The sequence below is a fragment of the Pleurodeles waltl genome, chromosome 4_2, assembly GCF_031143425.1.
Source record: "Pleurodeles waltl isolate 20211129_DDA chromosome 4_2, aPleWal1.hap1.20221129, whole genome shotgun sequence".
NCBI lineage: Eukaryota > Metazoa > Chordata > Amphibia > Caudata > Salamandridae > Pleurodeles > Pleurodeles waltl.
In genome coordinates, this window is record NC_090443.1 from 594,185,572 (window position 1) to 594,257,660 (window position 72,089).

Consider the following 72,089-nt stretch of genomic DNA (forward strand, 5'->3'; position numbering starts at 1 on the left):
GGAAAGGGCAATGGTGATGCAGACTAAAGCGGCACAATAAGGAATGCAGGGATTTTTTCCATAGCATCAGGGAAATATGCAGGTACTTCAAAATCAGGGACAGGCAAGAGGTTGAGGTCGTGGTGGAAATGGAAATTGTGGTGTAGATCTGAATACTGTTATTATTTCAGGTGATATGCAGATAATGAAAATTCTGTTACCTTGTGACGCTTGCGGAAACGTAGGGCATTGGAAACAGGATTGTCCAATGATGGTACGGGAGGGCATTGTTACGCAGATGAATGAAAATTATCTTTTTCCAAATTTGAGAGGACTGACAATGAGGGGTCCTAATTTAAATGTTCAAATTAATGTTAACCAGATGCAGATTCCTCAGCAAATGTAAAGTCTCCAGCTGAAGCAACAGATACATGTGCCATGATTTCAAGTGCCACAGTCACAGCAAATGCAGTCCCAAATACATATGATACCAAAGCCACAAATGCAGATACCTCAAGCTCCAATGGTGCAGCAGCAGATGATGCTTCCTTCGCAGAATACAGGTCAAAAGTTAAATCAAAGTAATCTGCAAAAGTTCACTCTTCATCGTGAGGATGAATCAAATGATGAAGTGATGAATGATGAAGTGATAAATGAGAGTTTGGATAAAGAAGAATGTGTGTTAGCAGCTTCATTAGAAGCGGATCAAAAGGGTTGTTATGTAAATGGAAAGTAAAGGGTCATGATGTCTCATTCCTAGTAGATACAGGAGCTACATGGTCTACAGTGAGAACTGCAGAAGTTGCTAATGTGCCACTTTCTGGAAAAACAGAGCAGATTGTAGGCGTTGCAAATCAATGCCTGACAAACCTGATTACTGAACCAGTTCCTGCCAAAATTGGTAATTTTTAAGGTTTGCATAAATTTGTAATTTGTTACTCAAGTCCAGTTTCCCCATTGGGAAGAGATCTATTGTGCAAAGCAAAATGTTTGATTACCTATACAAATGATGGAATTGCTATCCAGACAAACAGTGATGATGATGATTTATCTATGTAAATTGAATGTAATTCAGTAAATGAAGAATTTCCACTGATTAGTTTCTATCCTGCATTTGCAGTACAAGATTTGCCAACTGTCTTACAGAGTACAGTTAACTTTAAAAGTATGGGGTCTTTCTGGGAAGGACATTGGTCTGATCAGAGGAGCTGAACCAGTTAAGGTCATAGTCAAGCCTAATATAGTTTTTCTGCAAATTCCGCAGTATCATATGGCGTTACCGTCCATATTTAATTTAATCAGGTGCTGAAAAATAATTTGGAAAGGCCTTTCAAATCAGCATTAGTTCAGTACATTGTTGAACTTTTGATTGCTTCAAAGATGAAGGAAGCATGCAGTCAAGATACTATTGCCTTATTGAATCATTTGGGAGAGAATGGACATAAAGGGGGTCATTTTGACCCCAGCGGTTGGCTGTAATGGAGGAGGAAAGTACTGCCAACAGGCTGGCGGTACTTTCCTCCATATTATGACATTGGCGGTTTGGCTAAAGCCAAACTGCCAATGTACCACACTGACTGCCACATCGGTATGGCCACCGGGCTGGAGACATCAATATCCAGGCTGGCGGCTGTCACTTTCCCACCTGCAGGATTATGACCCCGCCTACCGCCATGGTTTTCGTGGCATTCTTACCACCACAAAAACCATGGCGGTAGACACTATCAGTGACAGGGAATCCCTTCCCTGTAACTGATAGGGGTCTTGCCCACCCCACTCCCCCCCGCAGGTTTCTCCCCACCCCCACCTTCCTCTCCAGACCCCCCTTCATACACGCCCCTCCCTTCACACACGCACACAAGCATACACACACCCATTCCAACATTCATCCACGCATGCATTCATCCATTCACAGACACATCCACACACACTTACATACATACACGCAGAAACGCATTCACACAACTCAACATACATGCACTTACACCCCCAAACATCCACACACATACAACATGCAACACACACACACACACATACACACATGCACAGTCATACACACACACACCCATACACACACAAAACACTCCCCACCCCCTCTCCTGTGGAAGCACCCACTTACCTGGATCTAGTAGGAGACGGGATGAGGCACTGTTGCCAGCAGCAGCATCTGTTAGCAGAACACTGCCAGGCCATATTACTTCTCATAATTCGACCGGCTGAGGTATACTGGTGTGGCGCTGCTGGTGGCAGCAGTGCCACCTTACTACCATCCGCCCGCATGGCCACAGCCGGATTTCCGCCATTCTTCTGGCGGAAATCCGGCTGTGGTCATGATAAGGCGGATAACTGGTAGCAGTGGCAATGGTCTTTTGGCGGCCATCGCCATGGCGGTAGGCAGTGTACACCACCAAGGTCCCAATGATGGCCAAAGTGTCCCCAGTGAAATCACAGTACTGCAAGAAAAAAGTGAAATATTTGGGACCCTGAATAGAATAGGGTGCAAGGAAAGTTTCAAGAGTGATTTACAGCTATTGCGCAAATGAATCCTCTGGTTATACAAAAAGATGCCAGGATGTTTCTGGGAATGGTGAGTTATTGTCACTAATGGATTCCTAATTTTTCTGTTATTGCAAAGCCATTACAGAGACTGACCCACAAAGATATTTCTGATCCAGCCCCTTTTGATGAAGCTTGTATGGAAGCTTTAATTGAGCTTATAGAGACTTTCTGCAGAGCACCAGCTTTGGGAATGCCTGACTACATGAAGCCATTTATGTTGTTTTGTCATTGACATGATTTTTTGTGCTTTTTCTGCCCTTACACAGGTACATGGTGGTGTAAACCGCCAAGTAGCATATTTTTCTGATACTTTGGATCCAGTTGCAGCAGATTTACCTAGCTGTTTGCGAGCCGTGCCAGTGGCTGGTTTGTTGTTAGCTCAATCTGAGAATATTCTGATCGGACATTCTTTAGCAGTTTTGGTCCCTCACTCAGTTGAAGTTTTGCTCACCAGAGCAAAAACTCAATACCAAATGTTACTTAGAAAAAGTGTGCAGTGCTTAACCCAGCAACCTTGCTCCCAGTAGAAAATGTTGAAATTGAGAAACTGAAAGAAGTTGAACATGACTGTCTGGAGGTCACTGAATTGTGCACGAAACCCAGACCTGATATTCGAGTTACTCCGTTAAAGGAAAGTATCAATTGTTTTTGTTGATGGTTCCTGTCTAAGAGATAATGTGGCAACATTGAAATCTGGATATGCTGGGTGCACAATTTCTGGTATACTTGAAGCTTCATGGCTTGAAAGAGTATTTTGAGCACAAGTGGCTGAATTGGTGCCTCTTACTAGAGCATGCTGTATTTGTGCACAGCTTAAAATTAAAAATTTTACTGACAGCCAGTATGGATTTGGAGTAGTCCATGATTTTGGTCAGCATTGGTCACATAGAAGTTTCATGTCCTCTTCTGACTCACCAATTAGAAATTGTGATATAATTCATGATTTGTTGCAAGCCCTACAATTACTTGAGAGGTTTGCCGAGGTCAAATGCAGTGCAAACCGGAAATCAAATGATTTTGTTTCAGTGCGAAATGCTTATGCGGATCAAGTCGTGAAGTTTTGTGCTTTGAACTGCATCTCCTTTAATGGGAAATTGGAAGAACTAAAATATGATACAGTAAATGCAAATTACATGTTGACAGCAATTGATACATGGGAGGAATTGAAAATCTGCAGGAAAATGTTACTGAAAATGAGAAAATTAATTGGTTAAAATTAAAATCAGTTCAAAGAGACGCAGACGACCTATTGGTCACAAATGAAGTGCAGGTGGTATTGCCAAATTGTCTACTGATGCAAATGGCAAGATTATATCATGTCAATCACACATTGGCAGAGATGCAATGATTCAAACATTTAAGCAATACTGGTTCAATCCAAAGTTTAGACAGGTTGCAAAAGCAATTTCTCACAGATGTGTTACATGTCAACGAATAAATGTGGGAAAAAGAACAGTTGTCAATTTGAGTCACATTGGAAGAGCAGGAGGTTCATTTAAAAGAATGTAAATGGATTTCATTGCGATGTCCGTGTGTGGCGTTTTGAGATATGTATTGGTGATTGTCTTTATTTTTAGTCACTGGATTGAAGCTAACCTCACACATGGAAATAATAGTCTCACGATAGCAAAGCTTTTACTCAGGGAGTTGATACTTCGTTTTGGGTTCCTGGCCTCTTTAGAATGAGATAGAGAAAGACATTTCAATAACAAAGTGATAAAATCACTATTGCCAGCCTAAAACATTGAGCAGAAGATGCACTGTAGCTATCGACCTGAAGCATTTGGATTAGTCAAATCAAATCAAATCAAATCATTAACATTTATAAAGCGCGCTACTCACCCGTGCGGGTCTCAAGGCGCTAGGGGGGAAAGGGGGGGTTATCGCTGCTCGAACAGCCAAGTCTTTAGGAGTCTCCGGAAAGCGGAGTGGTCCTGGGTGGTCCTGAGGCTGGGGGGAGGGAGTTCCAGGTCTTGGCCGCCAGGAAGGAGAAAGATCTCCCACCCGCCGTGGAGCGGCGGGTGCGAGGGACGGCAGCAAGTGCGAGGCCAGCGGAGCGGAGGGGGCGGGTGGGGACGTAGAAGCTGAGGCGTCTGTTGAGGTATTCCGGTCCCTTGTTGTGGAGGGCTTTGTGTGCGTGGGTGAGAAGACGGAAGGTGATCCTTTTGCTGACTGGGAGCCAATGCAGGTGTCTCAGGTGTGCGGAGATGTGGCTGTTGCGGGGTACGTCGAGGATGAGGCGGGCCGAGGCGTTTTGGATGCGTTGCAGGCGGTTTTGGAGTTTGGCGGTGGTCCCGGCGTAGAGGGTGTTGCCGTAGTCCAGGCGACTCGTGACAAGGGCGTGGGTCACGGTTTTTCTGGTGTCGGCGGGGATCCAGCGGAAGATCTTGCGGAGCATGCGGAGAGTGAGGAAGCAGGCGGAGGACACGGCGTTGACTTGCTTGGTCATGGTGAGAAGAGGGTCCAAGATGAAGCCGAGGTTGCGGGCGTGGTCTGCGGGGGTCGGTGCGGTGCCGAGGGCCGTGGCCACCAGGAGTCGTCCCAGGCGGACGGGGTGTTGCCGAGGATGAGGACTTCCGTTTTTTCAGAGTTCAGCTTTAGGCGGCTGAGCCTCATCCAATCTGCGACGTCCTTCATACCCTCTTGTAGGTTGGTCTTGGCGCTGGCGGGGTCCTTGGTGAGGGAGAGTACAAGTTGGGTGTCGTCGGCGTAGGAGGTGATGATGATGTCGTGCTTGCGTACGATGTCGGCGAGGGGGCTCATGTAGACATTGAAGAGTGTCGGGCTGAGCGATGAGCCTTGAGGTACGCCGCAGATGATCTTGGTGGGTTCTGAGCGAAACGGAGGGAGGTAAACTCTTTGGGAGCGGTTAGCGAGGAAGGAGGCGATCCAGTCCAGGGCCTGGCCTTGGATCCCGGTGGAGCGTAGGCGGGTGATTAGGGTGCGGTGACAGACGGTGTCAAAGGCAGCCGAGAGGTCGAGGAGAATGAGGGCGACTGTTTCACCGTTGTCCATCAGGGTTCTGATGTCGTCTGTGACTGAGATGAGGGTGGTTTCCGTGCTGTGGTTGGTTCGGAATCCGGTTTGTGAAGGGTCGAGCAGGTTGTTGTCTTCCAGGAAGGTGGTCAGCTGTTTGTTGACGGTCTTTTCTATTACCTTGGCTGGGAAAGGTAGAAGAGAGATGGGGCGGAAGTTTTTCAGGTCGCTTGGGTCAGCCGTAGGTTTCTTTAGTAGGGCGTTGACTTCAGCGTGCTTCCAGCATTCGGGGAAGGTAGCAGAAGAAAAAGAAGAGTTGATGACGGTCTGGAGGTGCGGGGCGATGATGTCGTCGGCTTTGTTAAAGATGAAGTGCGGGCAGGGGTCCGATTAGTAGAGAAAATGAACGGTACTCTGAAGGCACGACTTGCAAAAACATGTGCATCTATGAATCTGATATGGCCAGATGCATTGTCTTTGGTTTTGATTAGCATGAGAAACTCACCTGATAGAAAGACTCAGCTATCTCCTCAAGAGATCCTCATGAGTAGAGCAATGAGATTGCCAGCTGTCCCTGAAAATGCTCTTGTGATATGGTGCTGGATTACTGCAAGAGTCTGGCTGATGCGGTTCACTCTTTCTCTCACCAGGTAGAAGCTACAAGTGTCCAACCATCCCAAGACTAGTGTCATAGTCTGCGACCCGCTGATTAGGTGGTGGTAAAAAAGCATGTCAGGAAAACTTGTCTAGAACCAAGGTGGATGGATCCGTTCAAGGTCATATTGTTACGATGATTGCTGTGAAGTGCGATGGAATTCCAAACTGGATTCACGCCAGCCACACTTGAAAAGTACCCTATCGACTAGATGGTGAAGAAGAGTTGTTGAGAGTGCCAACAACTATTGAACAGTCTCAAGGAGCAAGAAGAGAGACTGTGGAAACAGAAATAGAGACAGTGCCAACTGGTGAAGATCCAGGTACTCCTCTAAGAGATGAGATAAACACACCTCTGAGAGATGAAATACAGGTACTTGAAGTTGCTCAAGCATCAGCAAATGTGACAGGAGAGTTAAGTCAGAGGAGAACTCTCCCAGAAGCAGACGATTGGGAAGATCAGTTAAAACAGATCACATTTCCTGAAGCAGCTGAGGAGGGTGTTGAGTTGAATCAAAGTCAGATTTGACTCCTCCTGAATTAGCTAATGGTGCCAGTACATCAAATCGAAGTCAAAATCCTGCAGAATGGAGAAGTGTTGTATGTCCAGTTTTGCAAACAACAATGTCAAAGAAAGCTGTGAAAGAAGACTAGTGGGAAAAATTGCAAACAACTGAGAGGGTTCCAGATGTATTGTCAACCATGAATGAAGAGCCAGACATGACAATAAGAGCAGATACAGATGAAGATCTGAGTGAAGGAAAAATACGAGCAAATCGGAGATCAAAGAAAAAGTGTTGCAAATCGAAGATACTCTGATCCTGAATGGGCGTATTTGACAACAGATGAGTGACAACGTGAATTTTTGTCTTTTAGTTTTAATCGTGAATGTTCAGATCAATATTTTGGAACTTAAATTACTTTTGAACGGAAATTTGAAACCACAGTGACAGCTGAACAAGAGAGACATTGCATTCTACAAGTGATAATCGCTGTCCGATAGGCTATGTTCTACGTTCTACTGGAAGAGATTTTGCAAATTGATTTTTGACAAGCTGCTACACTGATTTTGACAAAAGTTCTTGAGAAAAGTCTAAAAGCTGTAAATAGCTGCAAAAGAAGATTATTTTTGTTTTTTGATTTTTAGCTACATAGTTAAATATGTTCTTTTTCTTCTACTTTCTGATAATTTATAGGTCATGGATAACAATCATAATCGAGTTGAAAAGAAGAGATGTTGCAAGTGTATATGTTTTGCTTTGGGAGTTGTATGTGTGCTAATATTTTTGTTTTTGATAGTGAATATTAGTATTCGTCATACACCTGTGAAAATAATTACATTAGTTCTTTAGAGACTAAAAACCTTCAAAGGTAGAAAAGTTTAACATGGATGATAAATATTTACACTTAGACAACTCACAAGGAGATCTTTCTTCTAATGTTTTCTATTGCTTATTGTATGAATATGTTGAGACAATGAATGTGAGAGAATACTATGTTTGTACGCAGATTCTTTCATTGGTGCAGGAAGGAGTTACTTACCATAGCTTGCCATTACATATGGAAATAGTTGTAGTCTTTTACTAACAAGGCTTTATAACCAAGGGTACACATAATATTTATATTCTCACCTAGATGTTGTCTTTTCTTTTGTTCTGATTAACCAGCATTTGAGTAACAGAGCTACAGAGAAAAAAAATAGATATTGTGGGAGGTTTCTTTGAGCCTACAGTAACATTTGGCACAGCTTACACTCATAGAAATAACCCTACATGTTTGCTTTCAACAGTAGAAAAATCTTTACTAGATGAAACTGATGACAGGAGAAAGGCATTGAAGGAGAAAATAGAGAGAGGGTTAGTGAGAAGGACATTTAAAAATGACTATGCATTTAGTGAAACTAAAATCTAAGGGAAGCTAGCTCTAGACTTTAAACATGTAGGAAAACTGTGTATTTATATACCTCATCTGTGGAAGAAATACTTATCATCGACTCCCAAGAGTATATTATGGGACTTGTTATTTGGGAGTTGTATTCCCAAAGATTTACCAGATTGACGATATAGATGACACACATAGCTCATATGAATTGCAGAAACCAAGATCAAAAAGAGAAACTTATTCTGAAATAACTAGGGATCTATTTGGAGCATGTATTCCTTTGTAGGAGTTGTTCTGAATGCTCTGAAAATTAGAAAGTTGTCTACTATTGTGGATAACATGTTAACTGATTTTTCTGGAGCTGTAATTTTAATGGCTACTGAAATGGCTGCGGTCAGATCAAAGGTTCAGAATAGACTTGCATAAGACATTCTTTTAGCAAAGTTGGCCGGTTGCTGAAATTGAAACATTGTTGTATTTATATCACAGACAATAGTAAAGGAACTCAAAATTTTATTAAGAACCTCACAGATTCAAATTCAGAATAAAAAGATGTGGAAGAGCTAGGGGTTTGGGAAAATGTTGGCAAAGGTGTTATAAAAGTGAAAAATTGGATGGGTAATATTGGTAAGAGTATTGTGAGAAAATTTTTGAAACCATTACTAATTGTAGTTGTATATGTGTCTGTATGATTGGATTTTACAAATTGTACATACTGATTAAAAGACAAAAGATAAAAAATGAACAGAGGAGGGAAGGAATTAAACTAGGGAAGCAGATATTTTCATGATTTGAGACAAACTGAAAACTGGAGAAAACCAAGAAACACTAGATATTGTAGACAGACTAAACTTTGAACTGACATAAGGAACAATATAAATATTAATAAGTATATTTTTGACAACAAATATAGTTATCAGAGGAGGGATTGCTGGAGCATAAACATCATTAATAAAAGTGTGCTACTAAAACAAAATGAAATAACTTGTTTAAAATGTGTAATGCTGAAAACTAGCGTTTTAGAAAAAGTGTGTGCTTAAGAAAATGTGGCAGCCATAAATCAAGTTCGACATAAAAATAAAATAACTCTGTAATGAATTATAATTTGTATGTGCATAATTAAATGTGCAGAAAAACAATTATTAATATGTACTAAAAGAATTAATGATTTGAAAATTATGAAATGTTTAACTCTGTATAATTTAGCATTCATTTTAAAAAGGCCTCATGTAAGAAATGAAATTATTTTTCTAAGCTCACTGTAGAAAAGTTATGCTCTTATTTTGCAACATTTGACTGGTTTCTTGAGATAACATGTACTCTTGAAACAAAGGCTTACTGAATTTCTGAACAGGCTTTATGAGTAATCTTAAAATTTGTATTTTACTGCGGAAACTGGTGACAGCATTGAGAAAGGATTAACCAATGGTTAATGCCCTATATGGAAAAAGGATTTAATTGAGAATGTGGAGTGAATTCAATTGGCTTTTGACCCAAACACCCCATAGACTGACCAATAGAGTTTTAGCTAGTTGCTTTCTAGGAGTTTAATATAACAGAATTAGATGATGTAAGGGGCAGACTTCTTCTGTTTCTGTGAGCCTAGGAGTTTTTCTCTATTCCTGGTTTCTTCAGATGTGTTTTTTTATTATTACTTGTGTAATGATATGCTATGTGTAAGCATTCGGCCACTGACAGTTCAGATGCATTATGGCCAAATATTAGTGAACTGTTTTTTATATTGTCACTGAACAACGAAGATGGTCAGTAGGTGCTCCACTGATGAAGACATCACTGCCTGATGATCCATTTAGGAGATATATTACCAAATTGTGCAATTGTCTTTCTTGGAGATTTTTTATGTTTTCTCTTTTGGAAACCCAAACGCTATTTTTGGTTAGTGCCATTGTCAGATGTTTTCCAAATTAACTTTTGTCTTCTTTTCTTATGCATGAAGCCAAAACATGCTAATCTGAATACAGTAATAATTAGGGATGCCACATTCTAAATGTGACTGTTTTATAAGTTGATTGAATCCATCTGCAATAACTAAATGAGTTATGTATCAATCATTTATTTGAACTGTTGTTATTCTGCATAGTCGTTGCTAAATGCCTAATGATAACTATTTTGTCTAGACTGAGATTCTTCCAAAGGTTTGGTCAGATTTTGTTACTTATGTACTTTTACCATTTGGTCTTGCATTTGGTTTATGTGATCTTAACATTGTTAATCTAAAGGGCAATAAATGTTTGAACTTTACTAGACCGGTGTGGTGATTCATGGCCACATTGGTCATGGTGCCTATAAGTTACTGACACCAATATGAAAAGTGATGGTTATTGTTTGATTTCATTGTTGTTAACCATCACAATTCTATCTGAGTCCAAATGTCTGTGTTGACCTCTAAGGGTAATTGATGGTTACCCTATATGTGTTACCTTATAAATAAAATTATCAAAAGAAAAATAAGGCTAGACACACCCACAATACGTTACTACACTGAGCAGCAAACAGGCAACTGGGTGACTCACAAGTCACCTAATATACATAAACTAGAGATAGGTTTTTACACAGGGATTACAGAATCCCATGTATTTTGTTTCTGCCAGTCAATTGTATCCTGTACTGACAAGACCTACAGGAGAAAGTAAAATGCCTGAAGTCTGCAAGTTGATTCTCTGTTGGACAGAGCATGTGATCTGTATCATATAGTTATGGTGATGTGAGTCCATTTACTAACCAAGTGCATTCTGTATTGTTAAATAGAAATGTCCTTACAACATGATCCAGTCAACAGTAACCCAAAGCAGTTCCTCAAAAATAAAATACTGGTTGATGAAGGGGAAATGGGTTGTCCCGTGGTCTTTTAACTTTCAGTGTCTTCTGCATGGTGCATGGGTCAGGGTTGAAGTTAATCATAAAGTAAATGTATAAATGTTCGACAATTTTGTGATTGATTATTCAGACTTGAACATCATGCTTTCCCTAAATGTTTCACAGACTTTTTCTCCTGTCCTTCCAATAAAACCACTGTTTGGTTGTCAGCACTGGAGAACCACATACACTTCAGGGGAAGTTGACATTGCATTTAGAGACTTAAACAATAATATATGTTGATGAGCTAACCTCCTTTTGAACATCTTCAACTTTAGGGGCATTCTCTTCATCTGTTGAGGTCTTCCCTAACACCTGATGTTCCTGAAATACTTTTATTGGAACATACTGCTTTTCTTGTCAACACAAAATAGGGGCATTGTACAGTTGAAGATCTACAATTTCACTTCTCTAACTAACTGGGAATTTAAAGTAGGTACTAAAACAATTGTATCAAATCTGAAACGTATCTACCAGTTCAAAAGAGATAGTCAAAGAAGGATTTCAAGGGGTGATTTTCTTTTCCAAATCCAGGCTTTATCTATGCATGTTTGCAAATGTATATCATTCTGGGTAAAAACCCTAAAGCAATGGAGCACTTTACAAGATGAGCGGTTTACAATATTGAATTAGGCTACATCAAAGGGAAAGTGAGGAAATGATAGAATGGGGGGCAGTGGATGCAAACCAAAGCTATTTTAGCAGCTACCATTTCTAGATCTTCACAAAAGATAACATTATTTATCTGTTGAATTCTCCATGGCAATTAGGTGTGTGTGTGAAGATGTGAAGTCACAATGTTTAAAAAAAATCTTTGTCAGTATCTGGTGAAGTTTGCAAAAAAGAGGGGACGCAGAAAACTGTTCCAACTGCTATAAGCAGGCGATGAACTGTGCCACTTGGCAGTCGGGTAAGACTTGCCAACAACAACCAACATTGCCAACAATGCCTTTTTCTCCAAGCATTTGTCTATGCAAAATCAGCCTGTCACTCTTTCACTGGCAATGTTTTAATGCGCAAGCTCTTCAGTGCATCATCCGCAGTCCTCCAGATCCACAAAACTATACCCTAGCACAGACCCTTGTCCAATTTGTGCCTCTCCCAAAGCACTACTTTTGAACTGAGGCGTTACACCAAACACGCAAAAGGTAATGAGAGGAATGCTTGCAAATAGTCTAAACACTGGCAATCACTTGTGGTAACATCCAACCACTTGTGTTTCCACCACTGAGCTACTCTATATAGGGGCCTGACTTATGTAAATCAGTACAGACCCTTCTCCTCACGTGAACAGTCCAACCCTAACATCCAGACACAGCCACATCTAAGAAGGGAAAACAAGTAACCTCAAACAGTTTTTAGCCTTGTTAAGCCTTGTCAGTGAGGTACAGCTTGGCTTATTTGGCAAAGTGAGCAAGAGACCCACACTTGGGCATAACCTTGGCCAATTAGGATGTTTTATCAAACAGACAGAGGGCCTCATTACAACCCTGGCGGTCACTGACCGCCAGGATTAAAGTGTCGTTCGTACCGCCAACAGGCTGGCGGTACGAAATGCCATATTATGACCGGGGTGGTACTGCCGCAATCACACCACCGGGACCGGCGGTTTACTGCCACGGATGTCCCGGCAGTCAGAATCTGCCAGGGCAGCGCTGCCCTGGCGATTTTGACTCTCCTTACCCACCAGCCTGTCCATGGTGGTAGACACTGCCATGGAAAGGCTGGCGGTAAGGGGACTCGCGGGGCCCCTGGGGGCCCCTGCACTTCCCATGCACTGGGCATGGACAGTGCAGGGGCCCCCTGGCACAGCCCCGTCATGATTTTCACTGTCTGCCTGTCACTAATGGAGACAGCTGCAATGTTACGGCCGACATCCCCGCTGGGCCGACGGGCAGAAACTCTGTTTCAGCCCGCCGGCCCAGCAGGGAGGTCCAAATGTGGCTGGTGGGTATCCGGCCGCATGGGTGGCCGACTGGTAGTTCAGCCTTGGCGGTCGGCCTCGTCCAACCACCAAGGTTGAAATGAGGGCCAGAATGTAATGAGATGCATGCTTGGTAATAGTCTAACAACTAGCAATCACTCAGGGTAGCAGTCCAAACTATACTTTTGTACCCCTTTTTTTCTGAGCTGAAGCAAATCCCACAATTCATGATTGGGAATTTCTGTGGCTGGAGCAGGCCCTGGGTGGTGAACCCTAATCTTGACGGAGACAGGTAAAGTCATAAGACTTTTTTTAATTAAAGAAAAATTTGTGACTTTGCCTGATTTTGCACAGAATATTTTATCCTTTGTCGATCCCTTGCTATAATTAGACCCCAACTTCAACAATATTTATATGAAATATACATTTTCTGGGCATCTGTTAAAGACAATGTAAAAGTGATACTTCACAAATGCATCTGTGGTGTGGAAGACATAGGCTCTCATTACGACCCTGGAGGTCGGTGATAAAGTGGCGGAAATACCGTCAACAGGCTGGCGGTAAGTACTACTAAATTATGACCATGGCGGTGATATTTCCCAAAGACAGCCAATGTACCACACCGACTGCCAGGGTGGAGGCAACAGTTACCATGGTGGTAGCTGCCTAAAGCCAGGTGGAAGACAAAGTTCCGCACACCATATTATGACATGCCAAACCGCCACCTTTTCTGAGGAGGTACCAACGCCATCAAAAGCCTGGTGGAAACAAAGCTCAGAAGTCAAAGGATTCACCATTGGAGAACTGCAAGTCTTCCCAATGATCTTCTGCGTTATGCTCCACCACGAACACCAACGCCGGCGAAGATGACGACCGTGAGTACAGCCGCCTAGCACACATTAACTTTTAGATAGGTGACCCAGTGAGTCTGTACTCTCACAGAGGTGTCCCATCTCTGATCTTAATCACACTAGCAGACACCACTATTAAAAGTGTATTCTCACACAGGTGACTGTCTAGGTGTTTTCATATTTACCCCCGTTTAGCTGGATCCCACATTTTCCAGACAGTGAAAATTTACGCACTCCCTCCTGTTCTTTTAATGGTGAGGTTGAGTCTGCCCAGGTGGCACTGTCCTACCTGGGTGGGGCTAGGTGGTCAAATGATGAAGCATGACACTATGGCCCTCATTCTGACCCTGGCGGTCCTAAACCGGCAGGGCCACGGGCAACGGAAGCACCACCAACAGGCTGGCGGTGCTTCAGTGCCCATTCTGACCGCGGCGGTAAAGCCGTGGTCAGAAAAGGGGATCCGGCGGTTTCCCGCCGGATTTCCCCTGGGCCAGAGAAACCTCCATGGCGGCGCTGCTTGCAGCGCCGCCATGGGGATTCCGACCCCCTTCCCGCCATCCTGTTCCTGGCGGTAAAACCCGCCAGGAACAGGATTGCGGGAACGGGTGTCGTGGGGCCCCTGGGAGCCCCTGCACTGCCCATGCAACTGGCATGGGCAGTGCAGGGGCCCCCTAACAGGGCCCCACAAAGATTTTCACTGTCTGCTATGCAGACAGTGAAAATCACGACGGGTGCTACTGCACCCGTCGCACCCCTGCAACTCCGCCGGCTCCATTCGGAGCCGGCTTCCTCGTTGCAGGGGCTTTCCCGCTGGGCCGGCAGGCGATCTTCTGGCGATCGCCCGCCAGCCCAGCGGGAAAGTCAAAATGACCCCCGCGGTCTATTGACCGCGGTGCGGTCTTTCGGCGGTTTCCGCCCAGCGGGCGGCGCCCGACGCCCGCCGGGCTCAGAATGAGTCCCTATATAGTGTGTGAGACCACCTAGTCCATAAAGGAACACCCCCCCACCATCACTACATGACCCTCCACAGCACGTAACACAATCAACTCATTAAGTGAGTTTAAGGAGCCCCAGAGAACCTTCGCTTGTGTGCAGCTCCTTATTATAAATGAACCCCATACTCTTTTGTGTTTCTGGTTCTATATATAGGGAGAAAGTATGGGTTGATTCCTTCTGGTTTGTTCTATTTGTTCTCTCCCTGACTCTCTGTATGTGTTATGATGGGACATATCGCCAACATAATTGGGGAGATTGATGGAATACATATTGCGCTTGTCCTCCCCACCAGAATAAACAGGTGTTCAGGATTCGTAAGAGTTTCCATTCTATAAATGTGCAGCTGGTGTGCTTGGCGGACCAGTATATCTCTCACATCAATGCTAAGTATCTAGGGTTGGTGCATGATGTCTTTGTCCTGAGGAATAGCAGCATCCCAAATGTTAAGGGCCAACTACAGGGGCTCAGCGTGTGGCTAATAGGTGAGCCCTGGTTCCCACCCAGTTTAAGTTGGTGTATGGCTATGGTGTTTGCCATATGGGATAGTGTGTGGCTAAATGTTGTCCCTCAATATTTGCAGGTGACTCTGGTTACCCAAACCTATTATGGTTTCTGACCCCTGTGAGGAATGCCAGGACAAGGGCAGAAGAACATTATAATTAGGCACATGGGTGAACCAGAAGGATCATTGAGAGAACCTTTGGCCTCCCGAAGACCAGGTTCCGGTGCCTCCATATAACAGGTGGATCCATGTGCTATTCAGACGCCATGTCCCTTTTCTGCAGGAGGAGGAGACTGGAGATGCCCCTGTGGCAGCAGTGGACCCTGTGGACATTGAGGATGAGGAGGCAGAGGATGAGGAAAACAGTACATCTGCAATCTGTCAATACTTCCAATGACACACAGGTGAGACAGTGCAACTTTACATTTCGATGACTTTGGTTCGATTCTGTGTGGCATTGACATGCTGGTATTTCCCACTTCTATGCCCAATTACTGTTCCCTCTGGCTATTCATTTTGCAGATGTTGGTGTGATTACAACAGCCAGATTCAGGTCATTAATTGTGTACTCATTCTATGATTCTATGTATAGTTCGTTTGCAATGGTTGTACCTGTTTCATCAATACATATTTGAAATACATGACCTACACAAAATCAATTTTTATCAAAGGGTTTTTATTGAAGTGCTAATATATAGAGGGGAAAGTTCAATGGGATGAGGTGATGATGGAGAAAGTCCAGAGTATTGTTCCAGTCTGTTCGTAGCAGAGGTGCATTGTCCAAAGGGACATAGGAAGGGGAGCAATGGCAGTTCAGGGTGGATAGGGTGACTGAGTGGGACACAAGGGGGACAATCAATAGTGTCTCATTTCCTGGTGGAGGTCTTGGCAAGTGTCTCTGGCTTCTGTCTGGATTGCAGGGAACGTTTGTGGGGTGGTTCAGCTTCTGTAGGGGGAGGGGTGCTGGTGGCCTGTGAGTCCTGTTCAGATGGCTGGCTAGTGGCAGGGGCCAGCTGTTGTGAGACTGCCTTCCTCATAATGTTGGCCATGTCTACCAACACCCTGCTATGGAGATCAGAGTTTTGTTGATGGCCTGTAAGTCCTCCCTTATCCCTTGGTACTGTCCCTCCTGCAGCTGCCTGTTCTCCTGCACGTTGTCTAGGATCTCGCCCATTGTGTCCTGGGAATGTTGGTAGGCTCCCAGGATCTCAGAGAGTGCCTCCTGGAGGGTTGGTTCCCTGGTCCTGTCCTCCCCCTGGTGCACAGCAGTCCTCCCAGTGTCCCTGTTGGCCTGTGCCTCTGTCCCCTGAACCGTGTGCCCACTGACCCCAAGTTCCTGATTGTCTTGGGTGTGAGGTATAGCCTGGGGTCCCTGTACAGGTGGGCACACTGCTGATTGACGTGTCCTGGGGACAGAGGTTTGGGGATGCTGGGTGGGTGCTGTGGTGTTGGATACTGATGGGGGAGGCTCTGAGGTGGTCTGTGACTGGACTTTGGTATCCGGCTGTCCAGTGCTCCCTGATGGGCCAGGTAGATCATCCAGATCATGCAGATCTGAAGACCAGAGTTACTGTCATCACTGTGGGCATCTTATGTTGGGTGACTGGATAGTGCTGGCACCTCCTCTCTGGTAACATTGTTCTTGGGTGCTGTCCCACGATGTTGACCGTGTCCACGGTTCTCTGCCATAGCTCAATCTTCCTGGCTACTCCTATGGGCTGCACCTGTGCTCCAAAAAGCTGTGGCTCTACCCTAACGATTTCCTCCACCATGACCCTTAACTCCTCCTCAGTGAAACAGTGGTGCCTTTGTGGTGCCATGGGTGTTATGTGAGGTGTGTTTGTGAGGGTGTGTTGGGCAATGTGTTGGGGTGTGTGAAGTGGGGTGCGTGAGGGATGTGGGTGTATGTGGTGTGTGTATGTAGTTGTGTCAGTGTTCTTGGTGTCAATCTTGTGCCAATGAATTGTATTTGTAAAGGGGTGTGGGTAATGTGGGTGGATGTTTTATAGTGATAAGGTTGTGTGGGTGTGGTGTGTGTATGGGTGTTAGGTGTGTGTATTTGGTATTGGCCAATTTGGTATTGTTTTGTGTGTGGGTGTCCATTGTGAGTGCGGCGGTATGCACCACCAATGGTTTACCACCGTTAAATGTCTGCCATAGCGATCCATAGGTCATAATGTGGTGGGCGTTGTTCTGTTGGCGTAATGGTGTGGGTTTTGATACCGCCAGTTTATCACTGACCTTTGGTCTGGTGGATTTGTGTCGGTGGCTGAATTCTGTCAGATTGGCGAATGTGTGTCAGAATATGGTGAACGGATATCTGCTGCGGTAATTTGGAGGCTGTCAGGGTGGCGGTAAGCAGGATTTACCGCTAGGGTCATAATAAGGGCCACAGTACTTTATGGCCCTGAGATCATTGAGATTTACTAAGTTATTAGCAGGGATACTTTTCAGGTTTTAAATTGTTGCAGAACACCTTTTTCCTCTGAAAAAACGGTTCCATGCACAGGATATCACTTCTGAACCGATCATGGACTATCTTGAAAGCTGCTCACTACATTCCATTTTCCTTGGCTAGCGTTGGTAGCATAATCATCTTCCCTATTACAAAATTGTCACAAGTGTTTCAATTTGGTCTTGCCAAACACCAACAAGTGTGCTTTTAGTACACTTGCTTCACCACTATATTAATTGGTCATTGCAGTTTCTTTTCTCAGTTCTGCATTGCATTTCTGTTAGACCTGACACCATTGGATGGTAGTCCCTCAAACATATTGCTTTCACCCCTTCTGTTTTGCTAAATTTGTTTTTGTTGGCTCTTGGACTTTGTACAATTTCCCACTGCTAACCAGCACTAAAGTGTTTCTGCTCGCTCCCTAAAAACAGTACAATTGGCCTACACCTAATTGCATATTTAATTTACTTGGAAGTACCTAGTTGATGGTACTACATGTACCCAGGACCTGTTAACTGAATGCTACTAGTGAGCCTGTAGTACACATTGTGCCACACACTAAGGTAGCACTATACAACATGTAGCAGGCTAGCAACAGCATCCTGCAGTGAAGTTTCAAACTGCCACTTCAACCTGGCAAAGAAAACCTTCTCACATTTTTCACTACTGCTATGCCTATCTCTTCCATAAGATAACATTTGGCACCCTATTAAACTTAATAAGTGGAAGCAAATAGGAAAATTATGTTTACACTCAAATGAATTGTAACTTAAAATATTCTTTAATAGTAAAGTCAGATTTTAAGTCACAATTCTGATATTGCCACTTTTAGAAAGTTGAATACAAAGGGGCGGTTGGACCAGTTTAAAGTCAGTAAGGTTAGGCCACTAAATTAATAATGAAAAAAACACAACTGACAATAGTACACAACATCTTTAAATTAATTGTCACTTAGCTAATTTATTGCGCCCACCTATATTATTTATTCAATTTCTCATTACTTCAATCTCAACACTTACTAAACATTCAGTAAACCTCTCATACACTTCAGAGAAACATCACAATTCCCTAACAACAATAAAAATTAAACAGATCGCATCATTACCTTAATATTTATGCCTGTACCAGAACAAAAAATGTTTTGCAACATTCAACACTGACGGCATGTACCATTGAGCAACATATAGTACATTACTATAGTATATAGTATTGTGGGAGATCAACTGGAATCACAATAAATTGGATGATTTTAAGTTCCCTTTTTTAAATTTTAACAAGGCTGATTTGTGGTTGTGTAATGCAGGCACTTGCAGCCCCTTGCAGCCCTTTGGAGACAAGGGTGCCTCAATCCTTAAAAGTCCCCTTAACTCATCAAAGGGACCACATTGAACCCAAGGCCAATGAACATCTGTGAGATATGGGAGACTCAGGGGCCCCTCTTCCCGTTTTACAGGGGGTGGGGCATCATTTTGCATTACATGACTTGCCCTTTGTATAACTTGATACAAAAGACACTTCTCACACATAAAATACTTCGGATAGTGGTCTAAGCTTTCCTGATTTGCACTCCTACCATGAGTCTTCCTTGCTTCATTCTCACACATGCATGGTAAGTGTGCATAATTTGTACTCTTGTTTGTGGACAGTATTGTCAGCAGGTTCCATGAAGTTGGTACATATTTGTTGGGACACTAGGATGACATTAGTGTATCACAAAATGATTTTCTCAAGCGTTTGGCCTTCATTACACATCCCCCCTATAATTGGGAACTGCCATAGTGCTTTTTGTTGTGTTCTAGATCATGACGGTCACAATGCAGAACGGAAAAGTAAAAATATAGCACATTAACCATATCAAGTCTGTGCCATGGTTCCCTCAACCTTTTATTGCCTAATCAATATCAAGTCACACACAAAATCTGTAAATTACATATTGTTGCACAAGCAAGTACTACAGACCGCATGTCCTGTTCCAATATATTATGGTCTCTGAATCCACAATACACATGCTGTTTTCCTTTCCCCGACGATCCTTATGATGTGCCTGCCTTTGCCCACAACTATGAAAAGGGGGCTGAACAAACACACATTAATTCATGTGTTTCTCCGTCTCATGATGAAAACAAATGCCTTCAATAACCTAGTAACCACGTAAGTCTTTGTATTATGTATGCATTTTTTGCTATGAGTATAGATTTGCAAGTATACTCCATGACTATGCACCGACTAACACTGAAGGCCTAGTCTGCTTATTTTAGCCCACAAAAGTATGAGTCCTGCCTGAACGGATTTCATTTGCTTCACTTTGACCACCTTCCTGAGCTTTCACTCAATCTGAAAGCCAACATAATGCTTGACAAAATGCGGTCATGATGGAGTGTAATTGTAGCAAGTTGAGTTTGCACATGTACATCTCTGAAAGACCATCGTATCTTCCTTTGAAGTGTATAATACAGGTGATTCTTCTGGTGAGTCTCCAAAGGTCATATCTTTTGCTCTCCTGAAGTGAGTCCAGATCCAGCTACGGAAGGTACCAGTACCATGCATTATAATTTTGATTAATACTCGCCAATGTTTGGATCTAATCTCTTTTAGGTTGTATTGGAATAAAATTTTGAGTCTGTCACTAAAGCCCACAAGGTTATCTGTGTGGGGTCTGCTTGGTCAAATATACTGTGACTAGGGAAGAAAAATTAAAAAAGACACAAAGGTAATAGCCCAGTTAGTTCGAGTCTTCTCAGATACGGTCCATGAATTTGCTCTTCCCAGAACTTACGGCACCAGACCACAAGGGCGTCAAGTTTTATTTTGGCTGAAAAATTTGGAGAAGCGTCTAAGAGGGCATGAGTAAAAATGAGTTGTATATAGATGTTCTTGCAAAAAAAGTAAAAGCATCATTAGGGAATGTAAATTCAATCTCGTGGATGGGGCTAAACTTTGCTCAGTGCGAACTGTGATGAGGAAATGTATAATTCATATAACTAAGTTTCTCATTAAATAATAAGGATAAAATGCAACAAATATAGAAATGAATGAACTCACACCAGACATTGGGCAATTTGAAGTAAGCTGAATGTATGCACTATTCTCATCCAATTAGTAAGTACATTTTTTCTTCAATTACCAACTGAATAAATACAAGCCAGTTTACATACATCAGCCACCTCCAGTCCTTTGGTGTACAAAATTGTCAACTGGGTCAGTGTTCAACCAGCTCTGTTGTTTTATCATATACACTCTGCGCTATGAGAGATGTAGGTCTATGCTTAAAATAGAGATAGCAATCCTAGTTGTCGCAGAATTCATAATGATGTTGGATGAAAGGACAGGGCTGATTGAATGTGGCCATCATTGCATGAAACTATTAGACAACACGAATTATTACCTCGAAAAAAATACTTGCTATCTAGCAATATGTCTTCTCGCATCATTAGGGTGTTAGATCAGTTTCACGGTAAATCTCATCCTTCATTCACCCTCTTCATTCTGATTTAAGTAATTTTATTACAAGTTATTTTGAACTGTTAGTTTCTACTGCAAACTGTTCTGGTTTTTCCAACGTCAAACAAAGCTACGCATGCTGGAGCTTGAAATTCGCCATTTTTACACATCATTATTGGCTTTCACATCTTGGAATGCTTAGTCGTAAGTGTTAGAGGTATTCAGAACTTTAACTGCTACCCTGACCTCAGTACCACTCACACTGTTCTAATTACCTGATGTTTCAGAGGTCAGAAAGGCAACAGCCGAATTATAAACTAAACAGGTTTCTTTTTTTTTTTCTTTCGGAAATGTCTACTCCTTCCCCTTGTTTATGTACCTCACCAGTAAATAGGAGTGGGTTGAGTGGTAAAGTTTCGAAAAAGTGTCAAACCACCTGTGTCATTGGCAGTAAAAAAGAGTGTGACATTACTTTCGATACCCTGGCAAATTGGTCAATTGATGATGGTTGCAAAATCAGGAATAGTAGATTCGATTCTCATGAAATGGTTTCCCTGAGACTGGAAACATCTCTTGTACCAAAAGTCGTTATCCCATCCCTCACAGTACAGAAAAACAGATTGGGAGCTAATCTGGATTTTGGTGAAGTGAGAGTTCCACTGTAAATGTAGAATTCTCCAGTGCTGTGGAACAACCGGTTCCCTCACTCCATTTAGATATTGGAGAATGGTTGATTGCGTGCAGTGAAGTAATCACAGTCTGTAGGCAAGGCTACTAATTTAGTACATCTGAAGATCTATCCTATTTAGGACAGCACTCCCTATCCAGCTCTGCAATGTGGGGCTGCAATGAAAAAGAATGCAAAGAAAATCAGCAGTGGCCCCCACATAGGGGCACAGGGTTATTTCTGAAATAACAACATGGTGGTCTACCTGGCAGTCAGTATTACAAGACTACTTCAGCTTCATCAACTGAATCATTTTTGCCAAATTGGCAGGCACATATATTTTTTAATTTGCCCAGCTACCAAGTGGCCCTAGGTTATGTGTGACACCTTTATCCAGATCTAGCTATTTCATCAACAGCAGACTATATTCTGAGAATCTTAAGGCCTCATTTACGAGGCCCTATCAGCACACTTTGCCACCGAAGCATGGCTTTTCTTGGCCTTGTAAATGTGGGCCCCTTTTATGCATAAAACGGTGGAAAGAGGTGTTCCATGGGTATTGCTGTGGGTGTTTCCATGCAACACCCACGGAACCTATGGAATCTGACGCATTCTCAGATTTACAAGTGTGGGAATCTGTCAGATTTCTACACCACCTGTGAGGTGGCTTAGAAGTTACTCAACAGGAGAAATATCTTTATTTCTCCCTGTTCATTTCCTCTTTCTACATGTGCTGCATTCTGCAGCACACTTAGAAAAAGGAAAACACTTCTCTTGATTGTTTATGTGCAGGAAGGTTTCCCTTCCTGTACAAAAACAATCATCTCCATAAGGCCGGCATACTTGCATCATGGTGCAAAGGTTCCTGCGTTGTGGCTAGGCAACAATTTATCCGCCAGTGCAGGGGGAGAAGATAGAAATGCAGGGAGGAGAAGATAGATACGGCACATTTCTGCCCTTTCCCGCTGCCACAGGGCAGTGCAGCAAGATACTTGCTGCACCGCCCTGTGCCAAGGGGCTAGCAAAGAAGCCCCTTAGTTTTGCTTGAAACCATTGGCCTAAAAATCCCCACCTACAAAATTCTGATGACTAAAAACTCATGCATGGCTTACAGTGTCACACCTGATAGTTGCCTGTTAGCACCTGTGAATTTATATTTTCACGTTTTCCTTTAATAAATGTAATAATTTCACAGGAAAAAAGGGAGTTTGGGTAAAGTACCATCATTCTGATCCACCATGGTTTGCGATTCTGCAAAGTCAATGTTAGACTTTTCATCCTTGGCATGGTCCCCTTTAACTTTTTGCCTCTGTTCCCCAGGTTATTGATGTGTGCTGGACTCTGATTTAGCTGTTTTTATTACTCTGGGCAATTTACCACTGCTAACCAGTGCTAAAGTGCAAGTGCTCCTGTTTAAAATGTGTATGTAATTGGTTCTCCATGATTGGCATATTTGTTTTACTGTTAAGTCCCTAGTAAAGTGCACTAGAGGTGCCCAGGGCCTGTAAATCAAACTAGTGGACCTGCAGCACTGGTTGTGCCACCCACACAAGTAACCCTGTAATCATGTCTCAGACCTGCCACTGCAGTGTCTGTGTGTGTATTTTTACACTGTAAATTCGACTTGGCAAGTGTACCCACTTTCCAGGCCTAAACCTTCCCTTTTCTTACATGTAAGGCACCCCTAAGGTAGGCCCTAGGTAGCCCCAAGGGCAGGGTGCAGTGTATGGATAAGGTAGGACATATAGTAATGTGGTTTATATATCCTGACAGTGAAATACTGCCAATTTCGTTTTTCACTGTTGCAAGGCCTGTCTCTCTCATATGATAATATGGGGGCTACCTTTAAATATGATTAACGTGTAGATTCCCCTAGAGAGTAGATGGACATGTGGAGTTTGGGGTCCCTGAACTCACAATTTAAAAATACATCTTTTAGTAAAGTTGGTTTTGAGATTGTGTGTTTGAAAATGACACTTTTTTCTTGCTTAAACCATTCTGTGACTCTGCCTTGTTTGTGGATTCCCTGTCTGGGTCAGTTTGACAGTTGGGTTGTTTTTCACCTCACACTAGACAGTGACACAAAGGGAGCTGGGGTGTAGCCTGCATTTCCTAATTAGCCATCTCTGCTAGGAGGGAGGGGTGGAGTGGTCACTCTCATCTGAAAAGACTGTGCCTGCCTCTGACAATGCAGACTCCAACCCCCTGGTGTGTGTCTGAGGCCTTGCCTGGCAAGGTAGGATTTCACAAGTAGGTGTGAGTCCCCTTTGAAGAAAGCTGACTTCAAAGACTAAAATGGGTATAAGAAGGGCACCCAAATCTACAGACTTGAGAAACACTTCTGGAACCAAGAGGAACCTCTGCCTGGAGAAGAGCTGAATAGCTGAGGAAGAAGAGCTGCCCTGCCTGTGACTGTGCTTTGTGGAGCTATCCTGCAGTTGCTGCTTCTGCCAGAGTAAGAGGGCAAAGACAGGACTTTGTGTGCCTTCCATCTTGACAAGAAATCTCCAAGGGCTTGATCTAGAGCTTGCCCCCTGTTGTTTGAAGTCTCAGGGACAGCAAAGACTTCTCTCTACCTTACCTGGAGTCTCTGGAGAGACTCCTACTCTGCCCTGTGGTGCCCATCCAGTTCCTGGGACCCTGAAAGGTGAAGCTGGCAGCCTAAAGACAAGAAAATCGACGCACAGAGCGCCATGCGGGGAAAAGATTGACGCAAATTTGATCTGTGGCTGAAAAAATGACGCGCCGCCGGCTCTGCGGCTGAGAAACGACGCTCGCAGGAAATGTGACCGAAAAATCGACGCACGGAGCAGGAGAAACGACACGCAGCATCGCTGACGGAGGCTGGGAGATCACAACCTGCGATGCAGGATTTTCGGATCATCGTGCGGCTGGATTTTTGACTCAAGTACCGCCGTGCGGAGTTATTTGTGATGCACACCCACCCGTGTGGGGTTATTTTTGATGCACACCAGGTACATTTTCACTCTAGCAGCGCTAGTGTGTTTTTAAAACTACTTAAAGACTCTTTTTGATTTTTAATTGATAACTTGACTTGTGTATGGTGTATTTTTGTCGTTTTGGTCTTGTTTTGTTCAGATAAATATTTCCTATTTTTCTAAACTGGTGTTGTGTCATTTTGTTGTGTTTTCATTAAGTTACTGTGTTTGTTGGTACAAATACTTTACACCTAGCACTCTGAAGTTAAGCCGACTGCTCTGCCAAGCTACCAAGGGGGTAAGCAGGGGTTAGCTGAGGGTGATTCTCTTTTACCCTGACTAGAGTGAGGGTCCTTGCTTTAACAGGGGGTAACTTGACTGTCAACCAAAGACCCCATTTCTAACAGTCAATATGTCTCTGCAGTATTTCTAAAGGTGAAAATGCCCCTGGTTTTCTCTATGACCAACTTGTTTTCTCAGGACCAGTGGCACAATGCAAATTGATGGGGGCCATTTTCAGAATGTAAGGTTGTGGCCTCTTCTGTCTCCCACATCTCACAGATACTCATTGACCATGGCCTGTATGGGTCCTCCCTGAAGGTTTAAGGGAACCCCTGAAAGGTTGGGGGAATCTGCACTGCAGGGGAAACAGAGGCCTGTGTTATGCCCCTGCTCAGGGCACTGTCTTTCTGTGTGCATTCCACAGTTCCTTTCCTTTCTCTTCTTTACAGAGTAAAATGATCGTTTTACAGATATAACTGTAGATCAAACCAATATTATCTTCTTACTAAAAGCAAAATCACTTAATATTGCAGGAAAAGTACAGCCTAGGTAGATTTACCAGCAATTCTTCTGCAGTGAATGCTCCCCCTCTAAGATCTGCACACTCTCTTGACGCCAATTAAGATCAATGTGTCTCCACCTTACATAGAGCAGAAATTTATTTTAAACAAATAATTAATCTTTATGTTCTTTAAATCTTGAACGCTGCCAGTCCACAAGCGAATTATGATAAAGTCACAACAAGCTGAATCTATCAAATTACACAGCTCATAGTGCAATCTATGTTTTCTAAAACAGTCTATCGTCCCTGACTGTGCCCAGTCAGAATTCAAACCTGTTCTAGTCTCAGGATAAGCAAAATATTAGATATGGGTATGTCCTGGATGGTCACCTCACTCCATGTCATCTTAGAAACTGTTTCAACTCATTTAATTAAAAGCTATGAGTCGTTGCTCTGAGGAAACCGTGATTATAAGGAGAGAGGTATCCCTCCCACGTCTGTCACATAATTTGCTTCAGAGGTCCATGTGCGAGTAGCTCATCTAGGCCTTGTGTGCAGATACTAAAATGTGTATTCAGTTTATTCTATTTTAAACCGAGGACTACATGCATCAGAATGCAAATAAAACCACTGTATTGGGGAAGGTATCATTCATGCATGATTTGGGAAATCTGACAACTTCACGCACTTACGCTTCCAAGGGCTCTCTGTTGTTTGCAGGAAGCAATTTTGCAATTCGGGAATTCACATTAATGAATCCTTAGAGTCAGGTATATTGGAATAACACCTTCAGATTCTTAAATGAGAAGTAGGGCTTCTCACTTAATAACGCAAACCGACGCAAAGTATTGATACAATTGTTGCTCAAATGTGAATTTACCTTTAAAAAACAAAAGACAAGAGGTGTCTAGCAAAGCAAGAGCAGTTAGTTTAATTAAACCTTACAGCTCAGACAGCAGTTACAGAACTGAGGTCTGAAGACTGTCTATCAATGTACATCAGTTTGGAGTGTTTTATACATTTCTCTGAGTACCATGGGCGTGTTACTGTGTGTGCTGTGTGATGTGTTCTAATTGGTTAAGTGTTCCTAACTACGTGTGGTATCCAACATTATGGTGTTTTAGGGAATGCATGCACCCCTCTGGCCACGTGTGTTTTATTGTGGCCAATCTCCTGGGACCATTGTGGTGACTCTGTGCCTACCTATGGGATTGGATTTTTCTGTTTGTGTGTTTGTCTGCTGGCTACACTCTACCCCACCTGTGACTTGTCAGTCAGTAACCTCTGGCCTAGGTCTCAAAGCCTGCATGACCACAAACCTCCATGCCAGGGTTGATGGAGAGCTCACAATGGGGGAAACTCATACTGGTGATGTGACTCAGTTCTTTTATGTAAATGTGTCACTGTGCACATTAATTATTCCAATATTAACATTCCCCCCTCTAGTTGAATTTTCAACTATACCGCCTAACCCATAAGTCATGACAGTCACATTGTGGGGGGCTTGTGATTCTGTGCTCCCTAGTTACTTGCAATCTACCCAATTTGAGGACTGTTTTTTTAACAGCAGGAAACTCCTACTTGATGGAAACCACACAAAAAGAGTAATAGAATGAAAACAGGCAACAATTATGTGCACAGATGGGTCAGCCACCGGGGGAGCCAGGAGAACCAGTTTGTGAACCACTCCTGCTCAGAGGTACCTCCCTCTTCACATGTCTTTCTGTAGTCTGTAGTCAGTGCAATGCTTGAATGGCCACAGTCAGAGTTCCATTGTCCATGTCTTTGCCAAGTATGAATGTACAGAAAGATCCACTGATCTTCATACATAAACCCCCTCCGTTGCGGCCATTAAGTCCAACACATAATGATGTTGCATTGCCATGAGGCGAATAGCTGTCAGGTCTTCCTTGATTACATTAAGGCTGAGCTCAGTGTTGCCTATCATTTTGAGCATCTCCTTCATGACTATCTGCATCCATTGGACATTTGCTTTTGTCTGCAGGATGAAGGAGAGTATGGACCCTCCCATGGGTATGTGTGCATTGGTGAACAGCCTAATTCCTCTGGAATGTCCTTATACTGAGCCCAGCCAAAATAATCAGCACTTCTTTCATCTCAAGCCGGATACAACAGAGTAATCTTCTACCTTAGTTGTTGGTACAGTTCCGACAAATCTCCTCCAGGAATGACCAGAGTTGGGGTATATATGATGATGAGGAAGTAGAGGCCACACCATCTAGGCATGAGCTGGTTTTAAGCAAACGTGTTGCATTGCCAGTAAGTGTCAATCAGGAGGAGGTAATCCAAAGCATGTCTGGAATGTGCAGGATTGTGCCACAGTTTTAATTCATTCCCAGCAGAATGGTTATTTTGCCTCTGAAGCACAAGGAATACAGCATGAATCTCCATAAAGTTAGGGGTTGAGCCTTCCCTTCTATCCATGTGCACCTATCTTTCTCAGTGTCCCAGATTTATTGTCTATGAGTATCTACTCTGTTATTCAACCCTCCTCTATGGCAAAACTATTCTTGCACTGGAAAGTAGTCTGTAAAGTAACTCAAACAACATTTTGGTTGCTTTGCAATAATCAGTGTCAAGGGAGTGTCCCTTGGGTGGTGTAAGGGCGTTCGCATTCTCCCACCTGTGGTATTTGATGCACAACGTTAACTATAAACAATGATTGACAAAGATTTGTCCCAAAAATAATGTTTTAATTTCTCCTAACTTGTGCAACATTGCATGTGTGCTGCTTGGTGTAATTTGTGAATGCTTAAATGTAATCTACTATGGTGCTAGGCAGCAAGTTAGTGCAAGCACAGGGATGACATCACAGCACCATATCTTTGTCATACAGCTCTATATTGTGCTTTTCTCCTAGTGCAACACAGTGCAGCAATGCACAAAGTTTTAATAAATTTGCCTCATAGTATCCACATACATAGAAAGGTCTTGCCATTTTGCATACGCTAGAAAATTATGGTAACTTTTACTTTTTTGTTTGTTTGTTTTAAGCTTTATATTTTGTAAGCTGCACCATATTGTAATTTCCAAATAACATCCATGTGGTTTAAAAACACGTGTGGTACCCTCAGTGAGTCCAGGCTTTCTTGGTCATCAACAGTTTACACACTGCCATTTTTGAGCCCACATTTACAGAGTTGTTAGTGGCAAAAATGTCAGCACTGACCAAAAGTGCTGAACAAGACATGGAATCACTTCACAAGAATGTGTAATCTATTCTCATTGAACACATTTGTAGATATTTGCTTTATGCTGTAAAATAGGTGCTTTGAGTTTCGATTGAGGGCAGCACCTAAAATTACATTCACATTGGATGTTAGTGCCTTAAAGTAATAAAATCCAACAAATGCTGCAAGTGGGAATTATATAGCTGTCAACTGGTCACGTGCTAAGAGGGTGACTTTTATTTAGCCCATTTGTCAGCTGACAGGTGTAAGACTGGGGACTTGTAAACTCTAAGGGTCTTATCTAGAAAGATTTGGCATAGGGTAGTGCTGCAAGTCATTTTTCTGCTCTCCCCTACAGCAATTTGAAAGGGCAGGTATGCACCGTATCCACAAGATACAGTAAATTCCTGTGCAGGTGCACAAATTGCAGCCTAGCGCCAACACAGGCTTCATTGCACCATGGTGCAAGAGTGTAGGAGGCTGGCCTGGCTTATAGTGGGTACCTTGTGGTACTTACACCTTGTGCCAGGTCCAGTTATCCCTTATTAGTAGAATAGAGGTTTTCTAGCAGCTTAGGCTGATAGAGGTAGCTATAGCAGAGCAGCTTAGGCTGAACTATGAGACATGTAAAGCTCCTACTATACCACTTATATCATGTAGCACTATATCATAAGAAAACACAATACTCAGAGTTACTAAAAATAAAGGTACTTTATTTTAGTGACAATATGTGCCAAAAGTATCTCAGAGGATATACTCCCTTAGGAGGTAAGTAATAGACACAAAATATATAGACACAAACCAAAATCAGGTAAGTAACAGTTAGAAAAGTAGTGCAAACAATGTAGAACACAATAGAATGCACTAGGGAGAAATAGGCCTAGGGGCAACACAAACCATATACCCAAAAGTGGAATGCAAACCACGAATGGACCCCAGGCCTAGTGTAGTGGGTAGAGGGTCGCTGGGAGTGTAAGAAAACACTAAGGCTGTCCAAGATACCCCACCCCAAGACCCTGAAAAGTAGGAGTAAAGTTACCCTACTACCCCAGAAAGACAGTAAAGTCAAGATAGGGGATTCTGCAAGGACAACAACTGACTGCAAAGCACTGAAGATGGATTCCTGGACCTGAGGACCTGTAAAGGAAAGGGACCAAGTCCAAGAGTCACACAAGTGTCCAGGGGGGGCTGGAGCCCACTAAACCCCGGATGAAGGTGCAAAAGGGCTGCCTCTAGGTGGAAGAAGCAGAAGATTCTGCAACAACAGAAGGTGCCAGGAACTTCTCCTTTGGTCAGAAGATGTCGCACGGCGTGCTAGAGGATGCAGAGTTGTTTCCATGCAGAAAGACCGCAAACAAGCCTTGCTAGCTGCAAGAATCACGGTTGAGGATTTTGGGTGCTGCTAGGGCCCAGGAAGGACCAGGAGGTCGCCCCTTGGAGGAGAAGACAGAGGGGGTGCTCAGCAACATGGAGAGCCCACGCAGAAGCAGGCAGCCCCTGCAGAAGCACCTGAACAGGTATTTAGAAGATCTGAGGACAGCAGTCAACTCAGAGCCACAAAGGAGGGTCCCACGACGTCAGAGTCCAACTCAGCGAGTTGGGCAATGCAGGACGGAGTGCTAGGGACCTGGACTAGGCTGTGCAAGAAGGAAGTCTTGCAAAAGTGCACAAAAGCCAGAGCAGCTGCAGTTGACGCAGTACACAGGATTACTGTCTGGCGTGGGGAGACAAGGACTTACATCCACCAAATTTAGACAGAAGGGCCACTGGACTGTCGAAGACACTTGGACCCAGCTCCTGTTTTCCAGGGACCACGCTCGTCAGGATGAGAGGGGGCCTAGAGGACAGTTGATGCAGAAGTGTGGTGCCTGCGTTGGCAGGGGAAAGATTCCGTCGACCCACTGGAGATTTCTTCTTGGCTTCCAGTGCAGGGTGAAGGCAGAGAGCCCTCATAGCATGCACCACCAGGAAACAGTTGAGAAAGCCAGGAGGATGAGGCGCTACAATGTTGCTGGTAGTCTTCTTGCTACTTTGTTGCGGTTATGCAGGCGTCCTGGAGCAGTCAGCGGTCGTTCCTTGGCAGAAGTCGAAGAGGGAAGTGCAGAGGAACTCTGGAGAGCTCTTGCATTCGTTATCTGGTGAGATACCCACAGGAACAACCCTAAAGAGCCCACAGAGGAGGATTGGCTACTGAGAAAGGTAAGCATCTATCAAGAGAGGTCTCTGACGTCACCTGCTGGCACTGGCCACTCAGAGCTGTCCATTGTGCCCTCACACCTCTGCATCCAAGATAGCAGAGGTCTGGGACACACTGGAGGAGCTCTGGGTACCTCCCCTGGGAGATGCTGTTCAGGAGAGTGGTCATTCCCCTTTCCTTTGTCCAGTTTTGCGCCAGAGCAGGGCTGGGGGATCCCTGAACCGGTGTAGACTGGCTTATGCAAGGAGGGCACCATATGTGCCCTACAAAGCATTTCCAGAGGCCAGGAGAGGCTACTCCTCCCAGGCCCTTCACACCTATTTCCAAAGAGAGAGAGTGTAACACCCTCTCTCAGAGGAAATCCTTTGTTCTGACTTCCTGGGAGCAGGCTGCCCAGGCCCCAGGGGGCAGAAACCTGTCTGAGGGGTTAGCAGCAGCAGTAGCTGCAGTGGAGACCCCGGAAAGTTAGTTTGGCAGTACCCGGGCTCTATGCTGGAATTGTCCCATTTCCATGATCGTAGACATGTTACATGGCCATGTTCGGAGTTACCATTGTGACGCTACATATAGGTAGTGACCTATATGTAGTGCACACGTGTAATGGTGTCCCCGCACTCACAAGGGCTGGGGAATTTGCCCTGGACAATGTGGGGGGACTTTGGCTAGTGCCAGGGTGCCCATACACTAAGTAACTTTGCACCTAACCTTCACCAAGTGAAAGTTAGACATATTTAGGTGCAGTGTAAAATGGCTGTGAAATAACGTGGACGTTATTTCACTCAGGCTGCAGTGTCAGTCCTGTGTAAGAATTGTCGGAGCTCCCTATGGGTGGCAAAAGAAATGCTGCAGCCCATAGGGATCTCCTGGAACCCCAATACCCGGGGTACCTAGGTACCATATACATGGGAATTATAAGGGTGTTCCAGTGTGCCAATGAGAATTGGTAAAATTAGTCACTAGCCTGCAGTGACAATTTTAAAAGCAGAGAGAGCATAAACACTGAGGTTCTGGTTAGCAGAGCCTCAGTGATACAGTTAGGCACCACACAGGGAACACATATAGGCTACAAACGTATGAGCATTGGGGTCCTGGCTAGCAGGATCCCAGTGACACGCATCCAACCCACTAACAACATTGGGTTTTCACTATGAGCACTGGGCCCTGGCTAGCAGGATCCCAGTGAGACAGTAAAAACATCCTGACATATACTCACAAACAGGACAAAAGTGGGGGTAACAAGGTTAGAAAGAGGCTACCTTCCTACAAAGAGTGTCTGTATTGTTAGCATGATTGTTTCTATGCAGAAAGGGGCACCTTCTTGCATGAAAACAATCATGAGAATTATTTTTCTCATTCCCTGTCTGCTGCAGAATGCAGTACACATGGAAAGAGGAAAAAATTAGGCCTGCTCTGGAGAGGCGTATATTTTTGGCGGTGCCTCAGATGTATGCTATGTTGTTAAGTCTGGGGAAGTGTCAAAAACCATGGGTTTTGGGTAGGAACACCCACAGCAACGCCCATGGCACTCCTCCTCGATGCAATGTGAGGCAACGCAGAAACTTCCACTGCATTACCTTACTCCCTTTCTAAAAGGCCATTGAAAGCCATGATGGATGGCTTTGCGTGGCCTTGTAGATATGGGTCTGCACTCTGTGGCTTAGGAGTGTCAAAAAAGTGATGCTCCAGTGGCACATGGGGGCTTGCAAAGAAGCCCCTCAGTTCATAAAGATGTATCTTTAGGCAAAACACCAATGTTCCTAAATTCTCTGAAATAAGAGATAATCAGTGATCTTCGCCACGGAACTTTTATGCTATGCTTATGTATCAGTATTAGAAATCTGTATTGGATGAGCTAAGGCCCTCATTTACAAGGATTTTGCGCTGCCGGAGCATCATTTTTCTGACCCTGTGGCAGCACCAAATTAACTCCAGATCTTCAATGTGAAGATAGGAGCCTCTAGCACCACTTTTTCTGGGCTAGCGTCATTTTTCATCAGAGCCAGTTCTGGCTGCGTCAGATACCAAGAATGATATGCAATGTTGGTGTTCCCTCCTAAAAAATCTTGCTAGCCCACTGGCACCGTATGTACAAACTTAATGAACAATGACATCACCTAGAAAAAGTTGCGCTAACTATGATTAGCTTAAACATTTTAACCCCTGCTCAGACCAGGCCTTAAAATTACTCAGTCACAGGCATATAAGGAGAACACATACAAAATACTCTGGCAGCCTGGAAAACAACATGGATCTACTCCTACTACAATTTGAGGCACCACAGAGACCAGTGAAACCCTCAACATCACCACCACACCATCCAGCACCAACACAGTCACCACTACCCAGATCACAGAGACAGCGTAGGAAAAGGGGATGCGTCTACCGCCAGTGTGCATCCCTGATTGCCTTCAGGCAGCAGGAGGTCATCACCTTCTATCGGCTGCACCGGGAGTCAGTCGTTTAGCTGCTCTGCCTCATTGTGCATAAATGCAGACAAAGGTTGAGTGATCCACCGCCATGCAACTGCTGACCAAGCTTCTGGCTGTGCTACACCTCCTTGCCTTTGGATCCTTTCAGGTCACAGCATTATGAGTGGGGGGAGTATTGCAGCCCTCCCAGTCTGCATTCCAGCTATCTGTTCTGGATGCAATCATCCGCCTCACACCCCAACACATCCTCTTCCCCAACACCCACCAATTCCAGTTGGAATTTAAACAGGGCTTCTACGCAATTGTTGGGTTTCCCCATGTCCTGGGAGCCATGGACTGCACCAATGTGCTACTTGTAACACCTGTGGTAACAGAACACGTGTGCTCGATGCTCTGATGGCACAGTGTGCCAGGCCATATTCACAAGGTCATGGAAAGCCACCTTGTGTGGCTTGTCATGGCCTTGTAAACATAAACAACTTACATGCATAACATTGTGTGAAATGGCCATTCCATGGGTATCACTTGGGGTGTACCCACACAACATCCATGGAAGACAAAGCTTACTGATGAATTCACAGATTTGCAAGTCTGGGAATGTATCACAATTTAACGCCATCTCAGGGGTGGACTAAGAGTGACACAACATTGAGAAACATCTTCATCTCTCCCTGTATATTCCACCTCCCATGTGTGCTGCATTCTGTAGCACACATGCAAAGAGGAAAACATCCCATTGTGATAGTTTATGTGCAGGAAGGTGTTCCTTCCTGCCCAAAAACAATCATCCACAAAATGCAGGCACCCTTGCACCACAGTGAAAGGCTGCCCGCTTTGGCGCCAAGCATCATTTTGTGCATGAGTGCAGGGGTAGAGGACAGAAAGGTGCAATATCTTTAAGATATGGTGCATTCCTGACCTTCCCTGGTGATGCATGACAGCACAGCAAGGCACTTGCTGTGCTACCCTTTGCCATGAGCCTCATAAATGAGGCCGTAGGTGCTAGATGAAAAACCAACAAACATTTCCAGGTGACATGTAGCTGTACAAATGTCTAATGCTATGTCAAATATCTCACATCCCACATGTGTGAAGTGTACTGCTACACACAGACATCCATCGCCATGCTACTGAGGCAGCAACCTTGGCTAGAAGGTGTACCTGTATACACAAATTCCATCCTGAAAGCTACGAATTACACCTACAACCCCTGATGCAAGTGTGAACTTGTACTTGCAAGGCAACTTGTGTGTATGTTCAGTTCTATGGACCCCAAATTGGCATGAGGACCCAAATAATGTGTACCAGTCCACCTTCTTAGAGATGTAGTACACTTCAGGAAGTTGTGTAGCTGGACTGCAGATGACCACATACAAATCTGCAGGATACATGTCTCATATGCAAGAATTGGGTGCAAATCTGTCTCACATGTACACAATGTTACAACACTGTGACATGCAAACGTGGTTTGGGAAATGGCAGCTATCCCATCATGTCACTCAGTTGGGATGAGTGAGGGCATACTGTGTATATGGCATCACATCAACTTTCATGGACAATGCAGGACAATCAAAGGGATGGGCAACAGTAGTGTACGGCAATACTAACATCTGGGGAGGAGCATGGACCAATACATGTGTCTGTGTCAGCCATGTCTGGTATGTCACCACCAACCTAGGTTGGACATACAAAAAAGATTCACAGCCTCATTCTGCCACACCACACATGTAGTGGCAACACAAAATATTGAATGGACCAGAGTGATGGGAAACTGACACTATCCAACCCTGCTGCACAAATATGCCTGTCAGGAAGTTGATTTGTATGATGTATCTGCCCATACTCTGCACTGGACCTTACATACAGTGAGTGAACAGGCCCCTGTAAACAGCACTATACTGGCATGACATACATATCATCTGTTCACACATAGAAGGATAAAAAACATCATTAATACATTTGTGTGTGCCTTCCTGCACAAAAAAACTCACCCTGCAATACAGGCATCCTTGCACCATGGTGCAAGGGTGCCTACTTTGGCCCTAGACAGCTGATTTAGCACCTGCACAGGGGAAAACACAGGTATGCGCCGTATTCTGGTAAATATGGCGCATCCCTGCATTTTGGAAATTACCCAACTTTGTGCAGCAAAATTGCTTGCTGTACCACACTGTGCCATTTGCTCGTATCGCAACACTTGCCTGCACTAGACACTGTAAACCCCCCCCAAATCCTTGCTTGAAAGCCTGCTGTCTGGACTTTGGGATGCAGCACATATCACCTGACGTTTGCGCTGCCCTAAATGTGGGTGTGTGGGACACGTTCTGTGGCTAGTCCATGGCATCCTTGGAGGTAAACTAAAATATACTTAAATAGTTTGTACATGGGGCAACCCACTGTAGGTGTTGTTTCCACGAAGCACAGGAAATGTGGACTATGTGTTGTCTGATCCTTGTAATACATGTACTTTCACCCATGTACACTTTTGATACATAGATTGGATATATGGAACAAGAGGAGTGTGTGAAATGCAACTATTCACAAGCAACACAACAATCCACATGACTGTAGAAATTATTTCCACATGACACCATACATGTATACGCATAATACAGTCATTGCATCAGAAAAATAGACCCATTGGGCCAGATGTAGCAAAAATAAAAATTGCGACTCGCATTTTGCGAGTTGATGCGACTCGCAAAATGCGAGTCACAAATTGGAATGTCAGAAAAAAAAGCGATCCGATTTTGCGACTCGCAGCCGGACTCGCAACGCTGTGTGCGAATCCGCAGTTTGCGAGGTCGCTGTTTGCGAGTGTGCACAAAACGAACTCGCAATTAGCGAGTGGGTGTCGCAAATTGCGATTACCTTCAAAATTGCTTGCAGGTGCAGCAGCACACTCCAGAAAGCATACCAGAACACTCTGGAAACACTTCCTGGCACATGATGATGACATCACAGCCAGGAAGTTAACAAATGCACCTGGGAGGAGGCAGGACCACACCCTTTTATAACTGCCAGTCTTCACACTGAACAAGCAGCAGCAGCCATGGAGGGAACCCCACGAAAATGAAAAATCAAATTTTCTGAGAGGGAGCTGGAGGTGCTGACTGAGGAATGCTGTCAGCACCATGATGAGCTCTTTGGGAGAGCAGCCCTCACTGTTCCTGAGGCAACCAAAAAGAAACTCTGGCAGGACATGCAAGAAAAAATTAATTCCCTGGGTGTGAGCCACAGGACAATTGAGGACATGAAGAAGAGGTGGTATGACCTCCGCTCCCGGACCAAGGAGAGGGTGGCAGAAAGGCTCCGGGAGATGAGAGGCACTGGAGGGGGACCATCATCTGTGCCACCACCCACACCCCTGGAAGAAAGGGTTGAGGAAACATTTGAGCAGGAGGCAGTGTGTGGATTTGGGGACCTGGACACCTCAGAGCCCAGCACATCAACCGGTGAGTACCATGTGATAAGCCTGTACCCCTATCAATGTCATACCCCACCCACCATGTACACAGGTGCATGCACAACCAAATTAGCTCCATTTCAGGGTAGAAAAAGGCAGAATGATGCATTATGGGAAATGTAGTCAAAGAGGCAGTTCAAAGGCAAATTTTTATTAGGAATTGTGCAATATATACTAGACACTGACAGTGTGTTCCCCATGTCCCACAGGTCTCCAGCAAGACACCTCCAACACCCCAACCACCCAGGCCCAGGAGGACACCCCAGGACCCGCCAGCACCCCACCTGCACAGTCAGCAGCATTCCTGCAGTGGTAACGCCTGCTGCAACAATCACGCCAGGAGCTGCTCCAGCAACAGGCAGGGAGGATACAGGTGTGAGCACAGGACAGCCACCGCTGCGCAGGCGGCGCAGGGCTAGACCATCTGGATCCGGGATACTTCCTCCAACCAGCAGTGAGGCACATCTGCTGCGGGGTCAGCACCTGCAGAACAGAACATTGGGCAGGATAAGTGGTGTGCTGCACCGCTTTGTTAGACACAACCATGCAAGCATGCAGCACCTCACCAGACGCATGGACCAGATGTGCCAGAACACTGGGGACATTGCCCTTGCCATCAGGGAACTGGCGGCCGGACTGCTGGGCCAGGCAGAGGCTGGGCGGCGCAGAGATCGCCAGATAATGCTAAGACTGGACAGGATGGCCACATCGATCGGCAGGCTAGCCATCAATACAACAGGCCTGTCGAGGAGGACAGTTGGCCTGCAAATAGAGATGGGCCATTTTGCTGGGGATGTTGCCTGGGGCCTGGGACGTCTCACCCACATAGTTGAACTTATGGAGACACGGGAGATGTCGAGGGCCACCGGGGAAACACCCCAAGACAGTGAGGAGGGCTCAACAGTGAGCAGTGTCTCTGCCACTGACAGTAGGGTGCTGAGGAGTGGTAGGCACAGCACCATGGACGCAGCAGGGACCAGCCAGGCTGGCAGGAGGGGCAGGAGATCATAGCCAACAGCTAGGACAGATTAATGTGGCACATGGCGTTAATGTGCCACATGACTGGTTGGCATTTTCCTGCCCATGGACAATTTCAACATGTATATAGTTTCATCATGACATTAATAAAACTGTTATTTTTGTTCCACTTAACAAATGGAGTTTTTGGTTAATAGGTGAGTATGGTGGGAGTTGACACGTACCGTCCAAAATATTGCGTTGCAATGTGGTCCCGTCTCAGTCTGCCTTGATTAGCTAGACTCCTATCCCCATGATGGTGATGTGGTTGTTCTTGCTCTTCATCATCAGGATCTGGGTCTGCAGGGGTGAGAGGTAGCCCACGTCAGGTGGCTATGTTGTGGAGGATGGCGCATGCGACCACAATTTTGAAAGCGGTAATGGGGGTGTATTGGAGGGCGCCTCCACTGCGGTGGAGGCATCTGAATCTTGCCTTCAGCAGTCCGAAGGTGCGCTCGATCAGGTTCCTGGTCCTCTTATGCGCACTGTTGTATTGCCTCTCTGATTCAGTTCTGGGTGTTAAAAACGGAGTCATGATCCAAGGCCTGAGAGCATATGCACTGTCACCTGTTGGGCACAAAAGTACACTGTTAGGAAGTCCAGATAGTCGTGCACAGTGACCTGTGTGTATGTCTGCAAGTGTCTGTGGCTCTACCTAGGAGGTAACCGTCTCCAAATTCCCCACGTTCCAGGCGTTGATGTATCCCACTATGCCTAAACATGTATGAGTCATGGGTACTGCCAGGAAACTTAGCTACGATGTCCGTGATGACATAATGGGCATCACAAACAACCTGTATGTTGAATGAGTGGGTACACTTCCTGTTGCGGAAAATGTGTTCCAGATTAGCAGGGGGGGCAGATTTGAATGTGTGTCCCATCTACACACCCTATGACATGAGGAAAGTGGGCAATGCGGTAAAAGTCCAGCTTGGTGCTGTTAATTTCTGCCTCATTCCTTGGTAAGTATACGAAGTGAGACATGTGCGTGACTAAGGCATCTAGGAATGCCCTGAGGAACCTTGACACTGCACTTTGGGATACCCCACCTGCCACGGCAATGACCCCCTGATAGCTCCCTGAGGCCAAGAGGTGCAGTGCGCATAGTACTTTCACATGCGTAGGGATGGCGCAGCAACGCAGAGTCTTGTGTTCTAGCTGTGGTTTCAGTAAATCTATTAATTCTAGAATGGCTGCGCTGCTAAGGCGGTATTTGTCATAGATCTCCTCTTCAGTTTGCTGAAAAAGAGTCTGCCTGGTTCTATATATCTTCTCCTGTCTGTGGCCCCTCCTCCTCCTCTGCTGCGTAGACTCTCCTCCTCACTGCTATCAGGTATATCTCCGCCATCTTGAGTAAGCCAGATGCCTTCTGGGTCCCCTTTTATACTTTGGTAATGGTTACCACCTGCACTCTGAGTTAGTGGTAAATGGGACATGCAAACTGGGCTTTTTGCGACTAGTCGCAATTTGCGAGTTGCAATTGCATATGGGTTGCGACTCGCAAATTGCGACTTGCAATTTGCGGGTCGCAAAATGGGGCCGCACCGGATGCGACTCGCAAACGGGTCCCATTGCTTTTTGCGAGTCGGAAATGGGCTTTTTGCATCCCATTTCCGATTTTGCACTGTCGCAAATTGCGATTCGGCCCGTTTGCGAATCGCAATCGTTTGCTACATCTGGCCCATTGTCCCAACGTGTTTTTTTTTAATCCATTGCATCTGCCAAAAATGACGCATCCATTGCAACACATCAGAACTTCCTCATGGTGCATCGTCATGCATCATTAAAAATCCATGCATTGGTGTGCAGCATAAAAAAAAAACGCGTTGGCTTAAAATGTGCCGCATCAGCACAGGAAGTGGAAGTGATGCAATGGATCAGCCATGTTGCAAACCAGGAATTGCAAAGTTACTTTCTCTTACGGTCACAGCCTTTTTGCCTGTGATTGAGAGAGGTTGTGTGTTGTTGGAGTTGTGTTGAGGAGTGCTGGTGGAGCAGTCTTTTGTGCTGTATTCTGTCTCTGTAGTGTCCCTGATGTCTGTTTTGTCCTGTCTATTTATATATTTTATTGTGTATTGTTGGATGTTTGTCTTTGGGGTAGTTTAGTTTGTTGTGATAGTGGGGGTAGTTTGGATTTTTCTTTTTTCAGATAGTTAATTGTGGGTTTGGGTTTGGACATGACGAGGGAGGTAAGGGCCTGTAGTATGAGTGCTGAGGAGTTGGAGGTTCAAATGTCTGGTGACCCACTACCTCCCACATATGGTGGCCATGAGCAGGTAACGTGAGCTCCTTGACTACCTGGGAATCGAGGTTGGAGGTACTATTGCTAAGTACCCATTCTTTGTGGCAGATTCCTTGTATTGCACTTGCAATTGGATGTCTGCTGGCCATAGGGCCTCATTTACTAAGTTAGGACACAGAACAGGGTTGCAAGTGGCATTGCTGGGCCAACATGCATCCCTGACAAGTGCAGCAATGTGACATAACTATGACATATGGCACATTCCTATTCTTGTACCCTGTGCGTGTACATAAATTGCTGACGGGCACCAAGCAGGTACCCTTGTGTCATGGTGCAAGGCTACAAGGTTTACCAGGATGAGTGTTCATGTGCAGGAAGCGACCCCTTCCTGCCCATACACAATCATCAATGGCGTTTTTCATCATGCAGGTGTGCTGTAGAAAGCAGCACACATAGTAAGAGGAAACACAACCTTGTATTTCTTTCCCATTGGGCCACTGTGATGCTACCCAGGAGGTGCCATTTGAACAAGATGAGTTATCAGCCTTGGGATCATGGCCTGGCACACTGTGACACACAAACATAACTGAAATAATACTCTAGTGATACAGGGTCACGCTTTAGCTTGTAAATATGGCCCATAGTGTTAGTGGTTCACATATGTCAGGTCACAAATGCCCTCACATCCCAAAATAGTAATTTCATAGCCAAAGCATTACACAAAGTATTCCAAGTACTGGGCTTTCATGCACCCACACTGAGCAGTGTCCAATATATACCTGTCAGACACTTTCCTGTTAGCACCATGGTGCACATGTCACCAGATGTGCTATGGGCAGCCTGAGGAAACGTGCACAACTGCTATATGTGGCCTGCTGCTAGGGCATATGTCAACATCTTTGGACATCAAAATTTTAAACACTTCAGTGGGTAATGTCTCTCGTAAATGAGGCAAGATATCTGTTACTATAAACATATTCATACCATGTTGAAAGTCATATGCCTGATTTTTTCTCACACGTTTGTACCTGAAATGATAATGTGGTGTTTTGGGGATGTAGAAATCATGTGCGTTTGTTGTCTTTGAACATCCAGCAATGACATTGAATGTTGTCTGTTAAATGAGGGGACAAGGATGTCTAACTACTTTTGTATGTTGCATAGTCATGTACCTGTGATGACAAGAGTGAGTCAAGAGTATTGCTAGTCATGGATGAGTGTGTTCTGGGGGTGGTATGGGTGCACAGTGCCACTATACTCAGCTAGCCTTGACAAAACTTTGGATTTTATGTCATTTGAAAGCCTCAAACTATGTCTCACAGATACGTATGTACAGTATCTTGACATATCCTGGCCTACCAGAGTATGACATTGAGACAGGACCAATGGATCATTTGAGGTGTCACAGCCATAAAGCCATGATGTTAATTTGCAAGTCCTGCAGTGTGCAATATTTGACTACAGTGTTCAATGTTCAAAGTTCACAGTGTTATGTTTCATGTTATGTCTTGCAGATGGACCCGAGCCGTACATGACAGGAGAGGAGGAAAGCTTCAGTGACCCAGATGCTACCAGTGAGTGTCATCCTTTGTGTGTAATGGGTAGTGCAAGGATTGTGTTTGATGTATGTTGTATGTAATGCCATGTACAAAGTGCATGTATGCAAAGTGAAACTCCACAGGCTATACATGTGTATGGACAGTAAGGTGGAGTTTGGATCCAGGAAGTGCCTTTGCATCTGACAAATGTCAGATGGTTCCAATTGCTATAACTAAGGGCCCACAAGTATGCTGGTATAACCAAAGGACAATGACCACAATGCCAGGAGATGTGAACATATATGCTAGTGGAATCATAACTGAACATGACAGGGCACTATATACCAGAATAAAGCTTTTCATATGCACAGATAGGCTGTTGTTACTCACGGAGCAATCTATGACTGATGTGTCTGGTTAGCCCACACATGGTGTCAGAGCAAAAACACAGTGATGAGGGTAAGAAAGATTGCCAGAAGTACAAGGTCCTACTCATCTATGGAGGTTGACAATATGTTCTTCACATGATATATTCCTGCTGCGTGTGCCAGAGTAACATCACACTAAATCATGTATCACCAGGACTGAGGACCGTGTGAATAGGGCCCTAAGATTAGAAGGACAGCTGTCAACATACCATACTTGGAGTTTCAGTTGATTTGCCCACTCCTGTGGTGTGATGCCCCATACTCTATGTTGTGTAGGACAACATTGCTATCCCTTGTCATCTTTAGAGATCTGGAAATGTGTAAGAGACTAGAGGGATATCCTTACAACAGTGTACATGTCAATACTAAATGCAACTTCAGATAGTGCTGGCCCTAATAGTCTACAGGATGCAATGCAAACAGGTACATGCAATGATCAGCATTAGCCATTGCTCTTCCAAGATCCTTTTGCAGATGAGTTGAAGGGCATGCATGTACCCACCAATTAAATGGATGTGCTGCATACTGGTGTGCAGCCAGGTGACATGAATTGTATACACATAGGTACAAGCAATGGCCTGTATAGTGAGACACGTTCAGTTATTCGAGGAGTATGCTAGGAATCATGGCATGACCCACAATGCATGTACATGGATGGATATGAGAGTAGTTTCATGTATCTATGAGTGAAGTGAGTGAGCTATCCACACTCCATTCTTACATATGATATCTGGCACATGTATTTCTAATGCAGCAATGTGTCCAGATGTGTGTCCTTGCTATATCAGACACATAGGCCTTAATTTCGACCTCAGCGGCCTTTTTTAAAGACCGCCGAGGTACCGCCGTGCTGAAGACCGCTAGTGCAGGTGGTTTTCCACAAAGTGTATTATGACTGCTGGCAGCCCTCCGTCCTTTTTCGGACAGAGAGCCAGCAGCAACCATACTGGCAGTCGCCGGGAAAGTGGAGGCTGCTCCACCTCACCGCCCATCATCAGAACACCGCCCACTGAATCACATCCCCTGATTTGGTGTGGTGGTGTTCTGGTGACAGGGAGCTGACGGCGGAGCAGCCCCCATGGATCCCGTTTCCTCCTGGAGGATCAATGGACAAGGTAAGTTGATCGTCCGTTAGGGGAGGGTGGTGGGGGGTGTTGTATGTTTTCTGCGTGCATTTGGGGTGTGCGGGTGAGTATGTAGTGGAGGTGTGTGAGTGCGTGTATGCATGCGGGGGGTGTTGTGTGTATGGGAAATGTGTGCGGGTCAGTGTGTGTGCATGTCTGTTTGTATGTGTGCGGGTATGTGTTGTTGTAGTGTATGTGTGCGTGTAGGGGTGTGTGTATGTGCATGTTGGGCGTGGGGGTGGGAAGGGGGGTCCTGCCACCTTTGGTGGGTGGCAGAGGGGTGGGGCGTGTGGGGGGAGGACTCGGGGTGGGGAAGGGGGGTGGGGGAGACCCCTATCAGTGCCAGGGAAGGAATTCCCTGGCACTGACAGTGCCTACCGCCATGGATTTCGTGGCGGTTCCATACCACATGAAATCCATGGCGATATGCAGGGTCCTGATACCGCCGGCGGTCTGGTGACGGCTGCTGTGCTGGAGACCAAAGTCTCCAGCCCAGTGGTCGTCACCGCCCTGGCGGTCGGAGTGGAGAAGTGGCAGATGACCAATGCGGTAACCGCCATGGTCATAATTCCATTTTTTTTTCGCCGGCCTGTTGGCGGTTTTACCGCCACTTCTACCCCATCCACCAGGGTCATAATGAGGACTATAATGTTGTGAGACATATTATTTAACTTACAGTCCTCTCTCAGATGACTTTGCTAAGTGCCAATGGATCCAAGCTCAATGGAGCATGCAGAAGGAACATTGATGAGCAATGCGACATGATGAGAGCACCATACTATGCTCACAAAACAGTATTATTCATAACCATTGTCAATAAAGACATGGTCATTCAAACATGTCCCAAGGGTTGGCATTGCTATTGTGTACCATATAAATTGTGTTGTTTCATACATTATGGTCTCCATAATGATTTACTCTCTAGGATTCAGCATGCCTGCACATTTTATGAGTGGTGCATGCATATAGCTTTGAAAGCAGAATTTGGAAACATGTAAGTTTGGCAATGGGATGCCATCAGCTAACTACAAACATTATTTAGCAATGCGAGTAACAATCTGGATGTGAAAGGATACACATCCCATCACAGCTCATGTGCATTTGTTCTGTGTTGGTAAGTCATGAGACATGCATTTCTGAATGTTGTAGTTGCACTCACTCTAAATTATGGATTTGTTACTCACACACTTATGCCAGCCCCTCACTGACTTAAACTAGCAACATTTGGTTGTCACGTCAATGTCAGATTTTGGTTACTGTCATTGCTTAGACCAGGCACTTGTGGTATGAGTTACATCAGCTTTCACAATAACTGAATGATTATTGGTACATTACATGCTTAAGTGCTTAAGTGCCCCAAAACAGCATTTCATCAACGTATACATCACATCCTCCAAATATGTTCACTCAGTCTGTCTGTCAGATTGCAAATCACAGATATCCCTTTGGTGATCAGTCAATGTATTAGCTTCACACCGTGCAACATGTTCATATTGTTATTGCTTCAGACACACATACAGCACAAAGGTTGCAGAAAGTGATTTTATTTACATGTGTTAATTTGCATGCAGTACTGATGTACATTCCATGAGAAAACAACCCCAACAGATGTATTTAGCCATTGGATGACCATACAGAGTCCATGGAGGTGAACATGTCATGGGACATGTGTAGGAGAGGAGTGCTTTAGTGAGGAGGAGGACCACATTACCATCAGGGAAGATTAGCCACAATGACAGTCCACATATGTGAGAGGTCAAAAGTGGGAGATTCCAATTGAGGATGGCGCTAGGTGTTTTGACACTGGCAAGATTTTTAGCACAGAGAAAAGGAGGAAGGGGCCATGTGCCACAGAATAAACCTACCAGGCAGTTTTCCTGGTGTTCTTTTGTCAGCTCTCGCCTACGAGACCACGTGAGGCGGCATTGCAGCAAGGAAGACCCGCAGGGTCCGCAACACCACAGCAATGTCATGGTGAAGGGCCCCAAGGTGGCAATCAGGAAGTCCTGCTTGCACTCCATGGACTACAGGACATTTTGTATTGCCCCCAGCCTGTTTGCAAGCTCATTGGTGGCCTCAGTCTCCTGACACAAGTGATTTCAGCCAAAGACTGTTAGAGGCCAGGAAGCAGAGAGATTTTGCCCTGTATGGATGACATGATGTCCTCAATTGGACTAAGGCACCTCAGGACTGCCTCTAGGATACCCACCACAGTCTCCATCCCCACCTGCACTGTATCTGCCAGCTCCCATTGGACTCCTACAGCTATTGTTTGAAATGTAAGTACTGGGTCCTGGGAGTCCAGGGCTGTGCTTGAGCTGGCAGTTGTTGCTTGTTGGATGATGGGTGGTTCATGCAGAGCCTATCACACTGTCTAGCCTCCCGGTGACTGGAGATGGTCATATGGCACATAGGATTTGTTGGAGGGTAGCTGGATTAATGGTTTGCAGCTGATCATCCACATCATCAGAGAAGTCCAGAACAGGCAGCTGTCCAGGAGGTGTGGTGTCATCCTCTGCAATGAAATGGAGGAAAGTTAATGTTAAGCTCTGCTAGATGTTGGCATGAGTGATCAGGTTTACAATCAAGGTTTCCAAGGGAGCACTTTCAAGACCTCATTTCAGGGCCCTAGCAGCACACTGCACAACTGGAATGCCAGAGAATGTTATGCTCCAGTAGTACAGTGCGCAGGCCCCTAATTTACCAGACCTCACCACGCCAACCTTTATAGCTTGTCTTGACCCTGTAATTCTGTACCCTTTTTACCATTCAACTGCATACAGGGTGAGTTCCTTGGGTGTTGCTGTGAGTGATTCCTACACAACATCAGGGGTGCCATTGCAGTGGTACAAAGTAGAGATTTGACATTTTAGTCCCCATTTTTTCCTATTTCAATGTTTGCTGCATGGTGCAGCACACAAAGAAAGTGAAAAAGAACATTCATGATTATTAAAGTTCAAGAATGTGTTCCTTTCAACAAATGAGCACTCATCCCTGCAACACAGGCACCCCTATTCCATGGTGCAAGGGTGCTCTTTGTTGGTGCTAGGGAACAGGGAGTAATCCATCACAGAGGAAAGTGCAGGTATATGTTGCATTTTGGTAAATACAATGCAACCCTGCACTTTCAAAATGGTACAGCGCAGCATGACAAGCTGGGTTGCAGCACCACTGAGTTGGACAGTGATGTGTAGTACACCTGTTTGGCATGGGTATTGATGCACAGTTTCCATAAATTTACATTGCTAATGGATTGTTGTCACAGGCACTGTGTGCCTACTATGAGATGGGCTTCTATTCCTACTGTGCAGTGTGGTTCACTTACATTCCCCCCATGACATCCTGATGTAAGCTGTCTATCTGGAGAGTGTCACACATAATATGACTCAGGCCCACCCCACACCACCTCCACAGATTATCCACTTTTCATTCCTGGTACACAGGTAATTGTCACACAGTGACCCTACCCCACTCACACATTCATTCTCACATGCCTACAACAGGATGATCATGCATATCCATATCCAGTGGTACTACATGATATTTTGTTTGAGACAGCAATTGTAGTGGTGTTGTGATTGGTGGCAAGTCCCTATATCTGAATCCCACATCAGTGGACCCTGCCACTTCAGCCTGAGTTCCTCCATTGGTCTTATGATTTGTGGTGGTTATGTGTTTCTTGGTATCCCTTTGTCAAATCCCTGTTTTACATCCTCCAAATTGTACATGTGGCACCATGAGACATTGTTGCATCATACTTCTTCCTGGCATGTGCCACATGCTCCCCCGGTCCACATGACATGTAGGCTGGATTCCCCCAAAGGGCTTTTCTCTGCCATCCCATTCCAGGTGTGCCACAAGCATTGCCCAATCATACCCAGTCGCACATGTGAATTTGTGTTCGTATCATGCAGTACACATATCCATTCCCACCTCCCCAGTATGCCCAGACTCCCTGTTCAAACCTAATGTCATTTTGTCCTGAAGAGTCAGAACCTAACATGCAGAGCAGTAGCAGTGTCCGACCATGCCCAGAAATAATCATTAGTTTTACACATATGGTCCAGTGTTGTCCATCTATCACATCACGCACCCTCCAATTGCTTATTTGTGATTTGTTCCTGTGGTCCCTTCCATGTGAGCTGACACTTGTTTGCACTCTCCTGCTTGCCATGTCAGCTGGATGCAATTTAGTTTCATGCAGATGAGTTGTTTTTCCTGTGACACAGCCATTCCATTCTGGGGAATTAGCATCCTAGATCAATGTGATAGGCCCAAGTGAGACAGAGTAGCTACATGGTACAAGAATGCCTGTATTGGAGCTGGCAGCAGTTTGTGCACCATCACTGAGGAAAGTACAGGGATGCATTGAATTTCAGTGAATACAACACATCCCTGCACTTTCTAAATTACACAGTGCAGCACAGTGAGCTGGCTAGCTGCGCTGCATCATTTCTTCGTACATGTGGCACAAAGAGCCTCATTTATGTGGCAGGTGGCACAGGACAACACAGCGAGTAACTTTCTGCATAGCCCAGAACCATTGTTAAAAGGCAGGTATTTGCAGTATCTACAAAATACAGCACATTTCTTATCTTTTCCACTGTACTGGTGCACAAATTGCTGCCTAGTTCCAATGCAGGCAGACTTGCACCATGGTGCAGGATGCCTTCATTGTGAGGATGATTGTTTTTGAGTAGCGAGGGACATCTTCCTGCACAAAGCAATCACTAGAGGTGTTTTCCTCTTTCTATGTGTGCTGCATACTGCAGCACACATAGAAAGAGGTGAAATACAGGAAGCATTGAAAGTGTTTCTCCTAGTTAGATTCTTCTTACGCCACCCCTGAGGTAGCGTAGACATCTGATGCATTCCAAGCCATGTAAATCTGGGATCGGGACAAATTCCTTCGGGTTCCATGGGTGTTGCATTGAAACACCCCAAGCAACACTCATGGAATGTCCATTTTAAGCAGTGTTGTGTGTGAAAGGTGTCCATATTTACAAGCCCATGAAAATCAAAGCAAGGTGGCTTTGTGTGGCCTTGCAAATATGGGCAGGCATACTGCACCACTGTAGTTTTATTCGAAATTGACATTCTGGTGGCACAGTGTGTCGCTAGTGCCTTGTAAATGAGGCACAAAGTGAGTTAAATGTGGAATGATGCTGCACATCAGCCAATGAAGACAGTGAGTTGATGGTTGTGGCTTGGGATGTGCTAATTGTGTGAAGTCAGTGCACATTACCTCTCTTTGTTGTTTCACCATGAGTGAGCCAGCATACTACACTATGGCCTGCAGGCAGTGCATTTCTGTGCTGGGACATGGTTGCCAACCCCTTTTGAAATTGCATAGTGACCGCATTGCCCTCCACTGTGACCCACCCTGTGCTTGTTCTAGTTCCTCATATGCTGCACTGTAGTGTCCATCACTGCACAGCTAAAGTACGGACAAAGGGGTAGATTAATAGGAAATTAAACCCTTAGGCCATCTGCTTACCTGATGGGGCTAGGTCAGATGTTGTTTCTGAGATAGGTCAGGGTAGTGTGAGAGGGAGTTGGGAGACAAAGTGGTTTGTATTATTTAGAAGCTAGTGCAAAGGTTCATACAATACGTATTATCCTGCAGGACATGGCCAGGAAAGACCTAATCTGTCCCAGGTTACTGGATTAGGTTTGAGTAGTTTTTTTTAGGCCCCAGTATCAGACGGTGAGCAGTATAGCAGCAGCTTTGTTGGCTGGTCGACCTACAGGGCAGAGAAAGTGTTTGAGCTTATTGAAGTGCAGGCATAGTATTCTCTTGGAGAAAGGAATTCAGGAGGCTTCATCAGGGGTCTTCAATGTCACCTTGGCAGGTCCTACTAACTTACTGTGAGGTGCTGGGCAGTGGGTAGACCATATAGGATGCCAGTACTGACTGAAATGCTTCATTGGACAGTGGCAGCGTAGTGCTGTCAGGTGTGGAGAACTCAAATGAGAGAGCATCAGAGCTCGGGTGAGGTTGGAGGTATGGGGGGTATTGGGATGAGAGTACACCAGCAAATGAGGAAAACTGGATGAGAGTGGATGCCAGGTCTCCCTTCCCCAGTTGGAGTTTATGAGGATTCCAGGCATAAAAGGTTCTGAGAAAATCCGAGGCATTGTTATGACATGCAAGTTCATAGGATCTATCCTCAGGATAGCACCCTTCCTATTTATAAGATACGAACAAACTACAGTTTACCCTTGTTATAATTTGGGTTTCTGGTTGTCAGAGTCTGCACCCTGTACAAGCAGGAACCCAATCCTTGTCAGGATAAGTGAAATACACACTAAGGCCCATATTTATACTCTGTTTGCGCCGGATTTGCGTCATTTATTTGGGTGCAAATTCGATGCAAACTTAACCCCATATTTATACTTTGGCACTATACCCGTCTAGCTTCAAAGTTATGGAGTTTGAGTCATTTTTTGTACGTGAAAACCTACCTTGCGCTAATGACATGCAAGGTAGGCATTCCTGTGCAAAAAATTACTCTAAGGCATGTCCGCCTTATTTATCCTCTGGCGTCAAAATGACGCACAGGAGGAGACGGGCCTTAAATCATTGCGCCCAGCCTGATTTGCGCTGTTTTTTAACAACTGGGTTAGGGCAGGCGTTAAGGGACCTGTGGGCTCATTTCCATGGTGGGAGACCATGGAAGCAGTCCACAGGTGCCTTTCCCTGCACCCACGGACACCCCCTGCCACGCTCGCCCACCCCTGGAAGACTCCCATGGATGGGGGGACCCATTCATGGTGAGTGCAGGTAAGTGTAGGTAAGTATAATTTTATTTTTTTGTTAAGTGGCATGCGGGCCTAACTTGGGCCCCCCTACATGCCACTGTGCCCAATGGCCATGCCCAGTGGACAAAAGTCCCCTGGGCATGGCCATTGGGCAGGGGGGCATGACTCCTGTCTTTGGTAAGACAGGGGTCATTTCCATGGGGGTTGTGCGTCAAAAACTGGCGCTAGTCAGGTTAGAGTCAATATTTTTTACTCTAACGTGACTTGCACCATTCTTTGCCGCACAACCCTTTGTCTTCCCTTCGCCTCTGCTGCCTGGTTACCGTCATTTATTTTGACGTTAACCAGGCTGCAGCACCGGGTAACATAATTCCATAAATAAGGCGCCCGGCTGGCACGTTGGAGTGGCGTTAGCCGGCAGTAAACTTTTTGCCGCAAATCTGCGGTAGTGCTGATTTGCGTCAAAAAGTATAAATATGGGCGTAAACGTTTATTTGTACTTGCGATCTTGTAGTTTGACTCAGAGCAGTCAGGCTAATCTAAAAAGGCAATGTGTGAGGTATATTTGCAACACAACACACAGTAACACAATGAAGATACCACAAAAAGAATCTGCACCAGGTTAGAAAATTAGACAATCATTTTATAAATAAATCAAGACCAAAACAACAAAAATCCAACAATTAGAAGTTGAGTTATACATTTTCAAAGAATAAGAAAAGTTCTGGAGCTTAGAAGCAATAAGCACCAACTAGAGTTATCTGGTTGTGCTGGACCAGGGCAAAGTCAACGGTCCAGGCCAATGACGATGGAGCACAGGTCACGGACAAGAGCCACACAGGCCCGGTGAACAGAGTACATTGATCCTAGTCCCAGCAGTGGGTTGTGGGGTGCAGACCAGCAATGCATCAAGTGATGCGTCAATGTCCGGACAGCAGTCGAGTTGATGCATCAATTTTCTTTATGCATTGATGGCGATGCCTTGACTCAGAAGATGAAGCACCAAGCTGAGATGCCTTGGTTCCAAAGTGTGATGTTCAGGGTTTCTCTGCATAGCTGAGGGGATGCGTTGATCTCTCCAATCTGCTGCAGCAGGAATGTGAGGTTTCGGGCAGTAGGCTCTCAAGGCAATGCATTGGTTCCAAGAGAGATGTCCAGGTTCTACTCCCACAGTTGGGTCAATGCAATTGTTTTGCTCCGAGCAGATGCATCAATTTTCCTGTTGCAAGCATCAGGGTCCATGTCCAATGAACTAGGCACAGGAGTAGAGGTAGAGACTTTGATATCCCTGAGTGAGTCTCAAGCAACAGGAGGCAAGCCAGCTAGCCCTTGGGGTACAAGGCAGGGTGCTGCTCTCCATCAGAAGGGACAAACAGCAGGAGGCAGCAGGACAGCATAGCAGAAAGTGGTCCTGTCATTTATGCAACACAGCAGTTTTTCTGACAGAGTCCATTTCTAGGTCCAGAAGTGTTTGATTTGGTTGCGACGCAGTAGGTATACCCAGTTGTGCTTTTGAAGTTGAATTGACTTCAAAGAAGGGTCTTTGAAGTGCAGAAAAGCCCCTTCTTCCCAGTCCTGAATACAGGCTATTAGTAGGGGGTAATCAGCCCTTTGTGTGGGGACAGGCAATGCCCATTCAGGTGTACATGTCAGCCTCTCTATCTCTTCCTGTCCAAGGAGAGTCAGCAGTATGCAGATGAGTGTCCAGCACACCTAACCTTCCTGTGTTTGTGGCTTTCTAGAGGTAATGCACAAAATGCAGTGTTTTGGAGACGGCCTGCAGTCACACAGAATTGTAAAAGCAGAGAAATGTCCACTTTCCAGAAGTGTCATTTCTAAAATAGTCATGTAAAATCCAACTTACTTTACCAGTAAAGAGGATTTTTCATTATCTTTCCAATGATATAAAACATGAGCTAACTACACACTCTCAATCTGGAATTAGAGCTTAAAAGTGTAATAAGGAATTCCCAATGTTAACCGAAGGAGAGGAGTAGGCTTTGCAGTAGTGAAAAACGAATTTAGGTGTATTCACTATTAGGACATGCAAAACTTAAAAGTACATACTCTACCTTTTACTCACACAGCACCCTGCCCTATGGGCTATCTAGAGCCTGCATAAGGGGTGACCTATGTGTAATAAAAGGAGTGTTTAAAGCTTGGCAAAGGGTTTTAAATGCAAAGTTGAAGTGGAGATAAAACTGCACACTCCAGCTCTGCAGTGGCAGGCCTATAACGTTCTAAAGGCTACTTGTGTGGGTGGCTCAAGCAGTGCTGCAGGCACACGAGTAGCTTTTTAATTTACAAATCCTAGGTATATGGTATACCAATTTACAAGGGAATTTGAAGTAAATAATATATGCCAATTGTGAATACACCAGTTTTACCAAGTTTAAGCAAGAACAAAATGAGCTTTTGCACAGGTCAGCAGTGGTAAAGTGCTCAGACTCCTAAGGCCATCAAATAGATTCAGCAAAAAGGCTGTCAGGTCTAACAACCGTCTTTTTAATCTGAAATATTTTACACCTCTAATTCTGAATGTCTGTCAACCCTGATGGGAGAAGGACGTTCAGAGTGATTGTCCAGTGATTATCAGAGTGATAGGGCTTGAAGAGTGAAATGTAGAAAAGCTATTTGGTTTTGTAGTCCTCAGGTAATTGTAGTTGGACTGCTACAGCATCTTTTCCATGCACCATGGGATATGGTCCAATAATTGTAGTTACTACTTGTGAGGTCCTCCTAAATATACATTTTTGAGAGTTAACCAGATCTAGCCTTCAATTTTATATTTAGGTTCAGGTTTTGAATAGTGTCAGCTTCTTCCTTCATTTGGATTTGTACAATAGCAAATTTTCCTTGGCATCATCACTTTTCTGAGCTAATAAATCCTTACAAAGGGAACTTTGAAGTGAGCCACCTTTATTAGAAGGTTGGTGGTAATCAAAGCCGTGGTTAACCCAATTTAACTCTATTAAGCCTTGGATAGTGGGTGAATCCATATTAAAAAATCCATGATTTTGGTGTGCCATTGACCAGGTAAAATGAGTAAAGTTTGTAGCAACCTACTGGGTGTGATTGAGTACCGTTGTTGCAGGCACAAGTAAAACAAATTTGAACTTAGGTTTTGACATCTCACGACATAGGCAGTCATTCCAACATTGGCGGTAAAAGCCGCATACCACGTGCAGAAGACCGCCAACACACCGCAGAAAACCGCCACAGCTATTATGACCCACAGCACGCAATCCGCCAAAATTCAGACACCCACACAAGTCCGCCACACCAAAGGTCAGTGATAAACTGGCGATACCAAAACCTCCACCGTCACGCCAACAGAAATACGCCCACACTATCACGACACACAAATCCACGCGGCGGTCCTTCAACCGCGATATTCCATTGGCGGTACACACCGCCGCGCTCAAAATACACACACATATACAAAACACTACCACATTGGACAATTCGAAATACACACACCAGATACACATACACACACCACTCCCACACACCCAATACAATATAAAAAACACACCCATATCACCCACAAACCCCTACGACCAAAAATCACAAACGAAGGCCAGAGAGAGACACCACCATCAACGATACTAGCATCCACAGGCACACAACACCATCACCCACAGAACTTCCACGTACCTCCCACTACATACCACTACATATCAGCACACTTATCACCCCACACACCACCCCACACATCACCTACACCACCCCATGGCACGGCAAAGACACCCCAGGTTCTCGGAGGAGGAGCTCAGGGTCATGGTGGAGGAAATCATCCGGGTAGAGCCACAGCTATTCGGATCACAGGTGCAGCACACCTCAATTGCAAGGAAGATGGAGTTATGGCTAAGAATAGTGGACAGGGTCAACGCAGTGGGACAGCACCCAAGAAATTGGGAGGGCATCAGGAAGAGGTGGAACGACCAACGGGGGAAGGTGCGTTCCGTGGTCTCAAGACACCACCTTGCGGTTCAGCGGACTCGCGGCAGACCCCCCCCTCCTCCCCCACAACTCACAACATGGGAGAAGCAGGTCTTGGCGATTCTGCATCCTGAGGGCCTCGCAGGAGTAGGTGGAGGAATGGACCAGGTAAGTCAAATCTTAACTATTACATCCCCCACTCTACCTGCATGCCAGCACATACCCCCACCCTCACCCTCACCCCCATCACTCTAACACCTCACAAATGTCCCAACATCACAAACCACACATCCTAACACCAAGCCCTGCATGCAACAACAATGCATGGACACCCATCACTAAAGCATGGCCACTGCACATACCCATACACCCCCTAAACCATCATCACACAAGGTCCCACACAGGAATGCAAGCACTGGGGTACACAGTCACCCACCCATTGCACACCATGCCAAACACAGATGTAATAAACATCCTTTTATACCCCTGCAGGACCCCCACCCAACGTCACCGGACAGGAGGGTCCACAGATGTCGACACCACCAACAGAAGAGGCCCACAGTAATCACAGCACCTCTGTCCAACTGGATCTAGATGACCAGCCCGGCCCATCGGGGACCTCAGGACAGTCGGTTCCCCTCACCCAGTCACAGGCCACCACAGAGCTCCCCCCCCTCTGGAAACACCAGCACAGCACCCACCCAGCGGGCCCATATCTCCGTCCCCAGGACACATCAATCAGCAGTGTGTCCACCACTACAGGGAACCCAGGATAACCCACCACCCCAACAACAACAGGGACCTGGGGGCAGTGGTAGTGGGCACACGGTCCAGGGGACGGAGGCCCAGGAACACAGGGGAACTGGGAGGGCTGCTGTGCGACAGGGGCCGGACAGGCCCAGGGAACCCACTCTCTACGAGGCCCTCTCCAACATCATGGGAGCATACCACCACTCCTAGGAGACGATGGCAACGGTACTTGCCAAGTTTCAGGAGAACGAGCGCCTGCAGGAGGAACAGTATTTGGGCTTCAGGGAGGAACTCAGAACCATCAATTCCACCCTGGGCACCATTGTAGGGGTGCTGAAGGAAGTACTCAACACCAGGAGGGACACTGTGGCACTACAAGGGGCCCCTGACACTAGCCTGGACGATGAACTTCCCACCACCTCCGCCTGCGCTAGTGGACAGGAGGCACCGCCACAGGACCACCACACCAGCACCCCATCCCCTGCAGAGCGAGAACCACCTCGCAAACGGTCCCTAAGATCCAGGACAAATACAGAGAATGATGCCAAGACCCCCGCCAAGAAATGAGACCTCCCTGATTGTCATCCTACTGTCCCACTTTGTCACCCTGTCCATCCTTAAACTGCCCCAGCTCCACTTCCTATGCCCATTTGGGCAATGCACCTGTGAGACTAATAGACTGGACTCTGCCATGGACATTCCTCCGCCATCACCCCTCACCATTTTGCTACCACCTCCAATTTTGAGCACTAAAATAAACACCCTTAAAGCACAAAACAATATGGAGTCAGTCTGTGATTTTGAAATAGTGTATTAGCAATTACAGTGTCAAAATGCTCTTTCAAATGTAATGTCAACATACCTATGTCACACAGCTCTAGTCCCTGAGGAAACAAAGCAGATGTCACACTGTAGGACCCACATCTGTGAAATCGTAAGGGAAAGTGACAACTCAGTGACCATACACTGGGTGAAAACGACAGACAGTAGAGAGGTAGTAGTGTTAAAGTACGTGTAGTAGGCAGGTTTGTATTCTTACCTGTGTTTCACTCAAAATATTGCTGGATCACTGAGTCCCTGTTGTCCATGTCTTCTTCTTCTGTTTTCTCGTCTTCACTGTCCACAGGCTCCACAGCTGCAACAACACCGCCATCTGGACCATCCTACTGCAGAAAAGGCACCTGTCGTCGCAAAGCCAAGTTGTGAAGCATACAGCAGGCCACGATGATCTGGCACACCTTCTTTGGTGAGTAGAATAGGGATCCACCTGTCATATGGAGGCACCGGGACCTGGCCTTCAGGAGGCCGAAGGTCCGCTCGATCACCCTCCTAGTTCGCCCATGGGCCTCATTGTAGCGTTCCTCTACCCTTGTCCTGGGATTCCTCACTGGGGTCAGTAGCCATGACAGGTTGGGGTAACCAGAGTCACCTGCAAATGGCGAAGGACAACTGTTAGACACACACTACCCTGTAGGGATAACCCCAGACCCAGACAACCATTCCCACTGTCTTGCTTCCAGGTGCTCACCTAATAGCCACACACGGTGCCCTCTAGAGTTGACCAATCACATAAGGGATGCTGCTATTCCGCAGGATGTAGGCGTCATGCACTGAGCCAGGGAACTTGGCATTCACATGGGAGATGTACTGGTCGGCCAAACATACCATCTGTACATTCATCAAAATGATAACTCTTCCGGTTTCTGTACACCTGTTCACTCCTGTGGGGGGGTACCAAAGCCGCATGTATCCCATCAATGGCACCTATGATGTTGGGGATATGTCCCAGGGCATAGAAATCACCTTTCACTGTAGGCAAATCCTCCACCTAAGGGAACACGATGTAGCTCCGCATGTGTTTCAGCAAGGCAGACAACACTCTGGACAACACGTTGGAAAACATAGGCTGGGCCATCCCTGATGCTATGGCCACTGTTGTTTGAAATGACCCACTTGCAAGGCAATAGAGCACTGACAGGACCTGCACTTGAGGGGGGATTCCTGTGGGATGGCAGATAGCTGACATCAGGTCTGGCTCCAACTGGGTACACAGTTCCTGGATTGTGGCACGGTCAAGCCTGTATGTGATGATCACATGTCTTTCCTCCACTGTCGACAGGTCCACCAACGGTCGGTACACCGGAGGATGACGCCATCTCCTCACATGTCCCAGCGGACGGTGCCTATGAAGGACAACAGCAAGCACAGAGTCAACCAACTCAGAGGTACGTACCCACAGCTTACACAGAACACCAATCATAATCTAAAAAGTGGCCTTTATGTGTGTTGAGTCTAGGCCTAGGTATGTGTGACACAGTTGAAAATGAGGACATGTGGACCCCAGAAATGGCAGCTGCCTGACCTCTAAAGTGGGACAATATGATGTGATGTAACTGCGCTGGCGTTGTACACCGTCGCGGTAGGCGGTCGAAGACCGCGGTGCAATGCTGCATTGGTTAACATTGGACCCTATGGGTCCCAGGAGCCAATGACGATGTACGCCAGTGGTGACGGTACGCACCGCCGTGGACGTGACCGCCATTTTCTATCACTTCAATCACTCGATACCTGATCCTCGACAGGAGAGGACCTACACTGCAAGGGCTGCTGTGACCTCGGTCTGGAAGAGACAATGGTTCGAGTGTCTGGGGAAAGGGCCCCTGCCTTCACATCGGAGGAGTTGGAGAAACTTGTGGATGGGGTCCTCCCCCAGCACACGCTACTCTACGGTCCTCCAGACAAACAGGTAAGTACACTGGGAGCATGCTGTATGGGCTATGCCTGTGTGGAGGGGGTGGATGTAAGAAGGAAGGGGTGAGAGTGCGGCGTGCATGAAACGACGGGGAGTGCATGTGCCACATGGCAAGGGTAGGGATGGGGGCCAATGACTGTCACAGTGCAGTTGGTAATAAGTTTCTCTTCCCCCTGTACAAATCATGTAGGTCAGCGTCCACCAGAAAATATATTTGGCGTGCCATCGCTAAGGACGTCCGGACCCTGGGGGTCTACCACAGACGGAGCACCCACTGCCGGAAAAGATGGGAGGACATTCGCCGCTGGAGCAAGAAGACGGCGGAGGGTCAGCTGGGGATGGCCTCCCAACGTGGGAGGGGTGCCCGTCGCACCATGACCCCCCTGATGTTCAGGATCCTGGTGGTGGCGTACCCAGAGTTGGATGGGCGCTTGAGGGCATCACAGCAGCCACAAGGGGGTGAGTACATTCTCAATCTGCTGATTTTGCGCGCAGTGGAGGGGTCTGGGTGGGGGAGGTGGGCTGTGGGTTTCCCTAGGCCAGGGCGAGTTCCTTAGGCAAGGTCCCTCCATAAGGCAGGCCATGTGGCACCCCACCGCACCTCTGCAGAGTGCCAAGTACACCTAGTCATGCCCCTGTGTCATCCATGTGTGCAGACGTCGTCCATAGCCTAGTAGGCCATTTCCCAGGAATTGAACAGTGGAGCCCAAGAGCGTGGCGTAGTGCAGGGGGCTTCTGTGTCTGTCGTGTCCGCCAACGGTAGCGGTAATGCATGCACTCAACATGTCTTTCTTCTGTCGTCCCCCCCCTTTTTGTGGTCTCCCTGTTCTTGTGTGCATTAGCATCATCAGGCGGAGGAGCAGTGGCACCGGAGCACTAGGGGGCTGCATCCCACATGGCCATGGAGGGCCACACTACGGAATCAGACTTCCCCAGTGGGATGGAGGGCGAGGGGAGCTCCACGGCGGGGACAGGAGCTGAGACCAGTGACACGGACTCGTCCTCTGATGGGAGCTCCCTTGTGGTGGCGGCAACATCTGCCCCCCCCCATCTAAAGGGACAGCCGCCATCCCCTCTTCCAGCACCGCCCTCCCAGCAGCCCCACAGTCTTTGCACCGTGCCCGCTCACCCGTGAGGGTGGGCATCACCTTCGCCCCAGGCACCTCAGGCCCTTTCCCAGTCACCCCTGCTGCCCTCTGTGAGGAGGCCATTGACCTCCTCAGGTCCCTCACTGTTGGGCAGCCTACCATTTTGAATGCCAACCAGGGTGTAGAAAGGCAGTTGCAACAAACAAATGCAGCCCTGGAGGGCATTCATTCTGGTCAGGCGGCCCATCAGCGAGCTTTTCAGACTCTGGCCTCAGCACTGATGGCAGCCATTTTCCCTGTCTCAAGCCTCCCCCCTCCAACTTCCACCACCCAGACCCAATCCCCTGTACTCCAGCCTATCCCAAGTACACCTCTAGACCAGCATGCACACACGTCAACACACAAGGGAAGCTCAGGCAAACATAAGCACCACACATCCCACAGGCACTCACGCAAGCATCACACACATGCAGACACACCAACATCCACTGCCTCCACTGTGTCCCCATCCTCCTCGTCTCCCTCCTCCCTCCCAGTCTCATCTACACTCACACCTGCATGCACTACCTCTACAGCCACTACTGCCATCACCAGCACACACACCACCACACCCCGCTCACGTGCAGTCACCATCCCCACTACCATTCACACGTCCCCTGTGTCCTCTCCCAGTGTGTCTGTGACACCCCCTCCCAAGATACACAAACGCAGCCACACACCCACCCAACAGCCATCCAACTCACGACAGCCTACAGCGCATGCACCTTCACCCAAAGTCAGCAAACACCTCCTACAACCACAACCTCTTCCTCCACTCCCAAACCCCCTCCAGCTACCCGTCCCAGTGTCTCCAAAAACCTTTTCCTGTCCAACCTTGACCTCTTTCCCACACCTCCCCCACCCCGTCCGTCTCCTAGGTCCCGAACTAGCACCTCAGCCACAACATCTCCGGGACCAGTGGTGCCTGTAGTCACTGGAATCTGGAGTGCACCGGCCACCAGGGCAGCCAGTGTGGGATGGAGCCACAGCACAGACAGTCCCCCACCTGTCAATCATCAGAAGTTGGCCAGTGCCCGGCGGGAGAGGGGGAAGACTCCAGCCACCAAAGCCGCTCCCAGGGCTACAGGTGGGAGTGTGGAGTCAGCTGCGACACCTTCCAAGATGGGGAAGGGGCACAAGAAACTCAGCAAGTCTGGGAAGAGCAGCACGGCGGAGAAGACCACCATCATCCCCGCTGCCCAGGAGGCCACTGCCACCAGCCCTGCTGCCCAGGAGGCCACTGCCACCAGCCCTGCTGCCCAGGAGGCCACCGCCACCAGCCCTGCCCTGCTGCCCAGAAGGCCACCGTCAGCACCAGCCCTGCTGCCCAGGAGGCCACCGTCAGCACCAGCCCAGCTGCCCAGGAGGCCACCGCTATCATCCCCGATGCCCAGGAGGCCACAGCCGTCATCCCCGCTGGGACAGAGAGGACCGCCTGCACAAGCCCCGCTGGGCCATGAAGGACCGCCAGCACAAGCCCCGCTGGCACAGAGAGGACAGCCAGCACAAGCCTCGCTGGGCTAGAGAGGACCGCCAGCACAAGACCCGGTGGGCTAGAGAGGACCGCCAGCACAAGCCCCGCTGGGACAGAGAGGACCACCTGCACAAGCCCCGCTGGGCCATGAAGGACTGCCAGCACAAGCCCCGCTGGGACAGAGAGGACCGCCAGCACAAGCCCCGCTGGGCTAGAGAGGACCGCCAGCACAAGCCCCGCTGGGACAGAGAGGACCGCCAGCACAAGCCCTGCTGGGCTAGAGAGGACCGCCAGCACAAGCCCCGCTGGGACAGAGAGGACCGCCAGCACAAGCCCCGCTGGGCCATGAAGGACCGCCAGCACAAGCCCCGCTGGGACAGAGAGGACCGCCAGCACAAGCCCCGCTGGGCTAGAGAGGACCACCAGCACAAGCCCCGCTGGGCTAGAGAGGACTGCCAGCACAAGCCCCTCTGGGACAGAGAGGACCGCCAGCACAAGCCCAGCTGGGCCATGAAGGACCGCCAGCACAAACACCGCTGGGACAGAGAGGACAACCAGCACAAGCCCCGCTGGGACAGAGAGGACCACCAGCACAAGCCCCGCTGGGCCATGAAGGATCGCCAGCAGCTGAGTCACTGCAAAGGAGCTCGCCGCTCCAAGCACCGCTGAACAGGGCACCGCCGTCTCAAGCACCGCTGAACAGTGCACCGCTGTCTCAAGCACCGCTGAACAGGCACCGCCGTCTCAAGCACCTCTGAACAGGGCACCGCCGTCTCAAGCACCACTGAACAGGGCACTGCTGTCTCAAGCAACACTGAACAGGGCATTGCCGTCTCAAGCAACGCTGGCTCATGAGCGCCAAGGGCACTGACGCTACTGAGTCGGTCACGGGCAGAATGAAGCACTCTTGGCACCATGCCCTGTCTAGAAACAGTGGAGAGATACATCCACTACCTCTGTCCTTAGCAGGATGAAGCACTCTGGGCACAAAGCCCCCTCCAGAACCAGTGGAGAGATCCTTCCACTACCTCTGTTCTTAGCAGGATGAAGCACTCTGGGCACCATGCCCCCTCCAGAACCAGTGGAGAGATACATCCACTATCTCTGTCCTTAGCAGGATGAAGCACTCTGGGCACAAAGCCCCCTCCAGAACCAGTGGAGAGATACATCCACTACCTCTGTCCTTAGCAGGATGAAGCACTCTGGGCACAAAGCCCCCTCTAGTACCAGTGGAGAGATACATCCACTACCTCTGTCCTTAGCAGGATGAAGCACTCTGGGCACAATGCCCCCTCCAGAACCAGTGGAGACTGTTATTGACTTGAGAGACTGTGGCTTTGCACTTCCCAGGATTGAACAGTGGGCAACCCACCCACTGTAGAGACTTGAGAGACTGTGGCTTTGCACTCCCCAGGATTGAATAGTGGGCAACCCACCCACTGTAGAGACTTGAGAGACTGTGACTTTGCACTCCCCAGGATTGAACAGTGGGCAACCCACCCACTGTAGAGACTTGAGAGACTGTGGCTTTGCACTCCCCAGGATTGAACAGTGGGCAACCCACCCACTGTAGAGACTTGAGAGACTGTGGCTTTGCACTCCCCAGGATGCAGCAGTGGGCAAACCACCCACTATAGAGACTTGAGAGACTGTGGCTTTGCACTCCCCAGAATTGAACAGTGGGCATGTGGCCCTCTCGTGGATTTGGCGTTGTGCACACAACTGGCTGAGGTGCCCCCCCTTTCCCTCCCCCTGAGGTGCCTGTTTTATTGGTATCTGATGCCCCTGCAGTGTTCTCTCCATCATGGTCGGGGATCTTGTGTGGGCCTCGCCCATACCGTGTGGGCCCAGTGTTCCATGGAATTAATTGGAGCACTAACTGGACTACTATGCTTGGTGCATATTTTGTTAATGGTGTATATATATATTTTTGCCTACTTGATTTTAATATATTACAATGGTTACACTCATTTTCTTTTGTCTTTGCATTCTTCCGGGGGGGTTGGGGGGTGTAACTGTGATGTATCAATATGTATTAGTGTGTGTGTTGTAGTGGGTGAGGGTGGGGGTGTTGCGTGTCCCTGTTTTTTCCCTCCCCCCTCCCCTGTGTCGAAGGTGCAGTACTCACTGTGGTCTTTGCCGCCGGCGTTCGTGCTCCTGGTAGAGGAGCAGGAAGACTATTGCAGGGAGAATTTGGAGTTCCGGATCCATGGTGTCCTAGTTCCTCGTGGGGTGTGTAGAGGTGAGCGTTTTCCCTTCGGAATCCTGTTGGTGGCGGATTGGTAGGTTGTGATACTGTGGGTGGTACTTGGTCCTCGGCCTGTCTGTTGGCAGTGACCGCTGCGCTGTTTGTTTGTACCGCCGTGGCGGTCGGAGTGTTAAAGTGGCTGTCTTTGTTGGAGGTTTCCGCCATGGTCGTAATTGCAAAATTTTTACCGCCGGCCTGTTGGTGGTCTTACCGCCACTTTAACAACGACCGCCAGGGTTGTAATGACCACCATAGTTCCTCACCAGAACCAGCACGTGTAGTTCAATATTGTTTTTCTTCTCTGGGTTGCCCAGCTAAGCATGAGAAATTACACCAGCGCAACACAGTTTTCCTCAACGGAGATATAGGGATACCTATTTGTTAATTCTGATAGCAGTAGCTATCCCTGAAACTTCAATTCTTAAGCTTAGTCTTGCAAAGGATATTTTGAACATGTTTAGATAAACTTCAGAGCTGAAAATGGCTATACGTCTGTCTACAGAAGAATTGTTGAGCAATTTCTCCTTAGCACTATTGTCTTGCAATTTCTGACCATAGCCCTCGTTACGACCCTGGCGGTCGGTGATAAAATGGCAGTAATACTGCCAACAGGCCGGCGGTAACTACTGCCAAATTATGACCATGGCAGAAAGATATCCAAAAGGCAACAAATGTACCACACCGACCGCCAGGGCGGAGACAACAGGCACCACGGAGGTAGCCGCCTACAGCAAGGCAGAAGTCAAAGTTCCACCCACCATATTATGACCAGACAATCTGCCACCTTTTCTGGGGTGGTACCAATGACAACAAAAGCCTGGCGGAAACACTGTACAGAAGTGAAAGGACTCAGCATTGGAGATACAGCGAAGTTCCACGCCGCCATGGAATCAAAACTGCAAGTATTTCCAATGTTATTCTACGTTCTGCTCCACCACGAACACCGATGAAGATGACAATGATGAGTACTACCGCCTAGCACACAAGGGAGGGGGGAGGAAAAAGAGAGTGACACACACATGCACCATACACACCCCACACACACACCCCCCCCATAAACACAACCAGCTATACAAGAAAAAAAGTGAATTGCCCTAAATCGGCTGAATAATGCAAGGACAACAGGAATGTACCAAAGTGATTGTAATAAGATCAACACGGTATAAATAATAATTTAGCCAATGCTACAGATATTTACAAATGTACAAAAAAAGGGACACTGCCCAGTCCTCAGATCGCGTTCGCCACATGGCCACAGGGCAAAGTCCAAGGCCCCACTTGTCACCTGCATCAATACCGAGAGAACCCTGCAGGGGCATCAGGTGGCAAATAGGCAGGCACCTCAGCCGGAAGTGGAAACAAGACCACTGGTTCTGTAGGGGGCAACATGCCCCGTGCTTTGTCCTGGGGAGTGATAGGACACAGTCTCTCGAGTGGGTGTCTTCCCCACTGGTTCTGGAGGGGGCAACATGCCCTGTGCTTTGTCCTGAGGAGTGATAGGCCACAGTATCTCGAGTGGGTGACTTCCCCACTGGTTCTGAAGTGGACAGGCTGCACAGCAGCCCATGGAGGCAGGATCACATTGTGTCTGCCGGCGGTGATGGCTGCACTGTGTTGGTGCTGGTGGTGGGAGGTTCCTGCACAGCCCCTGCACCCTCGGATGGCTGCACTGTGGTGGTGGTGGGAAGCTCCTGCACAGCCCCTGCATCCTCAAATGGCTGCACTGTGGTGGTGCTGCTGGTGGTGGTGGGAGGCTCCTGCACATCCCATGCACCCTGCGATGTCTGCACAACCACGGTTGGCGGTGGGGGCTCCGGACAGCTGCTGGTACAGGCTCCTTCCCCTTCTTGCCTGCTGGCGCAGACTCCTTGCCCTTCTTGCCTGCTGGTACAGGCTCCTTGCCCTTCTTGGCTAGTGGTGCAGGCACCTGCCCCTTTTGGGTGGCAGGTGAAGGCTCCTTCCCCTTCTTGCCGGCTGTTGCAGGATCCTTGCCCTTCTTGCCTGCTGGTGTAGGCTTCTTCCCCTTTCGGATGGCAGGTACAGACTCCTTCCCCTTTCAGCTGGCTGGTGCAGGCTCCTTCCCTTTCATTATATGTGACCTGGAATCCTTTCCACCAAGAGCAGGTGCGGATGGAACTGGGCCCGTGGACTGTGTGGCTGAGGTGCTTGGCTTGGTTTGTGATACCCTGGCCAAACGTGCAGGACGCGGGGAGGGGTAGGGAAGAGGTCAATGGTGGAAAGAAAAAGCTTTTTAGGGACATTGGGTGGGAAGAGGGGGACGTAATGGGAGAGGCGGGTGAGGGAGGGGTTGTTGGAGGTGTCCGTCTGCTGGATTTGGGTGCTGGTGCATGGGCTGTATGTAGTGGGAAAGGACACAAGGGATGTGTGCATGGCTGTTGTGGAGGTGTGTGTTCTGCTTGGTGTTGTGGTGATGCAGGTAGTGGATGATGATGTAATGCATGCAGGTGTGATTGTGGACGTAACTGGGTGAGAGGTGGAGGAGGAGGAAGAGGGGGAGACAGTGGGAATAGTGGATGTTGTTGTGCCTGCAACTGGATGGTGTTTGTGTGAGTGCCTGTGGGATGAAGTGTGGTGCTTGTGTTTGACTGTGACACTCTTGAGTGTTGTCCTGTGTGCATACTCGTCTGGCTGTGTGCATGTTCGTCTGGCTGTGTGCTTGGGATGGGTTGGGGTTGACAGGAATGGGACTGGGAAGTGGTAGTTGGAGGGGGGACAGTAGAAACAGGGACAATGGCTGCCATCAGAGAGGCGGCCGGAGCCTGGATCGATCTCAGCATCTGGGCTGCCAGCTCCTGGATGGCATTCACAATGGTTGACTGCCCTACAGAGATGGATCTCAGGAGGTCAATAGCCTCCTCACTCAGGGCAGCAGGGCTCACTGGGGCAGGGCCTGAGGTGCCTGGGGCGAAGGAGATGCCCACCCTCCTGGGTGAGCGGGCAGGGGCAACTCACTGAGGGGCTGCTGGGAGGGCAGTGCTGGTACGAGGTGGCAGCTGTAGCTGGGGTGGTCACAGAAGTGTCTGCCACCACCAGGGAGCTTCCATCGGAGGGGGTATCAGAGTCTGAATTGTCCCCTCCAGTCTCAGCCATTGTGCTCCCCTCGCACTCCGTCCCACTGGTACCCTCAGCGTCGGTGTACTCTGCCTCCTGGGTCCTGTGGGATGCAGCTCCCTCCGTCACCGGTGCCTCTGCTCCTTTGCCAGATTGGGGTGTGTGTGTCATAATAAGGTGAACGGATATCCGCCGCAGCGGTGGTAAGTTAGCGGCCGTCCGCATGGCTGTAAGTGGGATTTACCACCAATGTCATAATGAGGGCCAAAGTGTCTTGATTTATTGAACCTATTAAAACCTCAATTCGAAAAATGTGCTTCATTTTTGCTTTCCAAACTGCTTAATGCATACTTTTCATTTGCAGGTATTTACATTTTGTGTGTTCCAAGAAAAGTTACATTCTACAGCTTTTCCTTTCAAATTCCCTGTACTCCAGCAAGATTGTCACTTAATTCCATTCAAAAACTCCTCTCACTTTACAACCAACAAGATTGACACATAATTCCATTAAAAATCTCCTGTCACTTTACAATTAGAGAAAGAAAAGTAAACACTAATACCCATGTTAGGAGAATAAAGCAGCTGACATTTGACCTCTGTCTTTAAAGCACCTTCAAACGTGACAAGACAAACACAGAATTTAATGGCATCTTTATATAATTTTCTAACTTTCCTGGCCCACCAAAAATCTGTGAGTGATCCACCAGTGGATTGCGATGTACAGTCTTGGAAAATGCTCATCTAAGAAATTTCCTATGGCCCCTGAATTGAGTAAAATGATTAATACTTTATGCTGTTTGCAAGAAAGAATCAAGTAACATAATGGTAAAGTGTTCAGGAAATTATCCCAGCAATTTGTATGGGTTCTGCACCTTATGCAAGTTTGGGCTCAGACTATTTTCTGCTGAGAAAACACAATCTTCAACTCCCCTCTGGATCTCTCACCTTTTTTCTCTCTGAGACAATGGTCCAGCCTAATCAACAAATCTATTTTTGTGTTGGCTCTCATTGTACCAATGAGATTGCTAGATTTGGGCAGCAGCAGAAACTGAATTGTGGGGAACTGAGTTTGGTCCCACACCATGTGATAACTGTTGGCCTAATCCGTTTCTGGCCAGCTAGCAGGACCTCACCTCTGCCCAAGAGCAAGGATGATTTGTGACCACCAGGCATATGAAATTGTGACTTCTCAGGGAAATCGTGGTGGATCAGATCTCATCCATTTATCTCAGTTACATTTGTTTCACACATGCAAAGACAAACAGAAGCAGAGAATGGTTCAATAAAATGTATTGAATCAGCTGTGTCCTAGATAAAATAACAGGTACTGCAATAATTAGGATGATGAAACATTCTAGAAGCAAAATGGTGACAAGAAAAGTGAAACACAGGAAAAGTCCCAACACACTGTCACTATGCAAGATGTGTGATCTCTTCCTATGCTACAAATATTCTATGTTAGAGCACAGCAGGATAAACCCTAATCCGCCCTCTAGGATGCCCCAGAAAGACATCATCCCCAATACCTGATTATGACAGTAGTGAAGGAGCCATATAGCCATATAGCGACAAAATCATTGTAATGGGGTCCTTGGTTGGCAGCCAGGTTACCCTCTGTCCAAGCAAGGACCCTCACTCTAGTCAGGGTAAAGGAGAATCTCACCCTCAGTTAGCCCCCACTCACCACCTTGGTAGCTTGGCACGAGCAGGCAGGCTTAACTTCAGAAAGCAATGTGTAAAGTATTTGTACCAACACACACAGTTACTCAATGAAAACACTACAAAATGACTCAATACAGGTTTACAAAAATAGATAATATTTATCTAAACAAAACAAGACCAAAACAACAGAAATCCAACACACACAAGTCAAGATATGAATTTTAAAAAGAATAAGAGTCATGAATCCTTAGAAAACAGTGAGAACGCTGTTAGCACACAAACGTACCTGGGTAGCGTCAAAATAAACCCGCACGGGAGAGTGTGCATCAGAAAAGGCCAGCGATGCATCGGTTTCTCACTCGCAAGCGAGACCGTGCGTTGTTCCTCCTCCAGTCGGGTCAGCGTGTCTCGTTTCTTCTCTCCCGCAAGAGAGCGATGCGTCAATCTGGATAGGCACCTCGGGTCCGGGTAGGCTTTGCTTTGATTTTCCGTGCCCAGCGATGTTGCATTGAAATCTGGTTGCACGGAAGCGACACCACTCGACATCTCGTCGCTCTTCGAAGTCAAGAGTTTACACGCCATCGAGACAACATGGACATCCGATGTCGAGAAGTGCCTCTGTGTCCAGGTCACCGTCGACACGGCATGGAAGATCTATGTCGAGGGACACCAGAGGTCATAGACAATCGATGTCAAGGGACACCTGACGTCATAGACGTTCGATGTCAAGGGACACCCGACGTCATGAGGGATCGACGTTGTGAGGAACACGTCGACGTCATACATTGACGTCCAGAAGTTTGTTGACGTTGTCACCAAGTAAGAGAAGGAAGATTTACTCAGCATCTGAATCCTCTGCCTCGCTTGTGATATTACCATCTTCTCCTCAACCATCTCCTCCTCCACATCCAACAATGCCTTCGCCAATTTCTCCACCTCCACCAGATCCTCCTGCTCCTGTGGTGTCTCCGCCTATACCGCCTTCTGAGCAGGCTCTTACGACTCCTGTTGGATCTTGAAGAGATTTGCATCATCAGTCTTCTAGACCCTCCTCTAGATCTAGACACCACCACCATCATGACTTTTACAACAGATCAACATCTCGCTTCTATCGTCGGCATTCCTCATCATCTACCAGAGACTTTTCTCCAACTCCATCTGACTCTCCTTCACCAAGAATCTCATTGATTGATGACATAAACACTTTTCAGGAAGTCCTTTTACGAGGTGCTACTAAACTTAACATCCCCATGACAGTACCTACACCGACAACATCAGTTATCTTCGAAACCCTACACCAACGGTCTTTTGCAAGACTCTTGCTTCCGCTGGTCTTCCAGAACCAGTGATGGATCTCTTCTTGACACCAGCCACAGCCAAAACTGCGCCTTCTAGACTCCAGAAGAAATATAATCCTCCAGAACAGGATCCTTTATTTCTAAGGGCAGAGCTAACACCAGATTCAGTAGTTATAGTCGCTGCTAAGACGATATATTCGACTTCTCCTTTATCCTCCTCTCCAGCAGACAAGGAGATCAAAAGGCTAGATGCAGCAGGCTGCAAAGTTTGTTCAACAGCGGCCATTTCCATGAAAACAGCTAGTGCCACGGCCCTTTTGGGCAGATATGATCGCGCTCTTTGGGACTCCATCAACCAGCTAGTTGTTAAGAGCAAACTCGCCAGTGAGGAAGCGACACCACTCGCCGTCTTGTCGCTCCTCGACGTCAAGAGTTTACACACCGTTGAGACGACATGTACATCCGACATCATGAATTGCCTTTCTCTCGAGGTCACCATCGACACGGCATGGAAGATCGACGTCGAGGGACCCCCTACATCATAGACGATTGACGTCAAGGGACACCCGACGCCATGAGGGATCGACATCGAGAGGAACACATTGATATCTTACATCGACGTCCAGGAGTTTGTCGACATCCAGGAGGTCACCAAGGAAGAGAAGGAGGATTTACTCACCATCTGAATCCCCTGCCTCTCTCGGGATATTACCATCTTCTCCCCAACCATCTCCTCCTCCACATCCGACAATGCCTTTGCCGCTTTCCCCACCTCCACCAGATTGTCCTGCTCCTGTGGCACCTCCACCGATAAAGCCTTCTGAACTGGCTTACTACTCCTGTAGGATCCTCAAGACATTCTCATCATCAGTCTTCTAGACGCTCCTGTAGATCTAGACACCACCACCATCATGACTCTTACATCCGATCAACATCTCGCTCCCATCGTCGGCATTCCTCATCGTCTACCAGAGACTATTCTCCAACTCTGCCTGACTCTCCTTCACCATGAATCTCTCCAATTGATGACATAAACCCTTTTCAGGAAGTCCTTATATGAGGTGCTACTAAACTTAACATCCCCATGGCAGTACCTACGCCGATAACACCAGTTATCTTCGAAACCCTACACCAAGGGTCTTTTGCAAGACTCTTGCTTCCGCTGGTCTTCCAGAACCAGTGATGGATCTCTTCTTGACACCAGCCACAGCCAAAACTGCGCCTTCTAGACTCCAGAAGAAATATAATCCTCCAGAACAGGATCCTTTATTTCTAAGGGCAGAGCTAACACCAGATTCAGTAGTTATAGTCGCTGCTAAGACGATATATTCGACTTCTCCTTTATCCTCCTCTCCAGCAGACAAGGAGATCAAAAGGCTAGATGCAGCAGGCTGCAAAGTTTGTTCAACAGCGGCCATTTCCATGAAAACAGCTAGTGCCACGGCCCTTTTGGGCAGATATGATCGCGCTCTTTGGGACTCCATCAACCAGCTAGTTGTTAAGAGCAAACTCGCCAGTGAGGAAGCGACACCACTCGCCGTCTTGTCGCTCCTCGACGTCAAGAGTTTACACACCGTTGAGACGACATGTACATCCGACATCATGAATTGCCTTTCTCTCGAGGTCACCATCGACACGGCATGAAAGATCGACGTCGAGGGACCCCCTACATCATAGACGATTGACGTCAAGGGACACCCGACGCCATGAGGGATCGACATCGAGAGGAACACATTGATATCTTACATCGACGTCCAGGAGTTTGTCGACATCCAGGAGGTCACCAAGGAAGAGAAGGAGGATTTACTCACCATCTGAATCCCCTGCCTCTCTCGGGATATTACCATCTTCTCCCCAACCATCTCCTCCTCCACATCCGACAATGCCTTTGCCGCTTTCCCCACCTCCACCAGATTGTCCTGCTCCTGTGGCACCTCCACCGATAAAGCCTTCTGAACTGGCTTACTACTCCTGTAGGATCCTCAAGACATTCTCATCATCAGTCTTCTAGACGCTCCTGTAGATCTAGACACCACCACCATCATGACTCTTACATCCGATCAACATCTCGCTCCCATCGTCGGCATTCCTCATCGTCTACCAGAGACTATTCTCCAACTCTGCCTGACTCTCCTTCACCATGAATCTCTCCAATTGATGACATAAACCCTTTTCAGGAAGTCCTTATATGAGGTGCTACTAAACTTAACATCCCCATGGCAGTACCTACGCCGATAACACCAGTTATCTTCGAAACCCTACACCAAGGGTCTTCTGCAAGACCCTTGCTTCCGCTGGTCCCACGTCTTCCAGAACCAGTGATGGATCTCTTCTTGACACCAGCCACAGCCAAAACTGTGCCTTCTAGACTCCAGAAGAAATATCGTCCTCCAGAACAGGATCCTTTATTTCTAAGGGCAGAGCCAACACCAGATTCAGTAGTTATAGTCACTGCCAAGAAGCTATATTCGACTTCTCCTTTATCCTCCTCTCCAGCAGACAAGGAGAGCAAAAAGTTAGATACGGCAGGCTGCAAAGTTTGTTCAGCAGCGGCCATTTCCATGAAGACAGCTAGTGCCACGGCCCTTTTGGGACTCTTTGGGACTCCATCCACCAGTTCGCTGATCATCTTTCCAAAGATAAGAAAGAAGATTTCCTTGAAATCATTAACAAAGGTGCCATTGTTTCTAACCAGATTATAAGCACAGCAGTGGATTCTTCTATTTTAGCGCTGCATGGATATTGTCATGGAGTATCCCTGAGGAGGCATTCATGGCTACGTCTTACTTCTCTCAAGCCAGAAGCACAGCAAAGAATACAGAAACTTCCATTTACAGGTTCTACTCTGTTTGGGTCTTACGTGGATGAAGAGATGTCTAGAATGAAATCAGAACTAGACATTCTGAAGGCTGTAGGCATTGAGAAACAGAGAGAGCAGTGGAAGTGTTTCCACCCCTACCACCGCAGGTTGTTCTTGCAGAGAATCTAAACTCTGAAATGGGTGTCACCTATATCTCAGCAGCAACAGCACCAGAGACGTATCAAACTCAACGCAAAGAGATGAAGGCTGATCCACTCCATAAACCGCCCAAGGAGGATGTCAAACGTCTGCGTCTAAACCCTGAATCCTTACTTCCCCCTCTTCCATTACCCACTTCGGTAGGGGGAAGTATTTCACATAATTTGTGAAATACAGGATGTCTGCAGGGGCGATGGTATGCCCCGACCTTCTGGAACACCTCTCAGCCCTTCCCGGTGGACACAGAAACTCCAGCAGGTGTCCCAAAAGGAAATGGACAGTGGAAGAGAAAGAGACAAAACACTGCCATGTCTTGCCGGTCCAGCTAGGCCCCCTGTATCTTCAGGGGGACGGGTCGTTGTTGACGGAGTAATAGTAGAGTTAGTGCACTCAACTTCCTTGAAACTGAATCTCTCTTTCTGATATGGGCACAGGAGTAGTAGAAGAACACCGGGATGCTCCAGCACTTTTCTTGGATAATAATAACTGTTGGCACAATTACTAACACTGCATTACCAAAACCCCAAACTGAGTATTATAACAATAAGTACTGCAGCACTAGATCTGGCTTCACAGAGATTCACTGTTGCACACTATAATTAGGACTGCGGTTGCACTTATCATGCACAAGAAAGACAAACAAGGGCATTCATTATATCACATATAACATCCCTGCATGCATAGGGTTATACTAAAAAGTAACAAAAACAATTCAAGAAATACAAATGTCCACTCTGGGTTTAAACAGTTAGAATGACACAGTTTGGTTTGATTTCACTGTGTGTGTGAAAAACCCTTCAAAAGCAAATTCCTCAAAACTGAAACACAGGCATGAATGACACAATTTAAATCCAAGAGTTATGCTA